The sequence below is a fragment of the Parasteatoda tepidariorum genome, chromosome 2 (assembly GCF_982258835.1).
Source record: "Parasteatoda tepidariorum strain Cologne lab strain chromosome 2, Ptep-v5.0, whole genome shotgun sequence".
NCBI lineage: Eukaryota > Metazoa > Arthropoda > Arachnida > Araneae > Theridiidae > Parasteatoda > Parasteatoda tepidariorum.
The window spans coordinates 38,358,841-38,430,929 of record NC_141756.1 but is presented as its reverse complement, the minus strand read 5'-3'; the positions used below and the strand labels follow the sequence as shown (position 1 = coordinate 38,430,929).

The window sequence follows — 72,089 nt, the reverse complement described above, 5'->3', positions numbered from 1 at the left end:
AGAAAGACTTATTTTCACAATTTGTGATACCAAAAAATTTGACAAAGGGACGAGGATTAAATATGTAAGAGACATTAAGAAAAGTCTTCGATATCACAATTAATAAGCATTCCGAAATAGGACTTAAAAAATCGCTTCAGAAATTTTTTCAGCAAATACAGAAATGCATTTCGGCAGGTGTAGATTATTATTAATCATATTAAATAGATATATATTTCACATATTATTTTCAGGGTTCCTAGTACATCACAACCACACCTCTAGCTGTATTTCATTGGAATGGGGTTTTTTTCATTGCTTCTCTCTTTTTTAAATGATTAGAACGAAAAATTGCGAAGACGCAAAATTAAAAAATGACTTTTCTAAAGTCAACTACTATCCAATCTCTAAATTTTAGTGTTTAAAAAAGTTTGTTCGTTATAAAATATGCCCAAACCTCCGTGTATGAAAGGTACTAAATTGAAAAGCAATGTTGACATATGTTAGATTTTTGAAGCAATTTCCTCAAACATTAAAAGAATTTAATAGAACCTATAAGGGTTGTGTTACCCGCACCGTAAAAAGGGTTTTTTCAAAATTTATCAAAAATATGCCAAAATAGCTTCGAAACAAGTCCTTTTCTCAAAAATGATATGAATGGTGGGAGAAATGTACGAGAGAGACATTCGTTGGCTGCCTGCAGAAATCGAAAAAATTTTCCGGGCTCATAGTGGGATTCAATAGCTACCATAGTAATACAGAGGGAATTCCAAATCCAGAGAGAGGTAGAAACAATCCTGAATAACTTTTAATCTAATAATCCAATTTTCATGTTCTAAGACACAATCGTAATGGTTTAAGAGCCACTCAACAAATTTGCTTATTAATTGGGACAAAGGATATTTTAAGTTCCGAAATCAGACACTTTTACGAATCAAACACAACATGCGTGCTTTCTTTAAATGGAAACAGCTTTGTTTCTCGACGGATTTGGATTTCTGAAGCTCAAACTATGGAGGGGGGTCTATAATATGGTCCCTATACTTTGGTCAAGAGAGCAGTCAAAAATTCTCAAGAACTTTTTGAGTGAAAACAAAACGCTTTGTACTAAATTATAAAATTCATTTATCTAAAGAGATTGTGTCTTTTTTTAATTTAATAATCTTTTCCCTTAAAGAATAACTTTGAACGTAGCTCAAAATTATAATGATCTGCATAAATTTAACAAAAAGTATTTTTAGAATATAATTGTTCATTTATTCTCAATTCCACTCCGAGAAAAAAGAAGCATAATCGAAACTACCTGTATATAGTACAGTTTAAAGTGCTTCTGGATCCATGGGAACACTAAAAAACTCGGTGATTTTTACCAAAGCGCTTTAGTAATGATATTGGTAAAATTAGCAATAAAGCACGGTCTTATAATTTGTGATGAATTTGGTAAAATGGGGTTATTTTATCATGAAACCTTAGAACATCGCATAAAACAATTTACTTGGTTAAAATAATTTTCATTATTGTAAATTTTACTAAATGTGTGGTAATAAGAACTATAATTTTGGAAATCATAATTTGCGCGAAACCGTTATCATACAAACGGAAAAATTACCAATTAAATAATGTATATTTTGGTTTTTATTAGCTAGAATTATGTTTTTTTCAGCAAAATCTCATATAGTCGGAAATCTTCAAAATCTCATACAGTAACATAATTTTTTTCTTCGTGTATTATACCTAGAACTCCAAATTCTGAGCATATTTTGCTCCAAACTTTCAAAAACAAGAACATAACTACAGGAATAAGAACATATTTAGAGGGTGCTTTACATATCTGATAACATTTCAAACAAACTTGTTAATTAGTTTAAGCATATTTTTCATATATCTTGAAACTTCAGAGAAATGTTCTTCGTTTAAATTTAAACGCATCGCTAAAATTCCCCCTCCCCCAACTTTTACTCATTAGTATCTTTTAAAAAAGTGTATAAATCAATCAATTTCATGAAGAGATGAAAATGGCTAATTGGGCATTTTAGTACTGAAAAAATCCAATGATTAAAGCAAAAATTATTCTCGCATTCACTTCTTCATTTCACACATTGTTCATTTTATATACAGTTGTAATACTCAAACAAACAGCGAAGAATTCACGACCACTTAAACGTTTTTGGAATAAAATAAACTAATTTTTTCCTGCGGGAATAATAATTTTGAGGAAAGCTCAAAAGTGTAATGTTCTACATAAATTTAAAAGTATTTTTAGAACACAATTATTCATTTATTTTTAATTTCATTACACCGAAAACTCACATATAAAGGCCGAAGCATATTACGCTTCAAATTTTCAAAAACCCTAAAAGCAAAAACATAATTAGAGGGTACTTTACATTTTAGATAAAACTCGAAACAAACTTGTTTGTTAATTTAAGCAGATTTTTCTTATAACTTGAAACTTCAGAGAACTTTTTTTTGCATTAATTTAATCATATCTCTAAGATTTGCCCCACAACTTTCACTCATTAATGTCTTTTAAAAAATTGGAAAAATTAATCAACGTCATAGGGAAATGAGGAAGTCTAATTGCACAAGTTTGGAGTTAAAAATTTACTAAGTTATAATATTCCTTTTTTTATATATATATACTTTATGGTTAAGGCCGCAGCGTATATGTATTTTTCATGAATAATTCATCTTCTTCAGATTGAACTCGTTGAGGTATTTTTTCTTTCCTTTTTCTAAGTAAAAATTGTTAATATCATTAACTTTTACTTTGAATTATGCATATTTATTTTAGTTTCAATATGATAAAAAGCTTCGTTTACGTTTTAGACAAGAATAAAATTGATAAGATGAAATCTAAGAAAATGCTAAATGGCGATGTAGGTTGATAAAGATTAATTTAATTTATTAAAATTTAATGTTTGAATTTAAAATTGCCTTGTTTTTCTCATAATTATTATTATATTGCATAAATATTTAATAAATATAAAGTAATTTTTTGACTTTTAATTGTATAATTTAAAAATTATTACAGTCATTTTGTTTTTTAAGAAATTACAATTTCTAAACATGTTTAAAATGAATACAGCTATAGTCAGTATAATGACTCAAGGTTGGATGAATTTCGAACGTAGAATTTGAATAAGATATTTGCATTTTTCATTTAAATACAAGAGTTTGAAAATGAAAAAAAAAAAGAAATAATTTAAAGTTTAAAATTGATGATTCAAAAATTTTGACTACAAGAAAGGTAATAAGATATGTTTTAAGCATTAAAAAAAATTAACAAAAAATTTGACTTAATGCTCACAATTTTTTAAAGTTTTTAATCAAGGAAAAGTTTTAAACGAGTTTCACAATATTACAAATGATTGAACTATTTGTAACAGAAATCAAGTTTGCATGGTTTTCTTTGATATCAAAGAATTAAAAAAAATCAGTAAAACATTATTTTATTTTAAAATATTTCTCAAACCTGCTAAAGTTTTTAATTATTTAAGAATCATTTTGTTTTATTCTTTGCTTAAAAGAGGTCTTAAAACAAACTCAAAAGTTTATGAGGAAAAAAAATACTTAAGCGCAAGAATTTTTTTTTTTTGCCAGAATACTTCCTTACAATGCCAGAATGCTTCTTCCATAGAACTATAAAAGTATTTTTACTCAAAGCTATATTTCTCAAGGCAATCTGAATTTATAACTTGTACAAATCCTCACTCAAATTAATCTGCTTGATAATTGCCTAAATTTGTCTGATGAACTTGAATTTTTGAACTTCACTTATTTTTACACTGAGAAAACTTCCAGACTTTGGTAACATTAACGTATTTCTGACTCTATGGAAATACCAAAAAGTTCGATTATTTTTATCAAAGCACTTTAGTAATGATTTTGTTAAAATTAACAACAAAATATAGTTTTATATGTAATAAAATCTTTTAAATGTGGTTAAAATTTGGTTATGTCATCATGATACCTTAGAGCATGGCATAAAAACAATTTATTCACGTAAATTTACTTTCCAGTTTCACATTTTTTACTACATGTAATAATAAGAACTATAATTTTGAAAATGAATAATTGCGACTTTTTTTCTTTTATGTCCCGTAAGCCGCTGCTGCACCCTTGCTACACAGTTTGTAAGCCGTTGATGAACGGAAAAATCAACAAATGAATGGTTTTAATTATTTAGGTATTACTATTATATTTAGGTATTAGTATATTTGGCCTTTATTAACGAGAATTAATGGGGCTTTTTACCAGAGACGTCCATTACTATACGTAAGGTAAATTTACCAGATTTTATTTCTCCATGTAAATCACCAATAATATTTGCTTATAAATTTCCATCTAAGAAATAAATAATTATTTTTTTCGTATTATTGTTCAATGAATTACATTTGTCCAACATTATTCACGTTTATTAAACAGATAAAAGCTATCAAATAAATAATCCCAAGAAACTGAAGCGGTGAGATATTTCTTGATTATAAAACTTCATTGGCTTCAAAAAACATGCAAATGGTAATAAAGGTTGTCCTGCTTCAAGCGCTCAAAAATCGGTACCCAATCTTAAGACTTGCTAAGTGTGAATGAGAAGAAGCAAAAGAAGTTTGGAATATAAAACGTAAAGATGACTGCGAAGGATGGAAAATAAAGAGGAAAAATAAAACTAAAAAAATCACAGTAGTCGAGAGTGAAACCAAAATTAATAACGAAAGTAAATTTTTAAAATAATAATAAGACAAGAGAAACCACTGTGGCCGAAAGGGGGGAATCAGTGTAAAATGAATTTCCACTAGCTATGGAGAGGTGGTGAAGAACTAATGTCGTTATCAAGGGAATCATCATTCATATAAATGAAATAAGATTCCAGGGCATCAAGATGAGCTGATGTGACTGTAGTAGAAATAAATTTTGCACTGTCAAAATTGAATTTTTATCCAAAATTCCAGCAACGGGCAGCAATTAATGATTTATCAAATTTTTTATAATGGTCATATCTATCGAGTTCCTTAAGTCTATATTTTTAAGAGCTTCTGGTTTGTCTGAGGTAGCCAAGGTCACGATACCAAGATATGTGATAAATTCCCAAGCGAGTTTCACTACTAATATGATCTAGAGACTTGAATTTAATTTTGTTAACAAACTTAAAAATGACTTTAAATCCAAAATTGGAGAGGATATTAACATTTTTTTTATAGAAAATGGGAGAGAAAAACGTTGAAAGGTAAGTTCAATGTAAGAATTAAAAGAACAATGTAAGGTTAGCAGCAAGCAAGCGGAGGAAGTTAAGTTTAAAAAATACCATTTTTATTTATTTATGTTTCAAAGAAAGGAAAGAGTAAACTTTGTCAGTGAAGGTAAACTTTTATAGAACTATTGCTCTTTTCTAATGTTATTTTGAACAAAGATGTTTATAATTCAAATATAAGAAAAAAGAGAAAAATAATTTTATTTATCCTTTTCCAACAAATTTTTTTGATAGAAGTCAAAACTTCTATTAAATACAATTTCTTGTAAATTTTTATTCTACATACTTTGCGGAACTACTTGAAACGACTTGAAATAACATACGCTTTCTGTATTATTTCTGCAAAGCAATATAGCTTTTTTGCACATTTCTTGAACCAAAGAAACGGGTATCCAAACAATCCTATTGAATTTCCCATGTTGTTCTCCTGGCACCAATAAAAATTTAATTTCCTGGTTAGATGCTAATGCAACTCCCATTTAAAACAGTTGCTTTGGCTTAGGGGAAATTTTCAAGTCTTAAAAAGAACCTTAGAGAGTTTTCGAAATGAGTAAAGATAATGAAAAAACTATTTTCCTCTTAAAGCTGGGGACAAATTGAAGTGGGGAAAAAAAAAGACAGGAGATTTAGCAATTTCGGGAACCACTTCTAAATCTCTAATGGTGGCAATCAAGTCCCTAAGAGGCGCCATTTTGTGAAACAATAAAATGCGTGAATTAAAGCGGGCCGTCTTTAAAACCCTCATTAAAAGAGACCATCGGTACCGGTGTTTGAAATGAAGGAAGGAGACATTTAAATTTCAACAAAGAAAACGGCATCAGACAGTAAGCTTGAAGATGTACGGTTATGCCATGAAGTATTTTAGCGTAACTTATATCGCCAAATGATCGAAAAAGAAATAAAACTCTTGCCATTTTAGAATTTAATTTTTCTGAATTCTTTAGAAAAGTCAAAGTTGCTTTTAAGCACCAATCACTTATTGACTGAGATAATATATCTTTGATGAATTATCAAGTAATGAGAAACTTTTTAGAGAATACGATATCCCTTTATCTGTTAAGTACGGATATAAAATTTTCTCTCCAATTTTTTTTCTATTCTTTTAAAATCTCAATAAGTGAGAAGTTAATAGGCGCACATAATGGAAATATGCTAATATTTTCAGTCCAAATAGTATTTCTTAAATATATTTATAATAATATTTAGTGTACTATTAGGCTACATTTCTCTTCAAGAATTAAATATTTGGTCTGTACTAAATTTTGTGTTTGATTTTTTTTAAAGTATTCTTCATTATTCAAAATCACTTATCATCAGCAAAAAAAAATTATAGATATATTTATATATTATACTGTAAATGTAGATTACAATTAACAAGTTAAAATTGCAATTGCAAGTTAAAGATAAGCTTAATAAATTTGTGTTTTGTTATTATAGTACTGCCTTCTGATTAAATTTATACCATAAAAATAAGAAAGAAATGTTTGTAAAAAAAAGTTTGTTTTTCTTTTTAAGATTGATCTTAGATAGTAATACGACGAAGATTTTTTTCAGCTTTAAACAATTTATTAACTTTTAATTTAATAATTTCATTTACATATTAGGTTTATTAAAAGAACTATAGGTAGGTGTCAATACTTTTATCGTTAAAATTGAGCAATTTGCAATTCAGGAACATTTAAAATTTAGCTCTAGTAACGATCTGTTGCTTTTGCTGTTACTTTTGTCAGCTCAATTACTTAACATTTATCAAGCTTTATTTTACTTTATAATGAAACAAGAATTAATTTTAATTGATTTACAGTTCTTATTTAATTAATTTATTCAATGCTTAAAATGTTTACCTAAAGAGTAAGATAAGGGAAATATTTTTATTTTATATTATAATAATAATAAAGTTAATAATGTTGAAAAATAATTAATACTACTAGTTGCTAACAATAATGTAAGTTCTAAAACTGAGAGATTTACTGTTCTAGGTAACTTGTCTTTCCATTTAAACATTTTAGGAAACATTGGTAACCGAGAGAAACATAATGCAGATAATGTTAATGCTTTATCTTTTTATTTTACATTCCAAATCACAAAGTGTACTGCTGTTTTAAGTTTCATGTGCAAAAAACTATTCTAATTTCAGCTGTGACTTTTATAAGTAGTATAACGAACATTTAATTTTTAAAAAAAAAAATTCTGAATGTCTCTTTATTTCGAAAATGAGCCCTTTATGAATTCAGACAACTTACTTTGCCGTTACTTGTAAGTCATGCTTATTTTATATCTAATAGAAATTTTATCAGCACATATATAAAATAATCAAATAAGCATCAGTACTAAAATATAGCTAAAGTGTATTTAGGCCGCAATAAATATATTTTCGTTCTTTATTTAATATTTTCAAGAAAGGTTTTCACTTCTTTTCAATTAATTTAAAATTCTTAACTCATTTTTTCAAAAAAAATATTATTTTTCTTTTCTGTTTCTTAAAATTTTTGTTATTTTCGTTTTATATTTCTCCACAAAATTTCAGTATTTTTTAAATTACAATTTGTTGTGTTCCATAGACTAAAATGAATGTCTGATATATTTAATCAATTACTAGATTCCTTATGTCACTTATTTGTTCCCAGTTATTACTATCCTTGCCGCTTATACTTTTCCTGTATTTATAACAACTAAATTAAGAAAAGATATATTTCCTGTTCAGTTTACTTATTAACCCTACAAATACAAGTATCAATTTACAAATTCAGACTACTAACTATATTTATATTTGATAGCCATGCTTATTTTATATCTAATAGAAATTTTAGCCCCACTTTTATATCTCTTCAGAAAGTAACAAAAGATAATTTCAAATAGACATAAGCGCTAAAATGTGGATTAAAGACATTCAGACATTAAATTTCAGCATTTCGATCTTCTTTTAAAAGTTAAAAATATATTTTTTAAATTTTTAATGAAATAAAATTTTCTCACTAATTTTTCCAGAAATTATTTTCAATTTCACAATTTTTTTTCTTTCATTTCAATTTTTAATTTCTTTCGAAAAATGAAAAAATATTTTAATTAAACTATTTTACGTCTGTTTCTCTAAATAAATGTCTGTGATACTAAATCAATTAGTTTTCGAATAACAGGGCTCCAAGTTGTTTTAACCATCGTTCATTTATCAAAACTAAATTGAATAATACATATTCTTTCAAGTTTAATTTACTTATTATCCTAACAAACATAAATAAATCTATACAAATTCGGACCGTTTACTGTGCTTATGCTTATTGATCATGCTTATTCTATATCGTATAGAAATTTTGGCCAAAATATTTACATCACTACCGAAAGTTGCGAAGGAGATCTTCAAATAGACATTAGCACTAAAATGTATAATAAATGTATTTTGGAGACAAGTTTCACAATTTCGATTTTCTTTTGCGGGATGACCTCAAGAAGATGCAAATTTTTCTTCTTTAAATGCCGTAACAGCGCAAGCATTTAAAATCTAATCAACGATGGGTATTTAATCGCTGCGTGACATCTGCCCAATGTTCGCGTGTACAGCATTTCTCTTCGATTTGTGGTCGGAGTAGTTCGAAAACCAATATGCTGCATGCATTTGAAATGTTACATCTGTTAAACGCTAAATGATTCCTACGGTTGAGGTTTATTTAAATTTATAAAATTAAATTTCATGTCCGTGAAAACTATATAGAAATGGTAAGTAGCATAAAATTAGTTGAAAAAAATAATAAAAATTTCTCGAGGGATTGAAATTACTAGTATTAAAAATTTTTAAGTATTTGCTTGCTGTAAAACAATTAATGATTAATTACACTGGGAAACGATTTTTTTTGTTTTCTATTGCATGAGATTTTTTAATCGATCGTAGACATGGATTTTAGATTTTAATAGATTTTTTTACATAGACATAGATTTTAATAAATTTTTTAATAGATCAAATCTGTAATCGATTGAAGCAATCGAGTCTGCAATCGAATGACGTTTGTAGTCTATTTTTTGTCGAAATGTACAAGTTTAAAAACGTCATATATAACAGGGGGGGTACATAAACGTTGCTACTAATTTCTAGATTAGTTAGAGCACATCATCAGAAGTAAAATTGCATAAAACCCCATGTCCAGAAACGTCGTTATACCCCCCTAGGTATGCTTCCCAATTATGTGTACTTCTGAGTAGGTCATACTTCTGAACAGGTCATAATATGGAAGCACCCCTAGCTTCGTATGACAACATTTCCGGGCATGGGTTTCTTTAAAATTTTAATCCTGATAATGTGCCTTAAATCCCCTAGTAATTTGACACAACTTTTACGCGATGCCCTGTTATACATAACGTTTTAAGACTTGTACATTTTGGCAAAAAATAGACTAAAAATGCCATTTAATAAAATCTGTGGCCTTCGGAGCAAAGCTAATTTTTGATCTGAAATACTCCCACCCGAATTACGCAATATCAAGTATTTACATAAATGCAACAAAAATGTGTATTCCAGTGTTATCTTCATTAAAGATTAAAGGAATCAAGCGAAAGATTCAGTTCAATATTTTTTAAAACCAAACTATAGCAACTTTTGGGGGGGCTTTGTGGTGGCGTTTTACTGCATTTTCAAAAGCCATCATGAAATAGCATAAATATTAGAAACAAAAAATGACAACTTTGTTCTAAACGCTTATTTTGGAGATGAAACTTTATATTTAATCATATCATCAAAATTAGAAGTATTGCTCATTTTTAACAGTTTCCGAATTATATTAAGAATTTTCCAAAGCATTTTGAACCTCATCTTCTTCCCTAGGTGGCATGTTGAGAAGTTTTTGACTAATTTGTCCACTAGTTAGCTTATCCAACCAACATATTGTAATTTTGATCGGTAGACAAATTTTTGTATAGGATCCAGTGAGGGTGATACACGTGGCGCTGGAATGTGTCACTTAGTATTTTTTATAAGTATAAGAATCACTTAGCATTTCGTAAAAAGTATTTTTTATCATAAATCTTTTATGCATATCATAATGAATCACTTAAGTTGTTTTTGATCATTATTTAGTAAGATTTTCTCATGTTTTAAACATTGTTCAAAAGCAAATTGGTGGGCCAGATACGCAGCATGTTTCGTCTGGCTTTGAACGGATTAGTGATGCTTGCAAGCCAGTCTCAGCTTACATGGCATTGAGTGCAAACCCCAGCTTTATGCAAAATTAGCAGCTTTCGAACTTCAAATAGCAACTTTTCAGTTTTACTGTTCCTACATTTAAACTAGTTTCTAAAAATTGAATTTTTGAACCTTTAAAGTTGTACATAAATTGTAAAGGGTAAATTATATATGATACAATAACATATGAAATTTAGTAATGTTTACATTATAACTAATAAATTTATTTGAATCAAACCAAGGTAATGTTGACAATATTTTGGAAAATTTTCAAATAACAGATAAAATGAAATATGAAGATTTATTTATTTATTTTAGCTATTTTTAGCGAAAGTTAAAAATTGCTAAATGTTATTGGGAATTATTTCGTTAAAAATAGCTATTATTATTAGTAATAATAGCTAAATAGCTAGCGTTAAAAATAAATAACTTGTTGCTATAGCTCTTTCGTTAAAACTAGCTACTTTTAACACTTAAGTTAAAAATGGCTATTTTAATTACAGATAAAGGTTTTACTTAAAGATAAAATAATTATTTTAGTTAGAGGTAAGTGAGATTATCTTAGTTAAAAAGAAGCTAAAGAGGAGGTTATTTTTTACTGAAAGTTAAAAATAGCTTTGAATCAAACTGTGTGCAGTTTTTTCACCTTCGTCTTTCACAACATCCATTGAAAAAAAGTTTTTCAGTGTAAGGCTTAGAATTTGTCAGCAAATATTATTTCCAAAGGCAAGTTTTATTCGTTTCGAAAAAAAAACAATGATCTTGCTGCAACCTAAAATCCCTCGAGTTATTTCATGAACAACGATACATTTTCCACCCATAAAAAAAATCGTAAATTCTAAATAAGATTATCTTTTAAAAAAATTGATACGTTTCAAAGAAAAAGTTTCAAGTGCGATCAAATGCATCTGTATTTTTAATTAAGGAGCAAAAAATACTGAAGAGAGATACTAATAAAATATTTCCCCCCCTCAAAAGCGTTAATAATGTTTTTTCTTTTGATAAATAACTTTCTTGTAAATTAAAAAATATAAATGTAGGAAAACAAAGATTAAAAAAAACTCTTGATCTCAGACAGCCAAATCTTTAAAAAAAAATTTCAAGAATATTTAAAATTCCATTTATCTAAAAAAGAAAAACAAAAGATAATAAGATTTAGCTCAAAACACCAAATACTTTCCTCACGTTCTAATTAAAGTTGTAGATATTTTTAATTACTCATCTTCTTTCTAATACAATTACTTTTTGCTCCAGAACTTGATTTTAATAAATTGATAAGAAGCTATTTTTTCAGAAACATCTGCAATGAAGCAATATATGTTTTGAAAAAGAAGAAAAAACAATTTCACGCACTCTTACTATTGTTTTTTTGTATTTTTTTTGTTACTAGGATCTTTTTTATGAGTTAACTTACTTTTTGCAAGAGATTGATATGTCCATATACAGGATATTCTGCAAATTTTTGCCTCTTTAACATTTCTTAAAATCCTGTTTAAATAATAAAAAAAACTACGAGGATTTATTTGCCGTCCCCCGTGAGAACCTCTTATTTATCTTTGTTTTTTTTTTTCTTTTCCTTAAAGAACAAAATAAGTACTTTACTAGATACTACATACTTTATACTTTATACTATATACTATATATTGCATACTTTTCAAAAATGAAAGATCATTTGTTACTTAAAATATATGATTATTACACTTTATCGTAAGAAAACTTTCTTAATATGCTAATCGCAACAAAATGGTCGATTCGAAAAATAATCAAATGTGCTTGAAAAAAATATTTAAACTTAGGAATATAGAATGTATGATACAGTAAAAAAAACTAATAGAGGGAATTTTAATTGTTAAAAATCTACATCGATAACCTTATATTACATAACAGTTTATTTTGCCAACGGTTTTTTGTCACTTTTGAGATAAAAATTAATATTTTTAAAAAATTATAATATAAAATTATGATTTATATCTGGCAAAATCTGACGAGTTTCCTTTATTACACTTATCTATTACTTGAGCTAATAAAATGATGATCTTGGCATCAATGAAGTTTTTTTTAGAACAATGGGAAAAAAATCATTATTTAAAGCAAAAAAAGTTAAAACAATTCACAGAAAAAAACACTTAAACTGCCTTTTCAGCTAGTCAAATTTCAAATTTGTAGTTACATTTCAACGAGTAGCAAATCTGCGACATAATTTTTTTTTTCATTTTAAATTTAATAGCTGATAATTTCTCGAATCAATCGAACCTTAATTTTTTTTTATTTCATTGAATTTCTAGAACAGTTTTTTTCAGCTCTGTAATTTCAAATTTCTAAGTCTCATACATTTTGTGCAAAACAAAACGTAATGTAAATCAAAAAAGATAATAAAAAAGCACTTAATTATAAAAAAATTAATAAAAAAGCACTTAAAATTGCAATAACTTTCGAACAAATTGGAATTTAAAAAGAAGAAAAAGAATGTATCAAGTTCATAAACAAAGATGGACACTACATCAAGATACAGCGTTGTAAAAATTAATCACCAAACAACTAGACAAAGATGTTGTAAGTGTATACAAAAAGAGAAGAAGAATGCATCGAGGTGCCGTGTTGTATAAATCAATCACCAGATTATGATGTAAAGACTTTTAAACTTTCTCAGAAAAGACTAGTAGCTTGCATCTTAAATTATTTATTCACAAGTTAGAGATGCACAAAACAGACATAAAAACGACACTTAACAGACAAAATTTAACCAAGACATTTATCAAAATACCGCCATCATCATTTTTTAATAATCTCGACTCCTCTACTTTGAAACAAACAGAAACCTAAAAGAAAGTTAGTGTGCCATCTAGTGGCCAGTTTCTTACAGTCTTCCTCCCCTCATGAAAAAACTTTTCTCGAAGGGAAAAGTTTATATTTTTCCTAAGATAAGTTCTTTGATTGAAAAATAAACACATATAGTATAGAAAAATAAACAAATATAGTATTGAAAAATAAACAATTACAGCATTGAAAAAAATAAACAAATACAGTACCAGTTCTATCTGAAAAATTAGCACCTTAAAATTTTTGCAAAGCACTGTACCTATCCCTACTATTCTAGATCAGGAAAGAATTTAAACACACATAATATACAAAATATTGAAACATTTATACAAATACTGGAAATTTAAGAACGACAAAGAAATTTTTTTTTCATTATATCTGAGATATTTTATGATGGTATATGATGGTATTGATTTTAAGGGATTCGACTCAAACTATCAGCATTCTGATGTTGTTTTCCCTTACGATGTACAATCTCATAACTAAATGATTGCAGAATTAACGCCCATCTTAAAAGTCTAGGATTTGTTCCAGTGTTTTTTTCCAGCCACACTAAGGGATTATGATCAGTTTGTATAAGAAATTTTTTGTGTCCATCAAGGTAACATTTCAATTTTTGCACAGCAAAAATAATGGCGGCACATTCCCTCTCTGTAGTGCTGTATTTTTGTTCTGTGGGTGAAAATTTTTTACTGAGGTACAGGATAGGATGTTCTTCATTTTCTATCATTTGCGAAAGCACAACACCAATCCCAAGATTGGAAGCATCGCACTGAATGATGAAAGACTTTGTATAGTCCGGGCTATACAAAATTGGATTGTCACAAAGTCTCTCTTTAAGCTCCTCTAATGCCTTTTGGCAAGAACTATTCCAGTCAATATTTGATTTACGATTTCGGCCCTTGAGTAAATTTGTAAGTGGAGCTGCAATTACAGAAAAGTTTTGAATGTATTTTCTGTAATAGCCAGCTAATCCCAAAAAAGCTCTGACTTGAGACTTGGTAGTGGGTATTGGGAATTCTTTTATGGCTTGGACCTTCAGTTCACCAGGTGTTCTTAGGCCTTGTCCAACTAAATGACCAAGGTACTTTACATAAGCTTGGTCAAATTGGCATTTTGACGGTTTTATGTGCATCTTAGCAGCACTCAACTTGTGGAAAATGTCTTCAAGGTGTTTTAAATGTTCGTCCCAGTTTTGGGAGAATATGGCCACATCATCCAAATAAGGCACTGCATACTCTTCACACCCTTTTAATATACTTGCCATAAGCCGACTAAAATCATATGGTGCGTTTTTCAAACCAAAAGGTAAACGCAATGGCTTGAAAGTTCCGAAATTCGTCACGAATGCAGCATACCTTTGAGCATTTTTACTTAATGGAATTTGCCAGTAACCTCTGGTTAAGTCCAGGACTGAAATATATGTAGCAGCAGATACTTTCTCTATCAGCTCTTCAATATTAGGCAACGGGAAAAATTTTGTGCGGGTGACTTTATTTAATCGCCGATAATCAATGCAAGGTCTTGCTTCTTTGCCATGGGTTTCCACTAATATCAAAGGAGAAGTAAAATCTGACTCACCTGGTTCAATAACTTTTAGCTTTAGCATCTTTTCCACTTCAGATTTCAAAATTTCAGATTGTCGGGGTGAGAATCTATAGGGTTTGGCACAAATAGATTTGTCACACTCTAGTTCAATGTCGTGTTCAGTCAACGTTGTATACATCCAGGCTCATTTGAAAAAATGCTGGAATATTTTCTAATTAACAAACAAAGTTCATCTATCTGATTTTCAGACAATCTAGTATTCGATTGAATATTTTGCCAAATTTCTAATAATTCATCGTCTTTAGATTCGAATTCGAGATGAGGAATTTCCTCGTCTTCTTTGGTAAAGTTTCTTTCAACACATAAGTTGACGTTTTCTTCTCTCTGAAAGTACGGCTTTAGCATATTTACATGATACACATGAGTTTTATCATTGTCTGGGTAACGAATGATATAATTGGTTTCCGAGAGTTGTTTAATAATTACGCCTGGTCCAATCCAATTAACAGACAGTTTATTTGGTTTGGATGGAGCGATGATAAGAACTAGATCACCTTCCTTAAACTCTCGCTTTTCCGCATTAATGTCGTACCACAGTTTTTGTTTCTCTTTAACTGCTTGCATATTCTGTATAGCAAGTTCTTGGCAACATTTCATTCTATTCAGAAGTTCAAAAACATACGAGATCACATTGTTTTCTTCGTCACCTTGTTCTGTTAAGTTTTCATAGAGCAATCTCATTGGAGTTCTCAAATTTCGACCATGTACTAGTTCCACTGGACTAAATCCAGTACTATCATGAATAACTGTCCTCAACGCAAATAGAGCATGAGGTAAGACTTTCTCCCAATCCGTTCCAGATTCTAAACAAAGCACTCTAAGAATTCGTTTCAAAGTTCTATGCATCCTTTCAACTGGATTGCTTTGAGGATGTCTTACCGAACTTCTTACAACTCGAACTCCGAATTTGTCCAAAAACTCAGTTGTAAGAACACTCATGAATGATGTTCCCTGATCAGTTTGTAATTCCTTAGGAAAACCAAGACGACTGAAAATTTGTAGTAACACATCTACAATTGTTGTAGAACACAAATTTGGAGTAGGTATTGCATCAGGATACTTAGATGACATGCATATTACCGTTATGATATATCTGTTCCCCGAAGTACTGATTGGCAAAGGTCCACAAGCGTCAACGTTCAACTTGGTGAATATTTCTGAAATTACAGGGACAATTTTCAACTGCGCTTTTTTCTTATCTCGAGGTTTTCCAACTCGTTGGCAATGGTCACAAGTTTTAACAAACTTTTCTACATCACTAAAACAGTTCGGCCAATAAAAAGTCTTAAATAAAGCATCTTTAGTTTTATTTGCACCTAAATGTGCAACTGTACCTTCATGACAAAACGTTTTTAGTTGTTCACGAAACTTTTCAGGAACGACTAATAGTTTTCTTTCCATTCCGTTTTTGTCTCTTTTCTTATAAAACAGCATGTTTCTCTCTAATACGTATTTGTTTGGTTTGGAAATCGTCTTTTTCGCTTCATCAATGAGAGGTTTCAATTCTTTACTATTATATTGTTCTTTGATAAACGCTTTTGGAGAAGTTTTTATGAGATCTTGCAATGACAGTTCCTTAACTACTGGTAGGACTTCTTCAATTTTCTCGTTATCTTCAGATGTGTTCTCATTCAGCTCTTTGTTAAGTTTATCGTCACACTGGATTTGGCTATCATTTTCAACATTTAAAAGTTTTTTCTGAGCTCTAGTTTGTATGGCATTTAACATATGTACTTGTAAATCTTCTTTAACTTTGCACTCTTCAAACAGCATAGCAGTTTTGTTTCCAAGCAGATATCTACCTTGATCTAAGGAATCTCTTAAGACTGCAGCTTTAGTGATTATGTGTCCCATCTCACACTCCAACTCAACTTCTACAAGAGGCAAACATGTCAAAGTTTCTTCCAAAGGTGTTCTTAACCAAACCTTTTCATTTGTATACATATGTGGTTTCACATACTTGTTGCAAATTAGATCTAGAGTTGCACCAGTATCTCTCAAAATTTTCATCTCAACTCCATTTACTTTACCTACACTAATGTAACGTGACATCAGTTCATCAATACTTTTGTCAGCTACAACATGCGAAATAGATTCTTGAGTTTTCTTTAACTTATCACATTGAGGTCTAAGATGATTGCTAGAGCCACATTCATAGCAACGAAGGGGTTTTCTCTTTTCAAATTCTCTATCTCTTAGTTTTTCTTGAGATATTTCCGATTTTGTCAACAATTTCTGCTTGAATTCTTTTTTATTCTCGTTAAACTTAGAGTTCCAATTTTGGTTTCTAATATTAGAAAAATTCTTTTTGGGAAAATCTTTCTTTTTAAAACTCTCTCGAATACTTTCAAAATTGTCCAACTTTTCAGCTAATTCAAATGGAGTGATAAATTTCAGCCAATCTTCTAAGTAATGTTCTCTTATCTCCGCAGGTACTCGAAACTTCAATTGCTCAGTTATTATCAGATCTTTAAGCTGCTGCAGGTTCTCAATCTTCAATTCAGAAATCCACTGGGTAAAATAACTTGACAGTTCTTGCGCATAATTTCGCCAAGATTTGTCATGGGATTTTTGATGTCTGTAAAAACATTGCTTCAATTTTTCACTATTCAGTTTATATCTTTTCAAGATAAGATCTTTTACAAAGTCATAGTTAATAGCATCGTCAGGTTTTTCTCTTGCCAGCATGTTAGACAATTCCCCAGGTAAAACCGCTAACAGATAGGCAACCCAATCCTTCTTTGGTACCTGAGCCATCTCTGCTCTTCTCTCAAAATTTATAAGGTAGAGTCCCATTTCATCGTGCTTTTCATCAAATTTGGGAGTAATCTGAGTAAGAGGAATTCGATGAGAATATTCAACTTTCTTTTCTGAATCACTATTTTGAACAGGATTTTTATTCACCAGTTCTAATTTTTTTACTTCCAGTTCATGTAATTGGGCTTCACGCGCCAATCTATCTTCTCTCTCTTCTTGTCTATTTCTTTCTTGTCTATCTATCTCATCCTGTCGAGTTTTTTCTTCTTGTTTTCTGTCCTCAATAATTCTATCTAGAATAATCTTTACTTCATCTTCCTTATAAGCCGGGCTGTTCAAAATTAAATTCTTAATTTCCACTACTTTACTAGAAGAGTCAGCATCCACACCAATTTCTTCACACACTTCTAATAAGTCAATTTTTTTAGCTTTTGCTAAGTAAGCCATGACTTAAGGATCAACAAAATCAGAATGCTTTTAATTTATTTTCTCTTTCTTTCTTTGTATTTTAAATTTAAGAAAATTATGTTATTTATTATTTTAATAAAATAACAATAAGAAAACTAAAACACCGTTCACAACCGAAAGAAAACTTTAAAATGCATTACGAATAACAATTCTAAGATCTATTATTTCGAAAATATAACATCTATTATGCAATAGTAACCAACTAAACATTTTTACGCTAATTTTTAATATACCTTAAACAATGCAAAATAGTTTCAAAAACTCTTTTTACATATTCAACAAATTGCATAAAATTTCACCCTACTTTCGAATTAAAATCGAAACGAATCAGTGAATAAACTCTATAATTACATATATAAAGCTTCAATCAATAATAAATTCTCATGTTCACTTAAAAGCTTCAAATAAAACCTCATATATATATATTTTTTTTTTACAAAAATACAATCTATTTAAATTTATTTCACCATTAATTGAACTTAGTTTCCAAAACTACCAAATAAACAAATGCAATAAACTTTGTGCATAAGTCAACAAAAAATTATATTCCTGTAACATAGAATACTCAAGGATAATTATAGAAATATTAAATACAACATTTAATTATTCTTTTCTTTAACTTACTAAGCAATAATCCTAGCTAAAACCACAATGAACAAAAACAAAATTAAATGTTCTTTTCAATAAGTAATAAATCTTTCTTCTTCTTTTTTTTTTTTTTTTTTTTTTTTTAAACCGAGATCCTTACTCAAATCTCATAAATTATTCATGAACTGAAACTTAACTCATCATGTTGATCTGGAATAAAAATATTATACATACATCTACATTGACGAATGAGTTTACTTTCACTTTCAATATAATTAAACACTATGCTCAACTTCAGTTTTCAAACAAGTTTTAAATCAGAATACACTGAATAAAACAATTTTGTATTTCTTTAAAGCAAACACTTTATAATTTTTGCTTTTTAAATTAATATTTCATCAAAATTTATGTGCAATAAATGTTTTAGTAGGGATAAGCATGTGCGTTCAAATCAGAATCCAACGTTTAATACAAAATGTGAATTTAGATTTATATGACAGTATTTAAATTACCCAGATTTTAATACAAAAATTGAGTTTTAAAATACTAAGGCACTTTTCAGATAGAAAAAGTACTTACCCCTAAGTTGTTTCATTAAGAAGGCACTGACTATTTGTTCGTGCCGAACGCTGCCACCAATTTATTTTTAGTCTGTAAAGACTTTTAAACTTTCTCAGAAAAGACTAGTAGCTTGCATCTTAAATTATTTATTCACAAGTTAGAGATGCACAAAACAGACATAAAAACGACACTTAACAGACAAAATTTAACCAAGACATTTATCAAAATACCGCCATCATCATTTTTTAATAATCTCGACTCCTCTACTTTGAAACAAACAGAAACCTAAAAGAAAGTTAGTGTGCCATCTAGTGGCCAGTTTCTTACAATGACAAAACAGTAATTACAGACGATTGGACAAAGATGTTTTACATAATCGTAATTGCATTTAATCGTAATCGGGTTTTTTTTCTTTTCATTTTTTTCTTGCCTTTTTATCATTTTGAAAAAGTGGGTAACGATGCTGAGGTAGCAATTAAAGCATTTATTTACTCACAATTTTGTGTTTACATATTCATAGTTAGGTTGTTGCATGTCAATAAATTCTTCTTTAGTTATCATCAGTAAATAAATAATTTATACTCGTAACTTTAAATACGGAAACTAAAATTTTAAAAAAAAATTATTATTACTTATAATGATTTAATAATTTTTTATCAAAAATTATCTTTGATAATTTTAGGTTCCATTTTCTCTCCTTACGGTGGTACAGGGATTTGAATTCCCGTAACGAAATTGAAGCAGTACAGCACTGCTTATTAATATTGCATTTAAGTTAAAAGATAAATAAAAACGATCTGGGTGGCCTATTCCTGCCACCTAGATGGGAGTCGTAGGAAAGAAATCCAAAAAAATCCTGATCCAAATATTAATACCCAAATATGTAGATCAATACAATGCTGCAAAAAGTCTATTATTCTGTGATTAAATACAAAAATCAGTGCAAATTTTTTTTTTTAAAAATTGCATTCAATTCTGTTAGAACGCTCAATATTGTAACTAAAGAAAAATCTGTTGCATGGAGCCACAAACAACATATCTAATTCAAATTATAATTGTAGGTTTTTTACACTGAATTCAGAATAAAATTTTTATAATTTCTTTTTAGCCGGGTACTTCTTTTTTATTTACTTTAAAAACTTATAACACATTTGAGGTTGTTTTTTTTTCAGCAAAAAAGAAGGAAAAAAAAATTTCTATGCTTGAAGAATTTTCAAAACATTTTTATTCCCTCGAATTTTTCCATCTGACCTACTCATCAACAAGGAAAAATCATTCATCAATAATAGATTATCTCTTTGCGTTGCATGCCATGCAATTGCCAAGCAGATTGAGTGAGAGAAAATCCGAATATTTCCAGGAAAAACAGAACAGCTTTCTTTTTCTACACACAAACTATTTGTTTTCTTTCCCCCAACATCTTCTCTCACCACCCGGGCAGAGTCCTTTTTGGCAGTTTGATTAATTGCCCTCCGCTACGAAACGGATTATTGATTATAAATTATTATCTCGCTTAAAGGGAGCCCAAATTACCCCGATTACTTCCCTCCCCGCCTACACCTTAGTACCCCCATTGTTTCTTCTTCTATTTTGGTTTATCAGAGCGCACGAGAATGTACCCCTCTCACCCAACTCAACCAAAACCTACACTGTTTCTACCCAACTAGAGATTGTGGCACGTTCATATCTGTCACCGATGAGAAATTCAGATTAGTTGTTTGTTTCAGACCTCGAATACCTCCCTCTACCTGAAAAGCCTTTCCTGTTTAAAAATCCGTTAATTAAGTTTCGGCGGAGTGGCAGCAGGGGTAGTTGGGTTTAGTTTAATTTTCTGTATCTTTTGATATCGCGGCGGTTGGGCTTGCAATTAGTGTTGATTTTTGGAATTTCAGTGAGTGTCTTTCACTTTGCTGGTGCAATTAATCGCCAATGAGGGGTAGAGTGTGGTGAAAGGGGGCGCCTTCTAAACCGTAAAGCTAATTTCTGGAGCTGTCAACCATCTTTGCTAACAAGATTTGCTGATTTCCTTTAAACAAAAATCAGACAAAATTGTTGATAAAATAATCGCTTTTTTGATCTTGTGTTTCGATCTTTGGAACATTTTATCGTATCAAGTTTAAACTTCATTGTACTTTCCTTGTCAAAAAGTTTATGCAGTTTTAGATTTCACTGCCATATTCAGGAAGATTAATGATTTTCAGATACTAAAGTATATGAAATTAAATTTTGTGTCCTTTTTTTTATCAATGCTACTAAAATTACATCGGCGGCGTTTTGCATTGAAAATTAATTAGGCTCTATTATATTTAAAGCAATAAAATGTGCAGTAACTTTTAATAACAAATTCCCAGCATCTATCTGCGTTATATGTAAAATAATTTTGTTTCCCTACTAAGAATCTGTGAGCAGAAATTCATCGTATATTATAAAAAGATACTTGCGTAAACTACTTTTTTAATTTTAATATTGATATATATATAAATATATATCGGTATTTTCTTTCCTTTTATTCGTTTTTTTTTTTTTTTTTTTTTTTTTTTTTTTTTTTTTTTTTTTTCCTTCTTGTGTATTTACGAACCTTTTTAATTCAACTTTTTAATTTTTAAAGAAAACTAGGTATAAAGTAATTTAGTTACTCAGTATAAAATATTGGTGTTCGCATTTGTCATTCTTCTTCCATAGATTTCTATGAAACTAATTTAAAAGTTAAAGTAGAGACTGCCCTACTCTTTTAAGGAAAAACTTTTTTCGTTTCTTCGGCATCATCCACTCGAGTGAAAATCTGGAAAACATAACTATATAATTATTAGTGCATAAAATTTTTAGAATTAATTTTTCCAATATTTTGCTCTACTTAAAGAATTTGGAATTGCTCATCCAAAATAAAAGTTTTCCAATTAAAACGAAATTAGTAAATTTCAGTTCAAAGCTTAATATTTTAAAAATATTTTTAAAACAGCAAAATAAGATTATTTTTAAGAGAAAAAAAGGATATTAAAAATTAACTTGACTTTTTTGGCTTTAATGTTACAAAATGTGCAGTAACAATTCAAATGTGCATCTGCACTGAGGTGACAAAAGTACCTCTTAATATCGTGGTGGACCTCCTCTAGCTCTACCAAGTGCAGCAACTAGACATGGCATGGATTCAATAAGTTCTCAAAAGTCTCTTGCAAGAATATTCAGCCATCCAACCTCAATAGATGCCCATAATTGTGAAAGTGATGCGGGTGCAGGATTTTGTGACGAATTGACCTCTCGATTATATCCCATAAATGTTCCATGAGATTCTTGTCGAGTGATCTGGGAGGCCAAATCATTCGCTGAAATTGTTCAGACTGTTCTTCAAACTAGTCACGAACAATTAAGGCTTGATGACATGATGCTTTGTCATCCATAAAAATTTTATCGTTGTTTGGGTAAATGAATTCCAGGAATAGCTGCAAGTTGTTTCTTAGTAGCTTAACATAACCATTTCCAGTCAATGATCGGTGCATTCGGATCATAGGACCCAGTCCATGTCACGAAAAAATAGTTCGCACCATTATGGAGTCTTCACCAGATTGCACAGTCCCTTGTTGACAGCTAGGGTCCTTGACCTCGTGGGGTCTGTGCCACATTTAAACTCTCCCATCATCTCTAATCAGCTGAAATCATAACTCATCTGACAAACTACAGTTTTACAGTCGTCAAGGGTCCAACTAATATGGTCACGAGTCACAGGAAAGGTGCTGGACGTGATGCTGTTAGTACAGGCACTCGGGTCTATCTTTTTCTGACATATCCCATTACAGCCAAATTGCATCGCACTGTCCTAACGAACACGCCCATTTTACGTCCACAATTGGTGGTTGCCGTTAATTCTTGCAATATTGCTTGTTTGTTAACACTGACAATTATACGCACACGTCGACGATCTCGGTCATTAAGTGCAGGAGGTTGGCTCCTACCTTGTCCATGGTGGGAGGTCATGCCGGACATTAGGTACTCTCAGCACATACTTAAAACTGTAGATCTTAGAATGTTGAATTCCCTCTCAATTTCCGAAATGGAGTAACCGATGCGACTAGCTTCAACTACCATTCCACGTTCAGCCTGTCTGATAATTTTCCTCATGCAATCATAATCACTTAAGAAATATTCTGAGTCAAATAATTTAAACACAAATGAAAGTCGAGCGCAATACCCATATGTGCATTTTGTACGTGATGCTACTGCTATCTGTATATTTGCATATTGCTACCCCATGACTTTAGTCACATCAGTGTATATTATATTAAAAATATTTCTTCCATAATTTTTCGATATTATTCCCCCTCTAAGAATCTGGGAGCAGAAATTCATCATATATTATAAAAAGAAATTTATGCAAACTATTTTCTTTTTTTGGGGCATTTTTTACTTGCTTATTTACAAGCCAATTTTATCAAACATTTTAATTTACAAAGAAAACCATGTTTATATTTAGTAACTTAGATGCTAAAGTGAAGAATATTGACGTTCGCGTTTCTGATTCTTCTCCGATGTATATGTATGAAACAAATTTAAAACGTTACAGAAGAGATTATTGTACTCTTCTTCAGAGAAAACATTTTCTGGTCATTTGGCAACTTTACTCAAGGAAAAATAAGAAGAACCATAAAATTTTGGGGAGTAATTTTTCCACCCTTTTACTTTACTTGAAGAAATGGGAATTACATCCAAAATAAAAGCTTTTCGATTAAAATGAAATCGGCAAGTTACAGTTCAAAACTTATACTTGAACAAATACTTTAAAATGAGCAAATCAAGTTAGGTACTTCCAAGGAAATTAAAATTGAGCGCGATTGCCGCTATGAAGGAACAATGCAAAAGATCTCTTATGTCATGGGAAAATTTTAATTTCCTGCATGAAATCAATTCTGTTCCTGAATTATCCCCAATTTTACAACTTTTCTTATCCACTATCATTTAAAATTGTCACAGAAAGTGAACATTAAATTGAATCTGCAAATAATCCAACTCATTTTGATCTTTCAAAACAGAGAAGACAAAATAAATTGGCGATAATCTTTTATTTCAATAAACGTTTCAAATACGTTGCCTAGAATTTTATAAACTTAGCACGAAAAAAGTTTACATGAATTTCAGACGTTTGAATCAAACTGTTTTTAAACCCAAATGGCTCAGTTCTAGCAAAATATTCGATACTATATTAAGAAAAAACATTGGTCTGAATTCAAGTAATAGTAAACTTCAAATAAATAAGACGATAAAACTTTTTGCAAGGTAAAAAATTATGTTGTAGCAATTAATATTCTCCTGAAAACTGGTGAAAATTTTGTATCAGTGTAATTTGAGATCGAAATTGGAGTCGAGCCCACGAGAAAGTCCGGAGTCCAAGTTAGATAAGAGCATTTAAAGCCTCCGCAGGTCTGGTTCAACATTATGAAATTGTGCCCAAAACTGAAAGACGGATACAGACAAAATTAATAAAGCTAAGCTAAAATATTTTCATTTTTTTATTGCCCTTCCCGGTGACTTTACATTATTAGACCAAAGAAAATACTTTTTTAGAAGTTCATTTAATCGAAACAAAGATTAAGTGCAATCAGAATCATTTAGCACGATGCTGTTTTTCGAGGTCAACTTATAATAGTCAAAATTTTCTGCAATAAAGCATATTTTTCCGTTACTTAAATCCTATTACCATAGTGTTCGCAGTAGGTACCTATTAAAAACAGCGTCAATTACCATAATTAATTAAGTATCAATGGCATCAATAACAGTATGGCGATTTTTTATGGTTTTCTTTACGCATCAGTACCTTTTCTTCATTAACTTTGCCTTTGCTTTCTAGTACATAACTTATTTTTCTTAATTTCAATCCCGTTCATTTTAAATAGTTTAATTTTATAAAAACACATTTTAAAACGCAAACTAGAAACTGAATAATCACGTGGTTTCAGATAACTTCAGGAATGCTAACTCAGTGACGTAGCCACGTTATACAGGTTGATCATTGAGCTTGTAAAACATTAATCCTAGGTCAAATGGTTCTGGAGTTATAAGAGTTTCGACATAGCGTATTAGAACAGAAAAAAAAGAACAAACACAAAAGAAAAGATTAAAAAAATAAGATAGTATAAGATGAGATGTTTTCAGAATAAATCTTAGCATTTCTATCGAAATTTTTAAAAACTGCTAGAACTGTTATTCCATATAAGTTTATTGGTATATATTCTTAACAAACAAAGTTGTTTCTTATTTATTACTTCCTACTGTGCCACATCTTCTGTATTCCTATGTTTAAATATTTTTTTCAAGTACAGTTTATTATTTTGCAAATGTAGGCAATCGTTCTTTTAGTTACGATTAACACATTAACAAAATGTTCGTGCATAAAATTACGTAATAATTATAGATTTCATAAACAAAATCATCTTTTTTTATTCAATTTTATGAAGGAGGAAAAAAATTAATGATTCATGAGAAACAGCTACGGAGATGGGTGAGCGGTGCGAATAAGGGACGAAAATTCCTACTATTAATAAAGATGTTTTTTCTTTTTTTTTTTTTAATTCAGTTTTAAGTTAATGTAGGCGGAAATTATTCTTTTATTAAAATTTATGCCGTCTAGCAAAATATTACTACGTTTTCTTAAATGTGAGAAACACTTGAATTTTAATGACCTCAAACTTCATTAGTAAATTCGTTTGAAAATCAAATTCATAATAATAGTTATGAGACATGGCATGGCTTAGTAAAATATTTCCCGTATTCTCTTTATCACAACGATATTATTGCTTTAGTCCCAGATTTAAAATATTTGTATACTTAGACGTCGTTTGGATAATCTTTTTGACAGTTGCCTTACTTTTCGCTTCCCTTTCTGCATGATATAGCTTGCTGTTTGTTTGTTATTGCGAATTAAAGTACAGATGAATAAATTAACTTAACGATCATGTCAAAATTCTAACTACGTTATTGTCGCCTCTGTAGATTTCATGTAGCAAGCAAGAAGATTAAATTAATTGTAAAGTTTTCCGAAAAACCAAAATGTTTCGTTTTTTATTTGGTTAGTTGATATTATAAACACCTCTGTTAATTTGTAGTAGCAACAATTACTAAGATATACAAATTAGAAATTCTACAGGGAGCAAAACTAGCAGTTGTATTTATCAGAAATAACCATTTTTCTCTTCCTCTTAAAATTCCTAAGTTATGCGGGGGAAAAAACGAAAAAAAACGGACCACCATGATAACTTTTGATTTAAAGATTGGATCTTCAGGTTCTAAGACTCAATCTTAATGGCTAGAGGGGGGTGACCTCAATTATGCTAATTAATTAGTGCAAGCGATAATTTAAGTTATGAAATTAGGCACAAAAGCATACTTTCTCTTAATAAACATACCTTTTATTAGGAAGGATTTAGATTTTTGACTCCCAACATATGGAGGGTAGCCGCGATCTGGGAAATATGTTCCCCATAGTTTGGTCAGGAGATCGATCAAAAGTTTGAACCCCTCAATGTTAATTGAGGATTGACTCAATTAAGTAGCGGGAAAAAGCTGTTTATAGAGTCTATAAAACAAATAGATTATCCATAGACTAGTAATTTATAACACGGTTTTATAGCTTTCGAATTTTTTTTGTAATATTCAAATAATGCTTGCTATCAAATTTAAAACAGGATTGAAAAAACCGTTTTTAGTTTATTAAATAAATAAAATCTCATCGCCATCTTATGATATCATTTATATGGATGGAAATATTTGTAGCTTTTCAAAGTAGTTTTACAAACTAAAATAAACAAAATTCTAAAATAAACAAAAGTCGAAAAAATACATAAAAGATCAATATTCATAAACTTAAAGCCAATATTCATAATATTAATTTTCATAATGTTAATAAACATTAGGTTCTTTCAGCCTTATTTTAAAAAGAAGCTTTTCTTAATTTCGGGAATTTGAAATTTTATATAAAAGATTGTTGTCAATTTCTGTATAATATTCATCAATATCGTAAAAAATAAATATCATAATCGCTTTACAAATATCAATATATTAATATTTCAACTTAAACGTTTAAATATTAATATATTGATAAAGTGATTAATCTAGTAGAAAATTAATATAAAATATCTTTTGCTTGCTTTTTTCTATTTCAGTTTTACTCGCAGAGAATTTGTTTTAAAAAATTTAATTTAATATAATATTTAATATTATAGCATGAAGATGATCGATGCATAACACGATATACTTTCTTCAATACAGCGAGTCCCTCAGTTCAAAAGATTGGATATTGAAATTTTAAAAAGAACTGAGAAAAAAAATTTAATATCTGAAACTCATAGTTTAAATATTTTACAACGCATGGACGTCAATAGCTCCTTTCTAGCTGGCTTGTATAATTTATTTTTTAAAAAAATTCATTTAATAACACGAATAGCTTTGAAAATATTCTAAGTAAAACACTCACGTATTCGAAAATTTCCACAAAAAATCAGCGCTGAAACGACTTTTCTCTTTGTTAAATTTGTTTATTCTCTTTCTTGATTGATTTGTACATAAATATATGATCTTTAGGCAGTTTTTTGCACAAAGTACATATGGTCGGAAAGCTCCCGACAGTTCTGTGTCCATAATCTCCGGCTTTCTTAAACTGGAGCTGAATCTAAGCAACTACTTTTTTAAAAAACTTTCCAGTATTTAATCATTTCGGAAAATTCAAAACTGTGAAAAACGTGGTCCAATTTCAAATTCTTTACCCCATTAGCTGTTCCAAAATGGAAATTATACAATATATAGTTGTAGTTTTCTAATCCGAAATAACTAAACTTCCCCTAATGCACTACAGACTTATGCCAATTTTGGGAATTTGAAATGTTACCGTAACACTTTAACATCTTCGAAGATTGAAAATTAATCACTTACCTATAAAAACTTGAGCTGAATCTAAACAACTACTTTTCTAAAAAAATTTCCAGTATTTAATCATTTCGGAAAATTCAAAACTGTGAAAAACGTGGTCCAATTTCAAATTCTTTACCCCATTAGCTGTTCCAAAATGGAAATTATACAATATATAGTTGTACTTTTCTAATCCGAAATAACTAAACTTCCCCTAATGCACTACAGACTTATGCCAATTTTGGGATTTTGAAATGTTACCGTAACACTTTAACATCTTCGGAGATTGAAAATTAATCACTTACCTATAAAAACTTGAGCTGAATCTAAACAACTACTTTTCTAAAAAAATTTCCAGTATTTAATCATTTCGGAAAATTCAAAACTGTGAAAAACGTGGTCCAATTTCAAATTCTTTACCCCATCAGCTGTTCCAAAATGGAAATTATACAATATATAGTTGTAGTTCTCTAATCCGAAATAACTAAACTTCCCTCTAATGCACTACAGACTTATGCCAATTTTGGGAATTTGAAATGTTACCGTAACACTTAAATATCTTCGAAGATTGAAAATTTGAAAACTAGTCACTTACCTATACTTATAAAAAAAGCATGAAACAAGCTACTTAGTTTTACGAATATAAAAGAAATATGAACGTTGTTCCGAATTAACACTGATTTAAGTTAAGTGATCTAGGGCTAAGAAACCTTATTGTATGATTTCTCTAATCAACAAATCTCTTACTATGAAACTTTTTCATAAAAAATAAGCTGCACCTTGAATTTGCGTTTTAACATTTTGACTAATGCAGAATCAGGATTCCGTTGAAAGTCAAAAGAATGAGTAATAAGAATAGATACTTTCTATCATTAAAGCAAAAATAAATTCATGCCTTAATGCTCATCAAACAACTGAAAGAAAAATATGCCGAAAATTAAATAAGGGCAATTCCATGAAAAAGGGGAAAAGCATTGGAAAATTCAAATAAGAATAATGTTATCGTTTTGGATGTTTTCTGAATTAGAAAGGTTTGAAGTTTGATAATTTATAATTATTGTTTTTGAGAATTTAGTTTTTTAGTGTTGGTAACCAATTGAACATTGGCATTTACTTGTTCTGATTTGGGTGAAGAACATAGTCAGTTTTTGAAAACCAGTAAGTTAACTATATTTTAATTTCAAAATGTTCCAAAGAATAAATATTGTTTATTACACTTAATAGAAATATTGTGCAGTGTTAAAATAAGTTTTTGTTGTTAAATTCACTTAATTATATAAATTTCAACTAAACATTAATGCATGTAACGTAAGTTACCAAAAACTAGAAAAAGTTTTTGTGTGTAAAAAAGAACAAGTTATACAAAAGTAAGAATAATATTTTTTCTTCCTTAGAGGCTAACACTAAATAAGCAGCAATAGTTTTCTTTTCAAATATTACTTATTTATTGTTTTAAGCCCCATTCAATATGTGTAACGTAAGTTACTGACATGCATGCAATGTAAGTTACCAATGTGAAATGAGTTTATTCCTCTTGAAAATTGGCATACAAACTAAATAAGATGTATCCAGTTACAATACCAAAGTTTAAATAAATTATCACTGCCATAAGATATTAATTTCAATGAAACTCTTTGCTTTAAGTTATTAATTTGGGTGTTGGCATTCATATGTTTTCAAAGTTGAACGAAATCTTTCGACAGGCACCGGGAGTTATGTAGTTATAATTAGAGATGCTAATGATAGCAAAAAGAAAATACAAGCACGGCATCTTCATCATTCTGTTCGAGAAATGCACCAAATGTTTATGGAAGAAAATCCAGAATGCAAAATTGGAAAAACTAAATTCTTTGAGATCCGTCCAAAGCATGTCTTGCTTAGTAGCAAACTTCCAGGCAATGTTTGTGTTTGTAAGCATCATGAAAAGTTCGGATTGACTAAGGAAGCCTTCAGCAAAATTTATAATGACCCATCTTACGAAATTCTTTAGAAATTTATTTTATGTTTAGAAAAAACATCTGAGTGCAAGTCTCTAGAACAGATGAGTGGAGTGTCTAGTCTATTCTCAAAATCTCTACAGATTAAAAACATTAAGCAGATCCACCATTTAAGAGTACAAGAAGGCATACCAGAAGAGTTTTTTTTAGTGAAAGATGTTGAAAAAGAAAATGATGAATCCAAGATAAACGCTGGGGGTTGATGTATGGTTAGATAGGAGGACATGTTATATCCTGGTGTGGTAATGTCTGTTGCAGAGCAAGAATTTAAAGTCAATGTAATGGCTGCTGTGGGAATCTATTGTAAATGGCCAGAAAAAAGAGATGAAATATTCTACCAGAAAGAAGGCATGGTGAGAAGAATTGAGCCCCCTGTACTTGCTAATAACAGAGGACTTAATAAGTTTGCAGTTATGTGTGAATCAAAAGTATCTGAATTTACTTCATATACACTTTTTCTCCCTTGCACTATACTGTTTAAATAACTTAATTTGCATTTGTACATTATTTGATAAAAGTTTGATACAAAGGGAATTTCGTAACGTAAGTTACTGTAACGTAAGTTACCCACTTAAAAAATTATATTTAATTTAACTTTTGAAATAAAATCTTAAATCTAGGCATAAGAAATATTTAAACATGTCAGAAAAATGATACATATAATCTTAATCATGAAACTTTTATGTAAGAACAGAATTTTGCCTTCAAGTATATTGCAAATTTATGCCATTCCTTTTTCGGTAACGTAAGTTACCACACTAATTTTAGGCTTTTACACTGCTTAAATTGAAAAATAATAATTATTTTAATCAGATTCCTTTTGGTTTTGATTGTAATTTTAAGAAATCACTTTATTCTAATATGTGTATTCATATTATTTGTTTGCTTCTAAGTTCTCAATACAATAAAGTTTATGTGAATGTAACGTAAGTTACCGTGGAATAGCCCATAATGGTTTTCTAAAGTGTAAAATAATTTCTTCACGAGACCTTGGCGTGAGATTAGGATCTGAGAAGATTGATTGCATTTCTGGGATTAAATAAAGGGAGGTTTTCTAAAATCCCGATCTGTTTTAATTACAGGAAGATCTTTCTTTTTTGCATAAAGATTTTTTTTCCTTCTAAGTAGTTGGGCATGATAAATGAGTTTAAACAAATGAAGTGGGATCATCTATTAAATCTTAAGTTTGTGAGAAATATATTGCAAATACAACACCCAACTCTCATTTTCCTGAAACGAAGTCAACTTGCTCGGTCAATTTAATGCCCTTTTTAACCTTACCATCATTTTAATATTGCTTGTAGGTGAGAAATAAATCATCTGCTTAACGAACCCTAATATTTTCGTGAATAAAAAAGTTTAAAATTTTTAATATTAGGGATTTTATTTAAGTCGTTATTTGCATACTCTCAAAAACAATTATGATTTATTATCTAAGATGATTGAAACTTGGTTTGTAAAGAAAATTTATTTCTTTACTAGCCGCTAAAGGCGGCCAGCTGTCCGCCACGCTAACGGTTTTCACAAATAAAGTTTTTTAAAACATAGCAGGAAATCTGAAAATTAGTGGACAATTAAAGTGTTCCTGTCCTGCAATTTTGTCTTCATATCCAGTTCTGTTGCAGATGTCTTATAGCTCTTGAGGATGTTTGAAGATGTAACTTTGGTATGGTAACATAAGGCCTATGGTAATCTAACCTATAATATAAATATCAGGTGGAGACTTGCTTTTTTTTTTTTTAAAAAAAAAGGCCTCAGAAATTGTAAAAGCATAATACAAAAGTTGCTTTCGAAATCATCATTGGCCAATAGGTGAAAACCTCTTCTAATCTTCTTTGACGTTTCTCTGATACTTCTTGGGCTCTAGAATTGCTTGTCGAAATTCGGTCATGTTCCATCCTTCTTTGACGTTCCACAGATGTTTCTTGGGCCCTTCTTCTTTGAGAATCTCTTAATATCCTTTTCTTTGACAAAATACAAAGTTTTTTGGATGCATGGCGGTTCTGCCATGTCCATACCTGCCAACTTTTTCGCATTTAGCGTAAAATTGTATTACTATATTTAATGTGGTAACAAAATGTAAGCTTCCTATTGATTTCTTGCATTTATTAACTTAATTTATAGTTTTTTTTAAAAAAAGCGTATATATAAATTTGTAGCACAGTTGCGCTAGTTGTCATAAACTTGTTCAAAATACAGCCTACCTGAAATTGAACTTTTCAATTCCATATTACTACCATTGGGAAAATTCATCCTTGAAAGGATTAAAAGTTGGCAGGTATGCATGTCAGTAATCGGGTTTTTAAGAAGTCAACGAATACTTTAGAACATACTATGAAAGCAAATCATGAAACTTCAGTATTAAAATCTAAGTGCTTACCTGCAAACTGAAACTTTCTGAAATAACTAATTACATTTAATAAAAACTGTTAAAATAAAGAATAGAAAAACCAAAGAGATCCAAGGTAAGTGTGATCGTTCCTTCAAAAACAATTAAATTCCTATTTTATATATTACATATGGCTACAACGCTCAAGAAAAAAAACTAAGATGCTAAATACATGAAAAGAACACAAAAACGGGGGAAAATATACTTGAGGGTGCCCTTTGGCGAAATCGGCGACTTATGTTTGGCGTCTAACTTGGTTGCCAGAACTCCGTGGTAACAGGAATAGCGGCCAAAACATAGTGATATTTCAATGAAACAATTGAAAATTTAAACAAAGCTTTTTAAAATTGCAGTGAACAGAATAGAATCAAAATTAATAAACCCACTATAATGCATTTTGAATCGAAACAAAAATTAATGGAGTAAGCACAGAAAGAAAAAGAGAAAAATAACTCATTTCTTCATTAAGCTTGAATATCTTCAGATTTTGGTGCACAGAATTCTCTAATTGCAGTTAGGTACTGTCTAAATTACGATCCCTTTCTAATAGATCTTTTTATGTTGGGAGCATTTGAACCTTTCACACGACCCATTCTAATCCATCTGATCAATCTTTACGTTCAACCAGAGACATCTTTCCCACAAACAGAACATTTATATCTATTACTAATTAAACCTTCATTCATACACCAGTCAATCACTACTTTTTTTCCTTTGTTATTCAAATCGTACAGAAACTTAAGATTTGTCTTATTGACAGTATTCATTTTTAGTACCAGAAGCAAAAGTAACCTTACCAGCCAGTATCCAAAGTAGAACTAACGGATCTCTGAAATTACATTTAAAAACAACACTAAATTCTTAACCAATCAGAATCACGATTAAAATCTAAACCAATCAGAATAACGATTGGTTTTCAACATCGCCCAGCTTGGCGATCGACCTCGATCACAACTTGGCGGGGGCACCCTCAAATATAGTCTACCCCAAAAACGAATTAAGTTTTTATGATATCAATTTCTATTTCTATATAATTTTTTACGGTATCAATTTCTATTTCTACATTGCTACAAAAATTATCGTCTTCGCTTAAGAAAAAAAAATAGAGCGTGGAAAGAAGAAGAAAAACTTATTATAACAATTATGAACAGCGACAAATAAATCAAAGCAAAGCGTTCTATTTACGTATGGAATATGTTGCCACATTTTTAATACAAAAGTTAAACTTTACTCCACTTTGATAAATGTAAACAAATGCGAACCTTACAATTAAATTATTAATTCCTTCGTATATTATTGGTTTAAGTTGTCGAAATTTAATATTTCAATTGTAAGGCTCGCATTAGCATACATTTATAAGAGATATGCATTTTTTAATAGTTTTTTTAATATGGCTCTTATTTGAAGACGAAAAAGCATAGATTTTCTTACAAAATGACTGATAACTAAAAAACTAATCCAAATTTTTGAAAAAGAAAAAAAATACTTCTTCATTATGTCAAAACACAATTTTGTGTCAAGTTTCGTGCCTGGGCGAGGCTTCTGGGGCGATATATTGTGATTACAGACAGACACACAGCCGCTTTTATTATTATGTATAGATAATGAAGTATATCAAAAGCTTTAAAAAAGACGATAATTAAAAAACACGTTTAAAAATTTTTTGAAAACAAATAAAAATGAACTATAAATTGTATGCGAAGCTAACTCCAGAATTTTAGTAAATTAAAATAATTTTCATGTTGAGCATTTCATTTAAATTGTTATTTGTACTCGCAAAAACAATTTTGATTTATTATTGAAGATATTTTTTTATTTTTGGTAAATAAGGAACTGTAATTTTAATTGGGCATTTGCAATTCGTAAAGAAGAATACGTCATTAGGCTCAACCATGTGATTTTAATCAGATTTATCTGAATGTTTATAAGTGATGTCACTTGTATGTGACGAACCTAATTGGCTTCTGAATCGTCGAAGGCCACAATTTACCTAGGGCCCCCGATGACACCGCTTGCAGGTATCCACTTTTCGGGTAAAAAAAGAACATCAAAAACTAAGAAAAAGACCACAATTTTCTTTTTTAAATCAATTCCTATAACATAGATTAAAAAAAAACTGAGTTCTTATAAAATCTAACTAAGAAAATTGCTTTCTTTTCTAATGGTTTATCTCAGAAATGTTAAACACCAGATATCCGATTTAAATCGATCAATGGGAATCAGGTACTTGACACTCGAGACCAAGACACGTGACCTATGCTCCCAGCTCCAGCTGATCATATAAAAACGAGATGACATGTTTAAGTCTAGCTAAGTTTCTCCACCTAAGTCAGAATGTTAATTAATATGAAGTTAATTAAATACAACGCTGTATCACATATTGAATATGTTAAATATAATTCTTTCTCGTCTATGTCTTAACTTAGAATTATCATTTGTTTATCTATTTTATTGAACCGTGATATATTTTTGTTCTGTGTACAGTCCGCAAAAAAAAAAAGATATCACCCTGAATAACTTTCGTTCTAATGATCCGATTTCCACGAACTAAGTGTCAATCTTAATGGTTCCTGGGGGTGACCTCAAATATGCTAATTAATTAGTGCTAACTATTAATTAAGTTACGAAATCAGAAGCAAAAACGTACTTTCTCTGAATAAACATATATTTTTTTTTATATATTTGGAATCTAGACACTTGAATTAGGGGGGGTAGAAAAAATTTTAAAACAATTGGGTCGTAAATTGGGTTGCAATAAAGGTTTATATATTTGGCGATAGTCCAGAAAACCGCCAAAAAAAGTCGCCTGCGCAAATAAATATTTTAAGATAACCCATTGACTGATTCAAAAGAGAAACGCTTAATTTTACTAGGTTGCTAGGCAACCAATTTCTGACTGTAAAAAAATTGAAAAAATGTTTTGTGATTGCTCTGAGAGGTTTAATTAATAGTTAATAGCAAACATCCCGAAGTTTCTAGGCAATAGACAATTTTTAAGTTCATTTATGTCCAAAAAGCAAAAAAAAAAAAATAAATAAAATATTTTAATCTCCTTTGAAAAGAAATTTTGAATCGATTTATAAGTTTTTAGAATTTAAATACATGAACTTTTTATCTGATATTATTTAGATTATGCTATTCTTGCTATGTTTATTCGAGGATTTCATACTAAAATCAAATTAACATAACTTATAATAGCTATATACAAAATTTTTGGGATAATGATTTTTACAGCTTTAATCGAGTCTTCTAGGCATGAAAGTTTGAAGAAAAAAAAAGTGCTTGAAAAATAAAATGTAGATTGTATAGTAATTCTAATGCACATTCACAAGGTTTTCTATAATTTACGATATTTCTTTTTTCTATAACTCAATGAATTGCTGAATGTTTAGTGGCATTTTAAAAACATTGAAATATGTTATGTTTAAGAATAAGATATTGAAATAATATGTTGCATGTTGTATGATTCATTGTTTAAAAAATTGCTTCATTTTGCTAGATATTGACGTTACATGGTTTTCTTTGGATAAAGATGATTAGCAAATAGCATCCACATGTTTCGATACATTCTGAAACTTACGTTCGCAAATTCACCATAAAATGTCGCACAGCATATTCTTCAATTACGATAAGCTACATTTACCACCAAATACTGCTACTATGATTATTTTTATTTTCTTATATATATATATATATATATATATATATATATATATATATATATATATATATATATATATATATATATATATATATATATATATATATATATATATATATATATATATATATATATCTGATATGATACTCTCTTTTTAAACAGAGCTCGTAAGGCCCTTAAGATACTGAAATGGGGGCACGAAAACTTAAAAGATTTTTTTTTTCCTAATGCCCGCCTGAGTTAACATCCGTCAATTCAGGCATCTACAGGGCGACAGATATCTGTGTGGCCTAAGGATTCCTAACGAGCATCAAACATTCTCAAAATTAAGTGTTCATTCACTGGAAAATTTAGTGTTTATTCAATTTAAGAACTGTTCCTTCACTTGGTTATCTTACTACTTATTATTTAAACCACCAAAAGCTTAAAACAATATAATGTAAGTTATCTAAATTTTTTTTACATAATTTGCATTTAATAACAAATATGTCGACATGCATTTAATAACAAATACGTCATTTAGCTAAAATTACAAATTTTGAAATTTTTATGATTTTTTTTTAAAGCAAGCTAAGCTTAAGTATTCCTTCACTGGTTAGTTTACCCTATAAGATTTTGAGAAATTTGCGATGTTGTGAGAGATGCTTAAAAATGTTGACTACGTATTTTTATTAATATTTATAAAATATATATTCAAGAAATTGATGAATATTTATTCCAAATTTATTCATTCGTATGTATATTATTGAAATTTTATCAGTTATTGAGAAAAAAAAAACTAAAAAATAAAAAATAATCACATTAAAGAAGCACAATCTGTTGTATAATCATATTCTATCAGAAGCATGCTTTTATAAAACTCCACATTCTCTGAATAAAATGTATTTTATTCAATAAAATGTTTTATTCAAATTTCTTTACTAAATTGCAAATAGAATTTTAGACGACTAAAAAAGAAACATCGTATTTTATAGCTTAAAAAAATAAAAATGAAAAGATAAGCAAACGATTATTAGCGAAAAAAATATGAATGAAATTTTATGCTAAACGCGCGAAGTCAAGTTCCTCGCAAGTTTATCACATTTTAATATTAATCGCCCCATTTAATCATTTCTTCATTGTCGCCAAATTATTTTTTTAAAAATAATTAATTTTAATTTTTCTCAGCTTCTAATAAATAAAAACAGTTGAAACTTTAGATTTTTCAATTGAAAAATATGTAGATTAATATGGTATAAAAAAATTCATACCTTATAATTCAAAAATTTTTCATCCTTAATTTAATTAAATAATAAAAAATAATTAACAATTATTAAAAATTATTTTTTTCGTGAAATTATCTTTGGGTAAATGAGTTTTATGACTGGGTGAAATTTTCATCGAATTGCTTTATTAGTTTTTAAAATATGACTAAAAACGTAAAAAGTGAAATTAACATTAAGGGGTACGAACTTTGGATCGCTCTCCTGACCAAACTATGGGGACCATATTTCCCAGATTGCGGCTACCCCCTATATTTTGAAGGTTAAGAATCCAAATATGTAAGAAAAAATTTATGTTTATTCAGAGAAAGTACGTTTTTGTGTCTGATTTCGTAACTTAATTAATAGTTAGCACTAATTAATTAGCCTATTTGAGGTCACCCCCGGGAACCATTAAGATTAACACTTAGTTCGTGAAAATCCGATCATTAGAACGAAAGTTATTCAGGGTGATATCTTTTTTTTTTTGCTGACTGTACCTGAAAACTTTAATGTATAATTAGTTTGTTTATGTTCTATGCGGCTTTGAATCTAGCTTTGTGTTAAGTACGAAATATATAGTGAAAAATATGAAATATATATTGAAATCTTTGTGAAAGAATTTTGTATAAGTTCTATGCGGCTTTGTCACTTGCACTCTTCATCACTTGCAGGTATCCTATAATAAGGGTACGGCAACCATGCGGTTGCCGTACTGAATTTTAGATTGATCGTTCTCTGGTTCAGGTCAAAATTATGATCTGTGAATGAATAAATGGGTGTATGAATGGGCCCGCCCTATAAACGGGTGCGACGTATGGGTGTGGCAGAAGTCGAATTCTTGGCCATAGATGGCGCCACTGGAAAACAAGAACAATCAGAACACACCCTCAGTGTCCTACGACTACAACATATGAGTTACAATTCTATTAAATTGGTTTCTTAGCACGATTACACTTAGGTATGATTTGATCGCACCAAAGACATGTGTTAAAAAAATGAATTCCCAACGTTGGTGCTATTACCTTTCAGGAGACGGGATGACTTTCAGAGGGGTGCAAACAAGATTATGGAATGTCTTTTAATTTTATTTTATAACCGTCGTTGAACAGCCGAACCAATTTTGGGTTTACGACTACTAATGTTCAACTCCCATAGCCTTGTAATTTTGAACTAATTCAGAGGACAAGGAAATTCCTGGATAAATACCCCCAGCGGTATTGATTTTTTATGGGAACATGGAGGACTTTGAGACTCGACAGATTTAACGTGCATCAGTCACCATTTACTACACGGGGAGTCTTCGGCAGGCTGGGATCGAACCCACGAACATGTCAAAACTGTGAAGGAGGCTTAGGAAAAACGCAGTCTCCTTACTGCAAGGGGGATTCTTCAAATGTTTTTGGATAGCCATTTTTTAACTTGCTTTTGCCCGTCTTAATTTTATTATTTTGTTATTATGTTTCCTGATTTTTCTTTTAAAAAAAACGGTTGTTTTCAGAGCCAATACCCATAAATACTGCTGATAACGTTAAATGGAATTTGGATACGGACAGGCTTATAGTTTCTCAAAATAATACAGATAACCTGAAACGGAATATGATTTCATGCAACGGAATTTCATTTCATGCACACTGTACTTGGTAACAGCTTATTATGATGTGCATGGAAACAGGGATACGTCAGAAAACCCAAAGCCTTGAATAATAAGGGTTCATTATTAAGCACATTTTCTCAAAATAAGAACGATAAGGTAAATTATGAAAAATACATAGCTTGCGTTATAAGTTAAAATAGTATCTAGAGAGATTTTTCATTCAAATACTACTGTCAGAGGACAATGAAAAAGAGTGTCATAGCAAAAGCCATTATAAAAAGATATTAAAAACATATACTTCTATGACATATGGCATGGAGAATTTAGCAGTTAAACTATTGTTTTATGAGACAATATTATTTTATAACGATTCTTGCACATCATGTTTGACCACAACCACAAGATTTAAAAATCTGATCAGGTTTTCCATGGCAACACGAAAAAAATATGGGAAAGTAATGTAAATCATTAAAATCGGTTTTCTTTTAAAAAATTATTGTCACTTTTTCCCTGTAAGATAAGTAAGATTGATAGCCGGTAACAAAGAAAGCTGTGATTTTCAACATTAAAGTTATAATTTAAGAAATAAGAAGAAAAAAATTTGTGTTTCTATTTTGCTTTTTTTTTTTATTATGATACAGTATTTTTTTTAAAGAGCGTTTCTTACTAATTTGATTCCTTAATCGTCACTTTTTCTAAAAATACGGCAAGATAAAATTGAGATTTTAAGCGTTAAATTTTTCGTTGAAAAATAAAGAACGATTTTTGCTTCGGTTTCTGCGCAGCTTTTTCTTTTTTAACATCGCATTTTTTAATTTCATCGACATTTATATTATGACGCAGCACTTAAAAGGGTTTCTATAAGGATTTCTTTTTATTATATAAAGGATTTCTATTTCTTCTTGAAAATACAGTAATTGGAAAACTGAGATATTCGGTTTTAAAATTTTCTTTCGAGAATAAAGATCGATTTTTATTTTTTCCGTTTCACTTTTGTATAATCTTTTGTTTTTATGGGTATTTTTATGATAGAGTGGAATTTTTAAAAGCGTTTTTGATAGATTATTTTCTCTTAACGTTTATAGACAGATTTTTTTTCCTCCTGAAAATATTATTTTTTGCATTAAAGTTTTGCTTAAAGAACTAATAGTACTATTTTTATGATTCTTTTTTCTCAACTTTACAGCTTAAGTTTTTTTTATAGCTGTCAGTCAGTTTTTTATTTATCTTAAATATTTCTAATGGATAACTATTATATCTTTCCTCTTCCTCCCATATTCAATAATATGGTTAAGTTTCTAATTAATTTTCAACAATGACTAAACGTATTCATATATATAAAATAATATTTATTAATTATTTTTTAAAAAAAAAAAGAATTGTTGCTATTTGGCTAAATCACTATTCGCTATATGTGATCAGTGAAAATGTAATAATAACAAAGTTTGAATTTTTCCACTGAAACAATCAGTCTCTAATTATAATCAACTTAAAATTAATAAGAGTCATAAAGATATTATATTCCTGCAAAATATACTTTTGTCCCTAATTAAAAGGTATTTTTTTATTATTATTCCAAATTAAAGAATGAAAACTTAAAGACTAACTTATTAACAGTTCTACAATATCAAATCAGTATTTAAATTTATTAACTTTTATAATAAACTGTGTGGGGAAAAAAATTTCCAGTCAGCATAGGCAATTAGTATAATGAATACGAAATTGTAAAACATTATTAAATATTAACTGGTTTGTATTACTAAATAATCTCATTAGAAAAAAAAAAATTAACAAGTTTTTACAGCATTTATAAAAATTAAATGGAAATTTTAGAAGCAAAATTGTAATGGTAACTGATCAACTTCACGACAATAAAGCTTCTACAAGGTTTCCACTCAATTTCAAAAAAAATAATAATAATAACAATAATAAATAGAAAAAATCCCTGACTTTTCCAAGTATATCGGGAAAATTTCAATGAAAAATCAGGCCATACTTTATCTATACCATCCAATTTTTCATCAAAAAACTTTTTTTTTTTTATTTGTAATGTTCAATATTGGATTTTGTGAGCAAAGAAATATCATTGAACGAGGATAGAAGCACATAAGTTTCAATAAAATGTGAAATTTTTACAACAAATAATTTTAATAGATGTTAGAATTATTTAACTCGAATCTCAATAACTGATTAGAGTTACTGACAATTCTGAGACTGGTTATTTTCCAGGTATAATGTAGGACTTTTCCAAAAAATTTTGTAAAAATTTCAATTTTCCTTGACTATTCACTGTTTCATAGAGTTCCCAGAAAAAAAATTCCCAGACAATTCCAGGATTTCCTGGTTCTCCCTGACCTGTGGGGAGCCCTGTTCTATTTTAAATGTTTTCTTTATATAAAATATTACTATAAAAACTGATTTTATGGTAACAAATACCACTCAACCATGGTCAACTATCTAACTCCATTTTTCAGCCTCTTATCTTTTATCAGTATGAAATTTTAATTCCTATCAGATGCCTTTGATAGTGCCTTAGCTGATACCACTTTCTCCGAACTCCCAGTGTGTGCCAACTGGAGGATTTTTAATCACAACCAATTTAATGTGCACCTTCTTGCATGCACATACCAGTATTTTGAGTGGGCACTAGGACCAATTTCACAAAGTACAATCGCCTACCAGAGATGTAGTCGACGTCTAAATAGCTATGCCACTAAACTGCCTCTTTATTTTAATTATTAGATGTCAAGTTCTGACTATTTCAACGCATTTAATTGTTAGTAAATTTAAGTCTTAAAACTGTGTTCAAAACAACTTCATTTCGAGTTTGCAAATTGCATAATTTCCATAACAATTTCCAGCACTTTAAATAACCGAGTTTACATTATAATAAATTTTAAAACTAGTAATGCCGGTAAAAAATACTTTAAAAAATAGATAATAATCATAGATAATATTTTAAAACTTAAGTATGAAACCAAAATGATTCAGTAATTGCCCTCCTAAATTACCCTTTCTGAATAGATATAGTTATTAAGTTAAAACTGAAAACTGTGAACTAAATATTTAGAGGGATGGATGAAATAGAATTTTTACAATTGTGTAAAGTATAAAACTGATAGATAACAGTAGAAAAAGAAACAGATGAGAAATTTGCAGAAAAATAAACTATTTGATAAGCAACAGATAGGTGAGATTTTTACAATTAGAAACCATTAATTATTTGCCTGCAACTAATTCCTTTTCAACCAATTTTTTTAAAATTATAAATAGAAAAATATTTTTTGTAACTGATAAATAAAGTTTTAGATGTCATTTTATAATACAGATGACATGAATCATATTATGTGTAACAAGCAATGGTGAAGAGCAAAATTTAAAATATATGTAGAGGAAAAAAATCAATGGTTGCTTTCTATTAGCAGAGATGCAGAAAATTCTCAGCCTAATAATCCCCAGAATGCAGTTTTTTTTATTTAGGTTTAAAATTAACCAAAATTATAGATTTTCTTCTTCTTTAGTTACAATAACTTTCTTAATATATTATGCGAATAAAGTTAGTGCATTGTTAATATAGTTTGTTAATAATTAATTCTATATCAAAAAAAAAAATTCCTTTTTTTTTGATTTTACACATATTTGATAAATTGGCATATATGTTAAAATTAATAAAAATCAAAATATATTGAAATAGTAGAAATTTATAAAACTAATTTTAAGATCCCACTCAAAAGCTTAGGAATTCAAACTAATGAAGAAACAAATAGAAACATGAAGTTATTTGTGACATATTTAACATAGCAGAAAATATTCTTTTTACACAATATGTTGATATGGCATCATGAATTAAAATATATATTATAAATATATGCTATAAAAAAAAACTTTCAAATGTTTACTTTAATGTTTAAATTATAACTTATTTTTCAATCTTTCTTATGTCTTATTTGTCCAAATATGACATTTTTAATTTAGCAACAAAATTTAAAAATAGTCAAGAAGTTACTTAATCTAACTTGGTTTGGTTAAAATAGAGTCGTTAAAATCAAGTGGTTTAAAATAAATGCTTATTTATCATCCATAAGTGACAGTCTTCTGTATGTGTGATATAAATAAAATATATTTTACACTAATGTATATATTATACAATACTAATGATATACACTATTTTATACACTAATTGATATATTATACAATAATGATATTTTAAGCACTGTTTTAATACACAAGCAATTTCTGAAACAAGAAATTATTTGAAAATTTTCAGAAACTTAATAGTTATATAGTTTTGTTTTCTAACAAAAATTTTCTTCTCTATGGACAGTTTTTATAATTTACTAATTTTTTTCCCTACACTTTTTTGTTGAATTAGAGGAAAAATAAAATATTAAAAAATGCGCTACTATTTTTATACAAAAAAAAATTAACGTTAATAAAATTTAAAGAGAGAGAGAAAAAATATTTTGTATCTAATATTTTTTTTCTTCGCATAAACACATTGATTCTGCTAGATACTATAGGTCCTTAGAACCCAAAACTTTCAAATTTTAGAGTCCTTTTTTACGAAGGCGAGTTCCTGTTTAAAATAATACAAATTTCCACATTAAAGAGAGACATAAAAAATAAGCATTCTATGATTAGGGAAAAAATTGATTATTCAATCAATTCAGTAAAGAATTAAAATCAAATTTTTACAATAATTCAGCATAGTTATTTTTATTTACTTCTTTTATGAACATTAAAAAAAGTTAAGTTCAATTTTGAATACATAAATCTGGAAGTGCACTAATTGTTCTGTTTTTTATTTATTTATTTACTTTTGCACTGGAGAATATTAGATGGTGTATAGAAAGTAAGCGGAATTGCTGTCAATATATAACAGAATATATATTACATCACAGGAAATATATCGACAGTAAAAAGTATGCAAATCTGGGGTGATACCAAAAAATTTATTGTAAAAACAATGGAATAGTCACATAAAAATTTCAATAACCAAGCAATGTAAATTTCAAGTGTCATAATAAAGTGTATGAAAAATATTGGGATAAAAAAAAAAAAAAAACAAATTTGTGGCAAAAAAACCCATCAGAACTCCATATGAAATTATGACGAAATCGTCACAAATCGTGCACGCCAAGAAGTAAAACTCAAATCAGCAATAATTTCCCTGACATATTACAGCAAAAGTATATACGGATTTTATTGACTTGATTCAATTTTGTTTCAGTAGTTTTTTGTTTTTTTCCTTTTTTTCATAGGGGAAAAAATTTTGCAAAAAAACATTTATTTTGCAATAAAGTTTTGTAACTTTCTTTTTAATTAAGCTAAAAATTTCTTCGGGACCACCTGAATTTTTTCTGAATCTCATTTGCTTGATGGGATATATTCTGAACCCCTGGTTTTTAGTTTGGATTTCTTAAAATAAATTAACAAATAAACATGATGACATCTGTGGAAACAGGGGTACGTCAGAAAATCTAAATCACTGTGGAATGGGAGTACATAATTTAAGATGTTTCCTTAGTGTCCAAACAATGAACAGTTAGGAAAATTAATAAAAATACAGAGCATGATCATAAGTTAAAATTACAGTAATCTTTCATTTTATTCCCCCTCACAGGAAACAAAATACAAATAAAAGAGTTGATTATAAAAAGGTGATTAGAAAGATTTTTATTTTAACAACATATAGGGCATGGCAAATTTTATAATTAAACTGTTATTTTAAAAAACGATATTACAATTTATGTTTTAGGGATTCAACAATCTAAAACTATTAATAGTATTTCATTGAGTTACAAGCCAAGCACATTGAAATGTAGAGTTGCAAACAAGGAGGGGTGTCAAATAAAAGTTGTTCTCAGGTTAATTTTTCTATTTTTTTAAAACTTAATTATAAGAGTTTTGTATGGTGATGTATTTAATACTAACAACAAGGCGGAACTGTATAAAACAATGCAATACTAAAAAAAATTTTTAAAAAATAAAAATAAATAAATAAAAACTTAAAGAATAATAATAGCCAAATATCCAATAAGTAAATGAGAAACACTTGTCTATTGTACAAAATTTTTATCAATAATAATAAATATATACTACATCAATTATCCTCTGAAGCTCCATCCTTTTTAAGTTTCTTTTGTATCATTGTTTTTATCTCAGCTTTTGTTGGCACTGGCTTAATTAGTCCACGCCTTTTTAAAAAGTTAACAGCAAAAGTTGATCCTCCAACAGTAACCATGTATCTGGCAGGGGTAGCCAGTTTATACAAAGCAGATGCAACAGCAATGTGTCCAAGAGAAGAATTACGTAGAGGAGCTATCAATACATCAGGCAGATTTACATATTCTAGAAATGGTATAATATCAAGGCCACTAAAAAGAAAGAAATAATAATCAATATGGTGCATAAACAAGCCTCTTAAGAAGCTCAAAATATAGAAAAAGATCAGAAATTAAATAATTGTCCAATTTCAGCTTAACTTATATAGCAAGATGCCAATTAAAAAATAACAGAAGAAAGCTGTTTACAAAACATCTTTTCCCACAAAAAAAAAACTGTCATAATTAAAAATTTTGGGAGAAAAAAGCAATGTTCAATACTTAAAATTGGATATAACATGTTTCCAAAAACCCAAAATTTTCAGCATTTTCAAAATATTCCATCACATATTGTTACCTAAGCAGGGTTGTAAGATTCTAGCTATGCCAAAAAAAAGCAACATATTTTTTTTATGTAAATTAACTTTCTAAACAAGTTTGAAACAATCGCTTTAACCTTACAGGTGTTAAGAACAATAATTTTAAACTACATGAAAATAGTATTAGAAATCAACTTTTTTTTATGCAAAATGAATATATGAATAATATAAAATTAGCTATAAAATCAATTGTCCCTCTTTTTGAACAAAATATATTATTTCAAGCAAATCACATACAGTTATATAGAAAATGCCTAATTTATGGGGAAAATATTATTTAAGGCAGAACTAAGATGAATTAGAACATGATCCAAATAGGTTTGGAGCAATTTCAGACAAAATGCCTGGTTTTGAAGCAATTAAATAATTAAAACAGAAATTAAATAATTAAAATCAAATAATACTTAATCGATTTATGGAATAAATACCTTTAAGAGAAAGTACAATTTATAAAATAATATATATTTTGTGCATATAAATTACTTAAGAGTCATCAATAAAATAAATTTTAATACATAAATGTTAATTTCATATAATAAAATATAAAATGTTAAAAGCCAATAAAGGCAGCTTTTTTAAATAATAACCAGTATTTTTAATTAAAACTGGCTGACATGACATTTTTCTGAAAAAGCCAGCTTTTTTGCGAACCTGTGCTTAAGAGTCATTAATTTTTTTTGTTTAAATTTTTCTGCACTATTAAAAACTTGAGCCTTAAAAAAACATCTTTTTTTTTCAACAAAAGTGACAAATTGAAATTGAGTTGCAGTTCTGCACAGAAAGGTTTCTAAGTCTCTGAAATATCCTTCCATAAACTGATTTTGAAATGAAATAATAAAAATATTTAGCAAGTAAAAAATTATTTTCACTGAGATTAATCAAACATACTTTAATTTTTTTTTAGAAAGAACAATTTAGAAGGACAGGTAATGGTAATCACCAGGCTTCCGTGATCCATAATTTTAAAAGGAACCATTAATTACTTGTTGCTTAAAAAATGCCAGATTTGGGTTACATATTGTCTTTCCTTTAGAGCTGGAAAAGACCAAATACGATGAATTTGAGCAACCTGAATACCAAGTCTGAACTCAACTAAAGTTTATCCTTCCCAAGTCAAACTTTAATATTAGTAAACAATCTGAATTCCACATTTCACTACACGACTTCACATTTCATATTCTGATAATATGTATTAAAAAAATCTTTTTTTACCAAATTTGTTTCTTTCTAACCTTCAATACAGTGAAAAAGTTTCCCTAACTATGGAAAAAAGTTCAAAAACTGGGGATTTTAAAATATTTTCTTGAAAGTCTCTACTTAAATACTTCTTTAAAATTAAATTTAAGGACTAATCTTTGCCCGCTAAACAAGAGAAAAATAAACAAATGAAATAGAAGTAACACTTTCCAGTAAAGGAGCACAACTGGTAGTGTACTTATTTAATCTAGAAGAATAGTTTACATCATAAAAAATTTAAATCCACATTACACTTTAAAAACGTAATTGAAAGATGAAAAAGAGAAAAATAATTTGCAAATTGTATTTTCCAACTAAAGGGGAAACAAAGATGATTTATTATTAATTTTTTCACATTTTTCAATGGTATTCACATTTGAGAACATAATCATAAAATCAAGAGAAAATCGAATGAGAAAGGTACAGCTCCCATAGTATTGATATCTGTAAGGATGAAATAAGCTTTTTAGAAATAACTTTAACCACTAATATATTTTCAAAAAATTTTTTTTTTTAATATTAAGTCTGAACTACATTAATGTATGTTTATAACTAATGTAGTTTTTGTGGCAAGTTTTCATATATATGTAATATCTAAAATACTAGCTTAATAAAATTAAAAGGATCTATTGAGACAAAACTTAAAAAGAATTATATCTTATCTTTAGATAAGCTTATCTGGTTTATAAGAATTTTAAATTTCTCTTTCACCTACTTAACTTAGCTCTTCGCGTATATCTTAAGTTTCAAGGAATAGTGATGAAATCTTTATTTATAAAATTAGTCCATACCGCGCAGTAAAATATCTTAAAGAAGCCGAATTCCCATTAAAATCAAGACTATGTTGAGATATTAATTCATCTCCATCTGGTCTTAAGATCTTACGATGCCGGTTCTAACATCTGGATTTTATAGATCACATGACATGAACATATGTTACGTTAAGAAAGTGTACACTATCTTTTGGAAATGGAAGGATAAAGATGTGTCTCGGAGCTCTGCTCCAATTGTATATAAATTGTAAATAGATTTCTTTATTCTTTTCTCAATAAAAGCATAGAAAATTCATTATGTTGTCATCCTTATAGAAAAGGATATTAAAAATATTAAAATATGATTGCAAATATGGAAAACAACAAAATAATAATTAATGAAACGCCACGGCTCAAGAGCTTACGAGAAAACATGAGAAGGAGCACTACATATATAAATATATATATATATATATATATATATATATATATATATATATATATATATATATATATATATATATATATATTGCACAAAGCAAAATTGATATCAGAAGAGATGGCAGAACAAAGACTGATTGATATAATTAGATTGTTATATAGAAAAGAGTAAGTTAATATCATATTCCGAACTTTTCCCTTCTGGACAGACTGGCACTTTTCAACACTGAGGTAGGTGGTTTCGAGGATGACGGATGATGAAGAATTAAAACTACTATATATATAATTACTAGGAATTTTTAAGAGATGAACAGAGCTTTGTGGCAATGCTTGAAACTCTATATTTATTATTTAATTAATTTAAAAACTATAGTAGCTACATGCAATGAATGAAAACAACATTAGGTTCACAGGATGCTGCTAAACTTATTATAGGTAAATTTGATAAAAACTGGGGTCATAATCATGTTTGTTAGAATGAAAACAATAGTTCTAAGAAAATGTCATCAATTATCAGAAAATGAGAGAATTACCAGAAATGTCAAATAAAAAAAGTACTGTTTCATTCTTGTTCATAGAAAATTCACTGTATGCATTCAATTTAAACCACTGTATGCATTCAATTTAAACCTAAGTAAATTTTGGAAATTATGTAGTCTAAAGAAGTAAAAGTTTATAGACAATATTGGAGTATTTTGTTTAAATGTAAGTACATATTATAAAAAATTTTAATTTATTACTTTTTCCTTCAAAGTAAATATGTGACACACCATTTTTAAAATGCAAACAAATCTGTTAAGCTGACTAAAATAATAAAAATTTAAACAAACTATTTAAATTCCAAATTTTTTTAAATAGGCTTGTTTCTAATTTTATTTTTAAATTTGTGATATTAAGATTTAACAACATTTAAAAAATACTACTAAAAAAGAACATATACAAATGAAATTAAAAGTCAAAATACCTTACATTTAAATAAAACGCAAAATACATAATAAAATCATGCAAGCTGGTTTTATTATTTTAAACACATAGATGTCATATTATAAATGTATTTAAAAGTTTAAAAAAAAGCATTACAATAATAATCAAATAAGTATTTCGTTTTGCCTGACCATTAGTGGTCAGTTTTTTATTAAAAACTAAACTCAGTGGAGTGACAGCCCATAGAGAGCCAAGGCCTACTGTGCCAATCTCAGTTTTCTTGACCTTGGGCTCTGGGTTGCAGGAGCAGATGCTCCGGTCAGGTGGTCAGCCAAATGCGGAACCCCAAGTGTTTAGTTCCCAAGCATGCTTGGTACTCATTTATCGACCCACTGAAGGGATGAACGGCCGAGTCAACCTTTCCCGGCCCGAGGATCGAGCCAGGGACCTGTGGCACGACAGAGCGAACCGCTGCCGCTCAGCCACTGGGTGTCCAGTTTTTTATTAACTATTTTAAATTCAGATCCACGTATGCAAAGTAATGCAAAAATAAAAATGTTTTAATTTATTATGTAATCAATAGAGTCACTTAGAAAAAAAAAAGCTGTTTTTGAGAAGCTTGCAATGATATTCTTTCTGCAAACAACTAATAACAAAATGTTTTCAAAGAAATTATTACCATGTTGATGCATAATAAAAGCTTCCAAACCACACAGCTGAAGTGACGAAATGCACGGGCAACAGCACATACCAATATTCTTTGAACATCTTTTTGTATCGTTTAAATAAAGAAAGTTTCTCAATAGGCTCTTCAGTTTCTTGTACATCACCTTTGTCATTCTTTGCAGGAGAACTTGATAATCTTCTATTTCCAGCATAAGATACGAGTAAAGGAGATTCTACTTTAACTGAACATGAAGTCTGACGAAAACCAAAGAATGCCTTCGACTGGAGTCGTTCTCCAAAGCATGCTACTGCAATAAAAATAAATATATATATGACACATTTTGAATGAAAAAATTGAAAGAACTAGGACTTTAAGGTTATTTCTTTATAAAGCAACTCCAATGTCATAGGTATTGTACCTGAGGAAATTCATTAAATCGTAACCCCTAGTGGTGAATTTAAACCAGTAAAAAGTTTGGAAGGTCGATTCATTAAAATGAAAACATCAGGTTTTTAAGTAACTGGGAATTTCTCCCACCTCATTTAGAGCCAGTGGCGTAGTTTTGGGGGGGGGGTTTGGGGGACAAACCCCCCCCCCCCCCGAAATTATTCGTAACTTGTTTAATCAAAATGGACAACTCTATAAAAATAAATACAATTTAATTTACAAGTGTTTTTTTTAAATAAAGAAATAAAAATTAATAATAAAAATAAAAATTAATAATAAATATAAAAATAGTATCAATATTCTTCATCTATGCAAAAAAACAATTGTTAGTTTCTTTTTCATTTTACACGTGACCACGCGAGTAATATTGCTGACGAGATCAATTTCAAGGCCGCTGTCTCAACCAATCTCCAGCGTTAGGGGGTAAAAATAAAAGAGATGGGAAAAAAGAATTTTAGTTTATGTTAGTGATGAATTCTTTCGATTATAATCATGGATCGTTGGCTAATTAAAAGGCCAAGAATTGAAACAAATAATGACAAAGATATTGACTCCGTTTCGATAAACGATTGTTTCACTAATATGGAATGTTGTTCGAGTTCAGGAAATAACTCAAAAACAGCAGGTAAGCAATATTTTTTTGTCAAATTTTATTATTCCAGTTTAACTTTCTTCTGAATTTTGCTAATAACGTATTTTCTTGAAAAGAGAATTTTCATTATTATAAATTTTAATTTCCTCAGCATAAAGAAAAGCAAAATAAAAATAATATTTTTTTTGTTGACTTTAAATTATTTTATTACACTTGATTCTGTTCTATTTGCTTGATTTAAAATTATTTCATATTGGACATGCCGAAAGATATAAAATAATTGAATAATCGTATATAATAAACATTTACATATTTGAAAGAATTATCTTTCAGAATATTTTTTTTTACATTTCAATTATTCTTATAAATATGTATAGTTCTATTCTAGATTCCTTCAATTATACACTTAAATATCGAGTTGAAACAAAATTATAAACATTTTTTTTACCCATCAAATATTTTTTCCAAATTATAAGCGTTACAAATCGTTTTTTTTCTTCAAACGTATACATAAATAGTGCTTCTTTTCTTCCGTTTCTAACAGCTTTGCCCATTTCGTTTATGAGGTGATTATTTACTTTGTTAGCAATTTTAAATGCGAATCGTATGAACGGCTTTTCTAATTCAATACTGAAAGTTTTTTTTATATTTTCAAGTTTCAAATTTGCTTTAATTTTTAAAACTTTCCTTTGTTTCACATTTTCATTAAAAACATAATTTTCATTGCAGTTTTAAATGAATAAGTTATCGAAAGTGGAAGTGATCCGATGTTAAAAGATATTTCGCGTTTAGAGCATAGTAAAAAATACACTGATGAAGAAAAATGGGAAATTTTAAAAAATCGTTGTATGCCAAATGAATCATTTAAGTTTCCTACTAGTGGAAAAAGAAAATTAAAATTTCAAAGAAAATGGCTGTTAGAATTCCCTTGGTTAGAATATTCAGGAAATTTGGACGGTGCATTTTGTCGATATTGTTTTTTCTTCTGTAGTGAAGAAGTAGGTAAGGGGAGCCATACAGTGCCAAATTCTCTTGTGAAAAAGCCTTTTAATAAATGGAAAAACGCTAAAGAGAAGTTTAATTATCATCAAAATTTAGACTATCACAAAAATGCATGCGTGTCTGGGCAACATTTTATAAGCATTAATGAAAATAAAATTCCTAACGTACATCTTCAACTTGACACTGCGAAACAAGTCACAATTAAAGAAAATAGAAAAGTGTTAACATCAATCATCGAAACTATAATTTTAATAGGCAAACAAGAATTAGCTTGCCGTGGTCATTGTGACTACGGACCGATAACGATGAAAGCTCCATGCCACAATGATGGAAATTTTAGATCTCTACTGCGCTTTCGAATGGCAGCGGGGGATGAAAGTCTAAGGCAGCATTTTGCTCGAAAGGAAGCCGCTACGTAAGTCCTCAAATCCAAAATGAGCTCATTGAAATTTGTGGAAGGACTATTTTAAAAGAGCTTGTTGTTAAGATCAACAAGTCTGAATGCTTCAGCATATTAGCTGATGAAACTCCAGACGTTAGCGGGGTTGAACAATTATCACTGTGTGCCCGATATTTAGAAAAAACCGAGCAAGGACTAGTTTTGAGAGAAGACTTTTTGACTTTTGTGCAAGTTGATGACGTCACTGGAAGAGGATTATCAAATAAATTAATCAATACTTGCAAAGAATTAAATTTAAATTTGAAGTTTTTAAAAGGTCAAGGATATGATGGCGCGTCTTCAATGAGCGGAAAGTTGCAAGGGTGTGCAGCTCGTATTAAGGAGATGTATCCACAAGCTTTATACGTTCATTGTGCAAGCCATTCTCTTAACTTAGCCTTAAGCGATACATGTGCTAATTCCTATTTGAGGAATGCCGTAGGCGTTATAAAAGAAGTGATTTACTTTTTCAGGCATTCATGCAAAAGGGAAGCCATTTTACGAAATGAAATTAATGAAATAAATAATGAGGTTAAAAAGCAACGTTTAACGAAATTGTGTGAGACGAGGTGGACAGAAAGACTTGATGCAGTTATTACGTTCAAAGAACTTTTTATTCCAATATTTTACTCTCTGGAAAAAATTCAGGAATCAGGAGACGAGTCTTCAAAGAAAGCGTACATTTTGTTACAGTCTTTAAAAGGTGGGAATTTTATTATTTCTTTGATAGTGATCCATGAGCTTTTTTCCTTTACTCACAGGCTATCAACATACTTACAAGGAGTAAAGGTTGATTTAGTATCCGCTGTGGATATGGCAGATGATTTAATAAACCTGTTTAAGAGTGCACGTGAAAACGCCGAATCAAAATTTAAATCTTTATTTGAAAATGCGACTGAATTTGCTGACGAAGTTGGAGAAGAGCTCAAAATTCCCCGCCTTTCAGCAAAACAGAGGAATAGAGGAAATTATCCTGCATGTTCTCCCGAAGATTATTACAGGAAATTGATATTTATTCCTGCTTTAGACCACATTATTTGCCAATTAAATATAAGATTTGCTGCCCATCAAAAAGTACTCACAAGTATTCAAAACATTTTACCCGTTTCAGTAGTAAATTTGAGTGAAAAACAAATTGAAGGGTGTTTGGAAGAAATTTTAACGACATGGCCGGACATATCAGACGTTGCAGCTGCTAATATTATTGTTAAGGAAGTTTTACTGTGGAAGCAACGTTGTACTCAACCTTCAGACGCAGAAAGGCCCCATTCATTTATAGACGCAATAAACTTCTGTGATGAACTTTTATTTCCACACGTCTACAACATCTTAAAAATAGGAGCTACCTTACCTGTCACTGTTGCCAGTGTAGAACGCAGCTTTTCGACTTTGAAAAGAATTAAATCATATTTGAGAAACTCCACAAAAGAAACTCGTTTGAACGGACTGGCTCATTTAAGCATACATCGGGAAATTGAAGTAGATATAAATAATGTTATTAACATCTTTTCAGAATCTAAACATCAAAACATCTTTTTGTAACACCTATCAATTTATTTGCTAAAATATATGTACCATATACTAGTACTTGATAATATTTATATATTTTAATGATTTTGCTTTATATGCATCTTATAATTTATTGAAACGAGATATTGCCTGATAGGAAGATATATATATATATACAGTGGAACCTGTCTAAATTGACCACCCTCGGGACCAAGTCAAATGGTCACTATATAGGGATGGTCACTTTACGAAGACTCTTTAAAAAGGACTCTTGAAATAAAACTAGTAGAAAATGGTCACCTTACTCAGGCGTTCACTTTACCCAGGTGGTCACTTTTACAGGTTCCACTGTATATATATATATATATATATATTTATATATATATATATATACATATATTTATATATATATATATATATATATATATATATATATATATATATTTATATATATATATATATATATATATATATATACATATATTTATATATATATATATATATATATATATATATATATATATATATATATATATATATATATATATATATATATAATTTGTATGTGTGTGTCAAAAGTAGATACCCCCCCCCCCCGAACATTCATCAAAACTACGCCACTGTTTAGAGCATCCATATTCAAGCTCTATGGCAAAATTGCCCATGAGCAATGGCGCACTTCTGACGGTCAGAGACAAGCTAAGGAGCTAAATCGTGGCTGTTCTACTGTATGTCAAAAAGAGCTTTTAAAGCTTAATAGAAACAGTTTAAGGAAGATCATTGGTCTTCTTACTGGACACTGCATCCTCAGGAGACACCTATACATGATGGGAATATAATCCAATTCTCTTTGTCGGGGTTGTCATCTTGAAAAAGAGACATCACGACACATACTCTATGGTTGTGAGGTCTATTCTGCTCAAAGATTTGAGCATTTAGGGCAACATTACGTCAATGCCTGGGAACTGCAAAATGTTCCTGTAAGGTGTCTGCTGAATTTTATTTCAGCTATAGGGCTTTCATGCAAATCATGATTTAGGGTTTGGGTACAACCTCTGGTCGATATGCCCTGCTCGTTAGAGCTGCTCAACCTCTAAGTCTAACCCCTAGTGGTGAATTTAAACCACTAAAAAGTTTGGAAGGTCGATGAAGAGGCCAGGTTTTTCAGTAACTGCCCCACCATTTATTTCCTAAACTTTAATCTGGCACTTTACATTTCCAAAACAGCATGAAAGAGAGTAATGTGAAAGTTTCGACAGAAGGAATACTTTCCCTCCTTTTTTTCCAAGTCGATTGTGCATTTATTCTACGGGCCAGTGAGAGGAAAGGGAAAAAAAATGTTTCACTACACTGTTGTATTTGAAACAGGGTTTTGTAATTTATGATGTAAATATAAATATTATGATGTAAATTTATGTGCTTAATATTTATGATGAAATCGATGTAAATAAATCGAGTCAGAGAGTGATGTATTTAAATGCGGGATTCGAAATTAAAGTGTCGCAATAGCGTATAAAAAATATCGGGACTTTCAAAACCTTGTAGAAATGTGTAGCAATAATTACCAAAATAAGGAATAATAAATAAGTTAATCTGCGATAAAATCAGCACAAATAAAGCACGTCAAAAAATGGTTAGTTAAATTAGCGATTCTTTACCCACAATTTGTAATAATATCCTGCTAAGATATCGAAATTTTAAAAACTATGCAGAAATGTGTGGTAATAACTGCCTAAAAAAGGATCAAAAGTCATTTAGATTTATTATGAAGTTTCCACAAATAAAGCGTTTTTTGCAACTTTCAAAAATTGTGATTTCAGTAAATACGCGAAAATGGGCAGTAATAGCTACCAAATAGTGATTGGATTTACGATGAAATCGGCACACAGGAAAAGCATCAAAAGTGATAACTAAAATTTTAAATTCCTGTATTGTAATAATGACATATTAAAAATATTGGGATTTTCTAAACTATGACTCTCTGTAGCGTTAAACATTGTAAAAAAAGAGATCAAAAAACTACGATTGAGATTTGGGTGCTACAAAAACTTAGATCGGTAAATTTAAAATTTCTGATTTTTTTTTAATATTTTGTTCAGATTGCTGCAGTGGGCCGCACATTAGGGGTTCGCGTGCCACATGCGACCCGCAGGTCGTGCATTCCTAGTACATAGAAAAGTTTATAAGTCTAAAGGGGAGATATACGTATTGTGATCTGTGGCAGACTTATCGCCAGGTCTTGGAAACTTCCGGGTAGCGGCGTGTGAGAAACTTTAAAAAAACATCACACAAAGGGACCAACTCGAAAGGTATAACTCGTAGCCACCCTCGGGCAAACATCTACATGTGTTGTTTTTTTTTTAAATTTGCAAGTTTAAAATCTATTTGGCACCTTGGTGGTTGTAGTTGGAGCGAGAGATCACGATAAGGTAATATCCCCAGTTTGGGTAAAGATGGTCCTAAAGAGAGTTCATATGTTTAAAAATAAAAATTTTTTAATTTTTCAAAACTATTTATTTTTTCATATATATCAACTAACTTCAATAACTAAAAATTTTTAATCAAGCTATAAATTTCATAGAATTAAAATTAAATGGTTTCATTGCATTAAAATGTCAATACAAATATTAGCAAACAAATTTCTTAAGAATCAAAGACCTGCAAAAAGTGTCGTGACATTTTAAACAAATTAATAGCACGTTATTCTCTGTAAACTAAAACAAGAATTATATGAAAAGAAAAATAAAATCTTGTTTAGTTTTAATTTTCCTTAAAAAGTATTCACCATTGTAATATCGAGTTACTGGTGCGCAGGTTACTCTAAAAGGAAAATTTGTTAATCTTATGCGATGTGAAAAGACTGAAAATTTCGTTGCCTGCATCTTGACTGCTCTGGTAATTTCTCTTTTTTTTTTTTAACTTTCCACAGTCAATTATAATTTACATGTTTTTACATGGTGAAATAGCGGCATCATTTTTGTCAACAAACGTGCCGCAGTTTGTTTTGTTGCCAAAATTTTCATCATACTTTAAAATATTTCCAGCTATGCACTTCAAGTTAAGTTTTGTACTTAAACTAAATTTATAACATAGAAAGTGGGAGAATTTTTTGATGAAACTCGCTACTTCTAATTTTTGGGGAATTCAATCAATGTTTCAACCATTTTTAGTCTGAGAGATATTTAATTAAAACTCATTGTGAGATTAAAGCTGCATGACCTTTAGAAAAAACAATTTTAAATTAATCGGCCATACCTATTTTGTAAATAATAAGTTTTCTACTTTATTTTCAGGTAAAATTTATAATTTTTATTTTCTTTCTTAAAAACATTGATTTAATTAAATGAACTAATGTTTTGTGAATGATTATTTTGTATGTCTTTGTATTTAGACCAATTATTAGGAATTATGTAGAATGTGTTTATTCTACGAATATTTCAACTCCAAGCAATGTTTCCTTTGATCAGGTTCTTTTTTTTTAAATTTATACTTGTTAGAAAATCGTGCAGGTTTTAGCTATAAATATTACTTTACATTAAATTTTATCAGCTGAAAGGGTGGCAGTAAGTTTATATTGAAGAATTAGTATCAATTCATATTCAAAATTTTAATCAAAGTTAGAAGTTCATACTACAGGGAAACTTTATCTGCTAAAAGCGTCATAGGAAGTCAAAATATTTCGAGCTATAAAAAGTGCATTTAAAATAACCTGAATATATATATATATATATCAGAATGTTGAAAGATAGCTACCTGGCCAAGAATTTTCTATAATGCACTAATCAAAATCAACTTTAAATCTATAGATTGAATAATATTGAGGTTTTAGATTTTTTAATGATTTTCATAAAGAGATCATTCAGTAACTATTTTTCTTAAAGTTTTTGTGAATTGAACTAGGGATTCTATTGTCAGTTTTTTCAATCTGTCTTTTTGTCAATTGTTTGATTTTAACGTGACCCTATAATTTAAACTTTCTTACTAATATTTGTTTATTCCAAGGTAATTTGAATGTTTTTCAATTGCTATACTTTTTGAACTGTCGATCTATTAGTGATGTGTCATAGCAATCTTCTTATTAAAAATTTAAAAAGAAAGAAAAGTTTCTGCGAAACATTATGCAGTATCTAATAAATTAGATATATTAAATTTGAAAATATTTTTTTAGCGTTTTTTTATTTCATAATTTTTTTCTTTTCTTAAAATCGCTTCTAATTATCAAAATAGTAAATTATAGACTTTCAAAATAAAAGTCTGATTGTAGTCTTAGGTTTGTAGAAAAAAATTTATTAAAATTATAGAATTTAAAACTTATTGCCCTTATTTATGAACTATTTTTGTAACTTGTACAGTACAGAACCCGTTATCCGGAAATGAGGAAACGGGAAAACCAAAAAACCGGAATGAAATTTGATAAATTTTTGCGCCATTTTTTTTAAAAAAAAAAAATTTCCTCATAAGATTTTAGGATTTTTTTTTCTTTTTTGAAAGATGTTTACCTTACCATCATTTTGGAAATAATCATTAGTGTATTCCTTCATCGTTTTTTCTTCTTTTTAAGATTATTTCCAAAAAAATATTTTTTTTTTGTTGGATTTAACAATAAACAAACGGCTTTTTGTAGCGATTCAGAAAACCTGAAAAATCAGATATCCGGAATAGCAATGGTCCCGATCGTTCCGGATAATCGGTTCCCTACTGTAATTATCTGCAGATTTCATAATGTGACCAAACAATGTGTTACTTCTACTATACTTTTTAAGTTTATACTTAACTATTTTTAAAGAGCAAATTTTCAATTAAAATAAAAATTTTATAAATAATCGATCTTCCAACATTTTTTGATACTTAATGTGTTTTAATGTTATTTGTTGAATGAATCTTAAAATCAATTTATATACATTTTTAGGTAAAGCTTTTGAGAAGTATGAAATTTAACTGAACTTCCAAAACCTGAATGATGCAGAGATTAAACATCTTTAAAAACTTTATGAATATGGGCTTTCAAATTCACAGAAGGCCTCTGACTTCACTCTGTACAAAATATCTGCTCAAAGATGTCCCATTTTCTCCAAATTTATTTACTCCTATGATCAATCAAGTTCGTACTTTTAAAGACAAAGATGTGCTGACCAAGCGATGTAAAGATTGCTACTTTCGAAGACTTGATGGCCGGTGGTTTGTGTTTTGTAATACACATCCTAGACATAAGCAACGTCAAAGAGTCGATGAAAAAAGTAAATGGATAATTACACATAAAACTCATGGAGTTAAAAAATTTTAGTGTCAATTTTTTCTGTACTTTTTAATAATTAAATAAACTATGTTCTAGATAATAATTTAGTCTTCTCATTACTTGTTGATAAACATGTTATTGATTTAAATTCATTATGTTAAAATATAAGTCAAACTATTAAAGATTTACTTGAATTGTGAGAACAAAAATAAAAATATTTTTTAGTAATTTAATTTTTGTATGTTTATACAAAATTTTTATTCTGACTACTAATTTCTAAAAGAAATGATGGAGGTATGAATTCAATGATAACCAGCTTGTTTGAGAAATAATGCTGACCACTTGCTACCATCATGTCAGCATTGAAATTATTAAGATCAGGGGTCTGTCCAGGCCGAATTTACTACCGTTTAGCGGTACCTTCACAAATTCAATTTTAGGTGAAACGGTAGTTTCACACATTCAACTTTAGGGAAAACGGTAGTTTCACAAAATACTTTTTCTTAAAATTTTATTTTTTTTATCCCTTAAGAAACGATAAATCTATATTTTTACCATGTTTTTGTATTGATTTTGTAATATAATTTTTCACAAATTATGTCTAAATTTTCACAAAATAGGTACCTTTCAGAAAAACCTAGACAGACCCCTGAAGATTTAATTCCCTGGCTAATAAAACTGGTTATTACAAGAATCTTTTACTATGTATGAAAATATGTTTTATTTTTTTATATTATCCTATGTCGTTGAGCTGGCTGCATAAGTCATTTTATTTCTAGAAATCCAGTACTAAGTAGCCTTCATGTGAAGTCAATGATTGAAGAATCAGTATTGTTGCTGAGAAATGGGCAAACTGTTAAATAATTAAAATTCATAGTCTCTCCTAAAGAACAGAGGACAGGCAGAAATGCTGGGACGTAGTCTTGTCCATTAACAATTCTAAAATTTGTAGAGTAAATCTCTCAGAGGAGGTGCATGCGAATAGGATCAACATATGATATTTTAGAATTTAGTATGATATATTTTTTTACATCACAAATTATATTTTTGTGTAATTTTTCTATAGTTAACTGAATTAATACAGATAATGAATAAATAAAAAAATTTACTTTGTCTACTCGGCTAAAAGTTGCTGGACAATTAAAAATTCACAATTTAAAATGTTTCATTAAAATTTGTGTGATTTAACTGCCTGTTACTTACATTTCATGATTCTTAATAATTGATATATTAATCAAAAAAATTGGAATTTTTAACCTAAAATTATTTTTTAATTCAGCATATAGGATAATTGATAACCTTGGATATAGTAATAACAGTTTACTTTTTAACAATAAACATTCAAATAAATAATTAAATGCTATAATGTATTATTCAATTATATTCGTAATTATTTAATACAGAAATTCAATAAAACCCAAATTTTAATAATATAATTTTATTTTCATTAGCCTAAGCTCGTTTAAGCATTATGTCCGTGGGCCAAAAAGTGGCCCCTGAACCATATAGAATATTAATTAGACTAACAAGTAGTACAAACATAATTTTTTTTTCAGTCATACCCTGAAACAAAAAGTTACTGATTTAATTTTCAGCCTTTCTCAAAGAATCAGAATGGGACTATTTTGTTTTGAAAATTTTTGTTATGCAATGGGTTTACAGTTTGCAATAAAATGCACCTTATGAGTTTGAACAAATAGTTTAAAAGAAGAAAAATTAACAAGTTGATGACAAATAAAAAAATATATATTTATAATTTCAAAATTCTAGCACACTAATTGATACTGTGAAATTTCGAACTTTTAGGATAAATCTAATTTAAACCTTTTTTAATTGTAAGCCTGCAAATTTCCATAATTTGGTTTGTATTCTAATAGGTAAAAAATTTTCAGTACCTACATTTATTTATTCAGTTTCATTTAACATTCCACACTGCCCACTTTAATTTTTTCTTTAATGAGAAGAGTCAATTTTTAAAAAAAATTGCACCCATAACTGTAATTTTTTTTTTTAAGCTAATGGTTAGCATTCCTATCATAATGAATATTTAATGCATAACTAAACAAGAAAATATAATCTTATCAACTATACAATGCATGAAAGAGTGCTGCCATAAATTTTCTCATGGAGGAAGTTGCATAAAGAAAATATTTTATAACTCCTGCATTTTTTCTTCTACAAAATATTTTTAAATGGGTAAATAAGAATTTCTTACAAACAATGTCAATAATTTATTTAAAGCTACTAAACTAAAAATTTTGGACAAAAAAATTTCATTTTTAACAATTAAATTTTTAAACTAAAAGATAGTTTTCTTTTTGCTATAACTTTTTCAAACAAAAAAAATTTGTTAATTATAGCATGGAATATCAAAATGCAACTAATGAGATGTACTAATTTATGAATGAAAGTTGATTTAATATGAGATGTAACTAGCAATGTTTTCAACCATTTAAAAGGGGGGAACTATTTCTCAAAACAAAATATTTGCTTTTTTATTTACCTTATTTTCAGAAATGTGTAAGTACACCCCGAACTTCAGACCTCCAAAAATAAGACTTTAAAAAACTATAATTTTAATTAAAAGATATTTTTAATGCATATTGACACAATGGGTCAAATTTTAGTAGATAAATTTAAGAGTGGTAACTAGACTTGAGTTTGGTCATGACTTATAAGCCATTATTTGTTTTAAGAATTTTACATTGCATGCATTTTTAATAACATAAAAATACAAATTTATTTTTATACTATAGGAAAAAATACATTTTAGCAACAAAAAAAAATATTTTATTACAAAATTCATTTAATAACAATATATTTTTGATCTCTGGTGATATACACTGTTATATAATGTGTAAATAGCCATTACAAGTTATCTCATGGTTAACAGCAAGCATATTAATGTATTTTAATTTATTGTTATAAGTTTTATGTTTAAAAAATTACGATTTTGTTAGTTTATTAGTATGTAAAATTAAAAGTGTTGTAATTTGCTATGTAACATTATTTTTATTTTATCTCTATTCAGAATTATAGTATGGCAAAGTTTGTTAAAAAAATTTATACTGATCCTATATTATTAAAAAGTTAATTATCTTATTATTTCTCATAAAACTACCATTATTTTAAAAAATAGCTGCTTAATTTTTTAATCTTAAAAGACTAAGCAATCTAAATTTTTCAGAAATTTCTTATTTATTTTTTAATTGATTAAAGTGCATAAAAATTTCTTTAAATTATTTTACGAAGTTTGAACTTTAGGATACCCATAGTATTCTAAATATGTACGAAGGTGTGTCAATCTTCAAGCTTGATGTGTAATGTTATAATGTATCGATGTTGATATGTTTATAAGTTTCTGCAAAGTAGAAAAGGAATTTTTTTTTTATCTCTATTTCTTAATTTTTATGCAAAACTTTTTTGAAAATTTTTTTAGTAAAGGTTTACTTTTGACTCAATTTTATAAAATGTGACTACAGATAGTGGCTTGTGTTAAAAATTTCTAAATCTTTTTTATTATAAGCGAGTTTTCTTAATTTCGGTGTGTGTCATTAGAAAGAAAAAAGTAATCATTATGTAATTAAGCTATTAAAATGTTAAAAATATTTATATATTTTTAAATTTTTTTGTTGACTAATTTCAAGAATTTTTTCTCGTAACCTTGAACATCATATTTTTCAACATAAGGCTATATTTAATCTTCAAAAATATAAAAAGTGATTTTTAGCCAAAATAATTCCAAGATATTTTTTTACAACATGGGGAGGCTCTGCTCACCAACCTTTGTATTCACTCCTTATTTGCCATTGTTTTTTCCTTTAAAAATCGATTTTAAAAAAAATAATTTTGTTTATAAAATATATCCTTATTATTACTCAATTTAAGCACATTTTGTTAATATCTTAATAACAACATGAAAGGATACCTGGATTTAAGAAATAATCAACAGTAATCAAAAAGGAAATTTAAACTTTGAAGTACAGAATGTGTGACATAATAAAAAGTAATGAATTCGAAGTAATTTTACTCGGGAACATCATATGACAATAACTTTATGTTGCAGGGCAGTTCTATTTAGAAACTGTTTTTATCTTTCCTGTGCCTTTTATATCATTGAAAATTTAGATACAAATGTTAAGATTTACATCTTGCTACATCTTATCTTTCACTCTCTTATTATTTTTATTATTATTTCCTTCACTTTTGACATCAAATTTAGTGTGACCTAATAAAATGAAGATTGCGAAAGTTAATTCCCCCCCCCCCACAATAATGGATAAATAGTTATTATTTAAACGAGGAAAAAAAATAAGTTAATATTTCACGAAATATTGAATGTTAATTGTTTACTTTGTACAAAAAAATAAATTTTTGAAAAAGTTCAAATTTATTATGCTTGTACCATAAAGGCAAAGGTTTAAAAAGAATTATTACATTTAAAGGGAAATATTTTCTGAAACAAAAATTTTAAATTGTATGAAATCTAACTGTCTAAGCATATTACTGTACAGGGAAAATTTCATTATTCTAAGATTAAATGTACATTTTTAACTAATTTTCAAATATTAAAATCATTGCAGAATATACTACTTTTACAAATCTAATATCCTTTGCCAGTATATCTCTTATGTGTAATAAGGTAATAAACATATTTTATATCAAAATCAAGCACAGATCTTATATCTCCAGTGGTTGGTGAAATCTTTTGCCACCTACAGCATCTTGTTTAGAAATGCAATATTAAAACAAACTTCAAAAATTATTTTATGACCAAGTTGCACAATTTTTATACATATAATTTATCAATCAGAATCTGCTTTGACAACAATATATTTTACTTGAAACTCAAAAAAAAACTACAGTTTAATACATTTCATTTAAATGTTATTTTGTGAAACTCTAATGATGCTCTCCTTCTAACTGAAATCGTAAGCCACAATATCCACATGCTTTGGGACCAGGTACGTCCTATAAATAAATCAAGAAATATTTATTAAAAAGGAGGAATTTAAACATTACAACATTATAACTTCTAAAGAAAATCAATTTTTATTTTAACTCAAATATGTAATAGTAGTATACTATTCATCAAAATAGTATAATATTCATAAAAATACTTTAATACATAATTTTTGGGGTCACTTAAAACTAGTTCAAATACAGTAAAATGACAATTCACTATAGCTGAGGGAATAGTCATTATAGCGAGTGTATTGTTATAAGCAGATACACATAATGTTAAAAAAGCTGAGACTAAAAAATGAAAGAAATTTTTCCTTTTATTTTGAACAGCTATTTTGACTTAAAGTACATAACTAGAGTGGAGTGCTTACTATTGTAGACTGAGATTAGTGTTTTGCGAGATGCAAGAAAAAAAATGAAATGAAGTAAAATAGTTTTTGACATCTTCAATAACATTAAATGTTGATTTCAATAGTAAGCTGTCAAGAAGAGATATATAAGTGGGCACGGAAGATAAGAGTTCAATAAAATTTGCATTCATAAGAATGTAAGAATTCATAAAAAGTAATGTTCGCCACTTGCCGTCATGCTTGTGTTTTTCATAAACTTTATGTTTATGAAAAACATAATATTGTAAAAAGGAAATATGGTGAAATGAAGTTTGTTTTCCCCTTTTCTGCATGTGTACCATAAATAAATAAAAATGACTTAATTTTGCCTTTTTTGTATAATGTTGTTCACTAAAACAACAGAAAAATGTATTTACCTCCAAAAAATTGCCCTAAATAGTTTCCGACTAGTAATTTTTTACTTGTTTATAAACATATAATTTTTGTATCTCTAATACTAGTATTTTTATAAAGGCTTGGAAATTTGGATCAATAGTCGGCTTCTCATTATATATCAAGCTTTTACAGTATTTAATTCAAAATCATCCCCCCTTAAATAGAGATGAACTTGGATTCAATTTTATGAGACTGAATACAAGAGTAAAATAAAAAATTTCCATTCAATCTTTAATTAATGAATAAAAGCTTCGAAAAAAAAAGAAGAAACAGTTTTTAAAGTAATTAATAAACTTCTACAGAAGTGTCACTGTTGATTATTCTATTTTTAGATTAACTTTTCCTCACACAATACAACAGTTTACATTCACAATTAACTTTTATTGCAAATAAAAAAAAAATTAACAATGCAACATAACTATTAACAAAAATTTTAACCTAACCAGTATTGTAAAACATGATTTACGAAGACTAGAAATAAAGAGTACAAATTGTCACAGAGTGCAGAATTCCTTCCATGAGAGTCAGACTGATGTTTATGAAAAATAAATGCAACTTAAATAAATAGTGAAATGCCAGTATAGTTTTATCTTGTATTGTCAAATTTACGCCAATTCTTTCTTTAATTACCATGAAAAAATAATCACAATTTCTAGCCCACTATAATGCCACAATGCTTTTAACATGCTCACATGCTTTTAAAATGTCTTTAATTTCACTAACTTCATTTTTTAAATCATTCTTTATCTAATTTTAATAAAATTAAACCAATTATTTAATTTTTATTACATTTTATAAAAAGCAAATCAAAATATTTTATTCTCTTTTTAGCAATCAATGTAACAGCTAATATAAATGCATTCAATACAAATGTAAAACTCATTAATTCATTGTCACAACTAAATCTATCTATAACTCTTTATTAAGTTACTTTATTTCTCTTATCACAAAAATGTTTCAGTTACAGGGTTATATTAATTCTCACAATGTTTTTGGCGACTGAGCTACAGCCAAATTCTTTCAAATTTAATATTAATTACGTAGAGTTGGCTTTGTTTTCGGGTATTTTATCTTTCGATAATTTACAAACTATAGATCTCTTCTCATACTCCAAATTGTCCGTTGGAAACAATTCAAACATTTTTAATTCTTGGCGTTAGGACTGGGAGAATCGCTCCCAGTCTTACCGTTATCGAAATTTACTAAAAATATTTTCATTGTGTTCAGAAATGGATCTCCTAATCTCTATCATAGGGATCTGATCCTAATTGTTTTTTTTTAGTTGTATAATGGCCAATGTTACTAAAATAAAGTAATTATTGTTTTGATACATCAGTAGACTTTCAATTCTTCCCAAGCACAGTGTAGAGCATGTATTTGTTATAAACTTCCATCATAAAAAAAAGAAATGGAAAAACTTCTTCACACAGATCTAACTTTTATTCTAAAGTTTATTTTAAATTGCTTATTTTTTGAAGATTTGAGCAACTTACCAAATTAATATAAACCTTGGGATGCCCAAGAGGACCACCACCACCTTCACATGCTACAACTCTCTCTTTCACTAGTTTGGGAGGAATGGAGTTGATTAAATCAATTGCAAAATGAGGGTTAACCTAAATAAAAGAAATGAAATTAAAAAATAAAGTAATAACTAACAAATAATTATTTAACATAAAAAAATTCCTCTATGCAAAACATAAGTGAGGATGATTGTCTACTAAAGCAAATTCTCCAACTTAAACATAAATTGAATTTGAATTAAATAATCAGTTTAATTATATCATGGAGCATTTTTCTGCCAACCCATTCCTCACCTACAGTGCATTAGCACAAATATTTGTAACTACTATTTTAATTTCAATTGTCAATGCATAATTTCAGGTCAAACTACAACTGCTTATATTATTAATATATTTCAATGAACATAAATGTCTTTGTTATATCGAAATAAGTGTAAAAAATGAAATAATTAAGTAAAGAATTTTTTATAAAAATTCAAAAAAATTCATAAGTATTTTAGAGATTAATGGGTCAATAATATTTTGGAACTCTGAGAAAAACTTATTTACTACTGAAAGTAACATACCTAACTACATTTGATAGTATTAGGACATTACACGTTTTGTTCGCACTAACTTTAGCAAATATTATTTTGTCCTGATAACAAAAACTTCATACAATTTTCAGCTACATGGTTGTAGAGAAAATAATATCAGAATTGAGAAAGAGCACTTGGGCTTTCTTAAGCGAGAAATGACTAAGCATAATTTTTTTCTAAATTAATAAAAATAATCCATTAAATAAGAGCAGAATAATAATTGATCTACATTTTAATTCAACTATTTATAAGTTTAATAATGCTTTAAAATGTACTCTTATTTTTATGCTCAGAAATATTAAGAATTTTTTATTTTGTGAAGTAGTAAATTTAACCCTTAATCAACCTAACCATAAATATTTGCTTCAAACTTGTTCAGATTCAAAACAGCACAACTCTGTTCACAAAGGAACTGGAATTTTGCACTATAAGCAATATAACAGGGTGAACTTTGTATTAACAAATATCTACTTCGAAAACAAAACACTTAAAAGGCTCCATACATGTATTGTCTATTTGAGATACGAGTAAAAGTAATAAACTTTGGCAGTAGACGATAAGTACAGTGATTTTTTTTCTTTCTAAGCTCAAAAAAGTTCTTTTATTTATTTATTTTCAATGTTACAATTAGTTTAAGTAAAAATAAACATACATATTTGAAAGAATGTCTCACAATGAAATAATAGCTAAAATTCTAATTCAAACACAAAGATGGCAAATAAAAGTATCATTAACTCATTTATATATAAGATATATAAGAGTTTATATTAAAGCCTTGCTAATTCCATTTGTTCTTCATTCTAGACCTGAGGTTAAAATTCAAACTGAGACATGGAATGAAGAAGATATTGAACAATTTTAAAAAATAACATAATTTAAATAATTCCAGGAGATGTTCCTTTAGTATTTTTTTTTTAGTAAAAATCAAAATTTGAGTATATCACAAACATTTATTATTTTGAGTGAATAAAAACACAAAATTATAAACCAATTGAAAAATAAAACAACTTATTGTGTGCTTGAGGGCCTTAAATATGTTGCAACCAGAATAGATAATATAAACTAATAATTATAAATGACACTTAATAAACGAATAAAATTGTAATTAAATAAAATTCCATAACAAAAACATATCAGTCAAGTGATCTTCATTCACCTAATGTTTAAATAACTACCAAAAAATCATTATTACATCTGGACAATAGCTGTGTAAAAAGAGAGTACTTATTATAAAACAACATAACTTTTTACATCAATACTACATTACTAAAGTTAACACTTATTAACAACAACGCATATTAACAGAGAAGAAACAATACAAAATTAACTCCCTCAATAAAGTGTATTAATTAACTTTAACTTACAAATGAGTTAAAAAAAAAAAAAAAAGAGATTGACAAATGGAATCAACTCACTTTCTTTTCAACTTCAATTTTGCACAATGGATGACAAATATACGAGGCAAAGCAAATAGACAATATACAGAAATCAATGTGAAATCAAAAAATAAAATTCTTGCTTTCTGAATAATCTTGTAACTGAATATTTTAATGTTGAAAAGATAAAGTGATATAAATATGTCTGCAGCTTGCTAAATATATTGTTTTGAAAGTAATTTGTTTCTTAACCAAAACCAATGTTTTTTGCAGCTTATCGATAAAAAAACAAACAAACAATAAATTAATAGAAATTCCTAAAGATTTCACAAATTGACTACTGATAGCTATTATTCTTGATACCTCATAAATATACAATAGTTTTACTTTGAAAAGTATGAACTTGTATGTTATAAATAACAACAACAAAAATTTTCAAACATATGTTTAAAATTGTAAATGTAGTGCACATGATTTCCATAAAATGAACTCATAATGTAGCAAGATCTGTTCATGTTATCTTGTATGTTCCGAGTAACATGATATAATAATAAATCCAATACATTTCTTCCATAACAAGTAATCTTTATAAACTTTTAACAATTCTTTACTTTTTACCACATATACAATTTTAAATTTTGTATTCTTTAGTGAAAAAGCAATTTTTATGCATCATAAATATTGTGAGAGAACAAGTCCAACACATTCTGCCAAGATTAAGAAAAATAAATTGGTCCTATATATATACCAAAATGTATAAAATATCAAGAATTATGTAATGAGGACATTTACAAAAAATCATGTATCAGTGAAGGTAATGAGAAAAATAAGACCAAAGTTGGCAAAATTTATGATTTTTTTTTTAAGTAAAAAAAATGGATTTATCTAATATAGAGATTTCAGTATCATGATCTGTGGAAGAATAATCGCCAAGTCTAGGTAACTGCCGACGAGAAACTAAAAAAGAACACCACAGAAAGGAAACTCGAAGGGTATAACCCTTCCCACCCCCAGGCACACCTCTACATGTCTTTTTTATTTTATACTTTTTCCATTTAAAATCAATTTGGCACCTTAGCGATTGTAGTGGGTTTTGCAGACCACAATACAAAAATATTCTCTATCTAATTTAAATCAGATTTTTTTTATTTACTAGCCTAATTATTCAATAAAATATATTAAGAGCACTATTTATTTAAAAACAATAATACAGCCACAATACTTAATGTCTCTAACTAAAATGTTAAAGCTAACTACATTTTGTTTAACTTACATAAAGATTAAAGAAAAATCAGTTGGTTAAAGTTATTTTCTCAAAAAAAAAAAAAAAAAAGAAATTACAATTAATTTAAATAAATGATTTTTTTTAAAAAAAAATCAAGTGATTTAAATCATGAGTTAAATCAAGTCACTTAATTGGGAACAATAGGGTATATGATGGTTGAATTTTTAAAAAAAAATTTCTTCGGGACACACTAAGTATTGTTTGCATATGTTCCTGAAAAAAAAACTTATTTCAATGATACTTGTTTACTACACTTATTTCAATGAAATGAGTAGGCATATATCTTATAGTTATAGACAAAATATAGATTTCTCCAAACTTAACCACAAAAAAAACATTACTTCATTGTGATAGTTATTAATTTATCAGTTTAATGAAAAACTTTTAATTACAGAATTTACAACTGCAATCTATATTTAAAACTAAAAAAAAAAAAATTAGAAGCTAAAAAATTACGAGAAAAAGCACACAGATAAAATATGTTCCATTAACAATATTATATAAATCTAAAAACCTCTTCGATAAAATTAAAATTGCGGTTATATTTAAAGAGAAGTCAAAAATATGTGCAATATTTTTTAACGCTTTATATATACAGTTAATAAATTGACCTATCTAAAGCGACTATTTATTAAACAACAGACTATTTCACAAAAGCATATATGTACATGATAACTAAGTTTAAAATAATGATCAGGAATGATATTTCTTATCCTATTGTAAATAAAAATACGTGCAAATGTTCACAATAGTATTTAGGTTACTCGCAATTACCTGTTTCTCTCTGTTAAGAAAACGGACCATCCGTTGATCATCTTCACTGAATTTCTGAAACAAAAATACATATTAAAATAAATAGCATACTTATAAACGTTAAAACAACTTATTTTAAAACATTGAAATTTTAATTATCAGTCCCATTCAATAATATTACACATCATAACTTATAAATGAATTAATATGGAATATGAAACCTGTCCAGTGTGTGTAACTTTAGTGTCTGGAGTTTTTGTTAGAGATGAACTATAGCATTGAGAAATACATTTATAATTATTCGAAATTTGTTGAACTATTCTGCGACTTATTGGCAAGGACATCTTGGAAATACAAGATTGTTTACTTGTTTGACTCTTGCATGCTTCCGGCGGCTTATTTCTGTAGATTAGTAGAGATTTAAAATTTAAACCAAGAAGCCCACAAAATATCGTTCATTTAACTTGCTGCGACATCTAGGTTTGAAAATATTTACTACTAAAGAAAGTAAAGCAGGTAGAGAGGTAAACAAGAATGATAGCGCCAGGAATTTTACAAAATTTTCAAGTAATTATTCTTGAAGATGCCAGTTTTTTAATGGGAACATAATACTGTATCACATATTTATCATTATTACCAGCGTAACTTTCGAATTAAACTATTTTTTCCTGTTCCTGTTTATATTTACTTAAATAAAACAGGGGGGGGGGAATCAATTCTCGGGAAAGAAATCAACGATACATTTCAAGTAAATTTGATCGTGTTTGTATGAAACTTACATCAATAAATTGTCTTACAGTGGCTTATTCACGAGTTTTTCGAAGCTAAATAACTACAAAAAAGTAGTTCGTGCTTTCTGTAGTAAATCACTTTTGCGGCGGATATCATTGTAAAGCAAATGCTTTTAATTTAATACTATTGTTTATTTCATCAAACCTTCATCAAAAAAATATTTTATTCCCAACTGCTGCTTTCGAGTGAAGTTTAAATTTTATTCGTTACCTGCAAAACAATTCGATTTATAATTTGGTATTATATATATTTAAAATAAAAAAATATATATAATATATAATAAATGTGAATTTTTTTTTCATAAATATTAAGCACCTAGCATTTTATTTAAAATATATTAGGCCGTATAATTTTATAAAAAAAGAAAAAGGAAAAACTCTGTTGATATAGAGTTTATTTTCTTTTTCCCTTAAAAAAGAAAAATAAATCTGCATTGAAATTTGTGAAAATTTAGATCATTTCAAAATTATTTTCGTAATAAAGAACTCCATTTTCATGAAAATTTTGAATAAACAACGAAAGGCAAAAATATATACCATAAAAATTTATCACAATTAAACTATGTTAGGATTTTCATAAGTAATAATTTGTAAGCACAATTATAAAACTTATTTTACCTAACATTTAAAAAAAGTTAAGTTAATAATATATTTTAATTACTTCGTTAAAAAAAATTTCTGAGACTTAAATTTAGACATCATTAAAAAAGCAAAAATATTAATTTTAAAATATATCAGTTGAAAAATTCAGAAGAAAAGAAATTCTCAAATAGGTCGTTTTTACTATTATTGAAATGGCTCATTTTTAAATAGTTATTTCTCACAAATTATTCAAAAATATTTTTTTTTTAAATTTTGCATTTAAAATTTCATAATTACAAAGATTTAAAAAAAATGTTCTGGATAATTCCAGCAAATTGCAGTTTAAATTAAAAACGGCGATAGTGATTTTTGATTTTTTGTTAGTGCAGTTCACAAAGCAAAGATATATTTAAACAGTTACATATTTTAAGTGATTCAAGGGAGAAATAACTTTTTAATAACTAATCACGCCGCAATCGATCTATATAAACAATTAGCAACTGTTTGTGAAAGCTATTCTTTAA

General features: G+C 28.5%; 3 protein-coding genes and 1 long non-coding RNA gene across 5 annotated transcripts; 1 reads left to right on the top strand and 3 right to left on the bottom strand.

Annotated features, from left to right (window-relative positions):
• Positions 1–14,930: 14,930 nt before the first annotated feature.
• On the bottom strand, positions 14,931–18,032 carry LOC147815232 (uncharacterized). Its single transcript, XM_087156545.1, has 2 exons — positions 17,191–18,032; positions 14,931–17,115 (listed from the first exon to the last, which is right to left on the bottom strand). Exons 1-2 carry the CDS (start codon positions 18,030–18,032, stop codon positions 14,931–14,933), a joined length of 3,027 nt encoding a protein of 1,008 aa, XP_087012671.1.
• A 27,002-nt stretch (positions 18,033–45,034) lies between these two features.
• Positions 45,035–56,712, bottom strand: LOC107436938 (uncharacterized protein C18orf19 homolog B). Of its 2 annotated transcripts, none has more exons than XM_016048776.5 (3): positions 56,477–56,712; positions 49,715–50,006; positions 45,035–45,356 (listed from the first exon to the last, which is right to left on the bottom strand). In XM_016048776.5, the coding sequence occupies exons 1-3, from the start codon at positions 56,571–56,573 to the stop codon at positions 45,083–45,085; spliced, it is 663 nt and encodes a 220-aa protein (XP_015904262.3). In that variant the 5' UTR covers positions 56,574–56,712; the 3' UTR covers positions 45,035–45,082. The 2 variants fall into 2 exon arrangements, with proteins under 2 accessions (XP_015904262.3, XP_015904260.3); XM_016048774.4 differs by having other exon boundaries at positions 49,715–50,009; positions 56,477–56,711.
• Positions 56,713–59,030, top strand: LOC122270850 (uncharacterized). The gene is made up of 2 exons (XR_006226020.3): positions 56,713–56,984; positions 58,601–59,030. It is a non-coding gene; the product is annotated as an uncharacterized LOC122270850 (long non-coding RNA).
• A 4,646-nt stretch (positions 59,031–63,676) lies between these two features.
• On the bottom strand, positions 63,677–70,590 carry ND-13A (NADH dehydrogenase (ubiquinone) 13 kDa A subunit). Its single transcript, XM_016048778.5, has 4 exons — positions 70,414–70,590; positions 70,214–70,267; positions 66,171–66,293; positions 63,677–63,898 (listed from the first exon to the last, which is right to left on the bottom strand). The coding sequence occupies exons 1-4, from the start codon at positions 70,534–70,536 to the stop codon at positions 63,830–63,832; spliced, it is 369 nt and encodes a 122-aa protein (XP_015904264.1). The 5' UTR covers positions 70,537–70,590; the 3' UTR covers positions 63,677–63,829.
• Between the last annotated feature and the right edge of the window lie 1,499 nt (positions 70,591–72,089).

Bases quoted from the DNA above. Each gene is read 5' to 3' on its own strand.
- LOC107436938 (XM_016048774.4), bottom strand. From the start codon at position 56,573: ATGCAGGCAACGAAATTTTCAGTCTTTTCACATCGCATAAGATTAACA. The intron at 50,010-56,476 runs GTGAATACTTTT...TTTTTATTGCAG, and splicing joins AGTAACTCGATATTACAATG to TAGCATGCTTTGGAGAACGA. The intron at 45,357-49,714 runs GTAATAATTTCT...CTTTCTTTTTAG, and splicing joins TTTTATTATGCATCAACATG to TGGCCTTGATATTATACCAT.
- ND-13A (XM_016048778.5), bottom strand. From the start codon at position 70,536: ATGTCCTTGCCAATAAGTCGCAGAATAGTTCAACAAATTTCGAATAAT. The intron at 70,268-70,413 runs GTTTCATATTCC...TTTTTGTTTCAG, and splicing joins AAGTTACACACACTGGACAG to AAATTCAGTGAAGATGATCA. The intron at 66,294-70,213 runs GTAATTGCGAGT...TCTTTTATTTAG, and splicing joins TTCTTAACAGAGAGAAACAG to GTTAACCCTCATTTTGCAAT.
- LOC147815232 (XM_087156545.1), bottom strand. From the start codon at position 18,032: ATGGCTTACTTAGCAAAAGCTAAAAAAATTGACTTATTAGAAGTGTGT. The intron at 17,116-17,190 runs GTTGGACAATTT...TTCTAATATTAG, and splicing joins CCATTTGAATTAGCTGAAAA to AAACCAAAATTGGAACTCTA.